Raw genomic sequence first — 72089 nt, 5'->3', positions numbered from 1 at the left:
AAAAAAAAAAAGTTGTGTGAGGATTCTAGATTCTCTACTAATTAAAAATAACACTAAAAGAAGAAGAGAATAGAAAAAATTATGAGGAAAAATTATCAAATACAGGCCTGCAACAATTATTCAACAAACACCAGAAATTAGTTGTAGGAAAACTCGTAAAAATTTCCAAATCCATACTGCATATAAATTAATTTTATTCATAAACTATAAGCTATCTAATAATGATTAAAATTAGTTTTACCATTACGTAGTTTTTGAATCTTAAAACTCAAGATGAGATCCTGAATCGAATGGTTGTACTATACTGTTTCGCTGGTTCAATTCATACCACCACTCACTATTCGTTTTTCAGTGGAAACACTAAATGACCTTCATCTAAGTAACCACCTTGATAGGAGCATTTTAATGTGATATTTTAATAGTTAATTCCTCACATTTTGCTTAGTTAATTCCTTAACTGAATCGATTTTAATTCAATTTCTATTTTTAGGTACATTGGAGTAAATGAAGGTGAAATGAGCGTTAGGTCCATAATTACCTAGAAATGATGGAGAAGAATGAAAATGCACTAAAAAGTCAACCTTGAATATTTTCTTACTCCGGCTAGGAGAATCAGAGCCAAGCAAGGAAGAAGGAGCGGCCGCCTGACCAAATGAACTTCAAATGAGCTGAAACCTTCCAGATCCATTCTAGACACCCAAAGGATCATTTCTTATGAAGAGTGCCAGAGAAAAATATGAGTGGAAGGCCTTCAAACAATCAGCCCAATTTTCTACAGAAGCAAAACCGGAAAACTGGACCTGTAAGAGGTCCAGCAGCATTTCCGGCCCAACCACATGGATTGAAGCTCTGAAAATTTGTCAGGATGATCTACACTCATAGTGGAACATTTCATATGAAGAAGTCAAAGGCATATAATGAAGTCTTGTTGGAGAAATAATTGAAGGAATAAAGGGGAAGAAACTGACCTGAAAACAGCTCAACACCACATATTCATGTTTCCCACCCACATGAAGAAAGCTAGATGCTTTTCTCTTTTTCCTTGGATATATTTTTCTACAATCTCTTTAATAGATCATCATCACTTCCATGTTGCTGCACCTTCATGCTTTTCTTTCATTTCATCATTTCTCTTTCTTTTCCATATTTTACAAATCACTTTCATACTCCACTTTCATTATTTTTCTTCCACTCATCATTTCACTCTTCTTTTCTTCCCTATATAAACACCTTCTCCTCTCATTCTAACCATATTCCTTCATCCATTCCATCTTCTTTGTCTCTCCATTTCCTTTCCATTTTCCTAAAACATCTTCCTTCATCCATCTCATCTTCTTTGTCTCTCCATTTCCTTTCCATTTTTCTCTCCATCCTCTAGTGCATTCAACGTTTCAAGCAAGGGAGAAGAAGAAGAAGAAGGAGCCGTGAGCATCATCATCCATCCTCCACCTTGAAGCTTGCTTTCGAGATTCAAGAATCCATAACGTTTCATCCTTCATCCCCATCTCCATCTCACGGTGTAATTCAACCTCTTTCTTTGTAATCTTGCTTAGTTTCGTGAGAATTGTTTTTAGTTAACATTTATGTTTGAACAAGGTTTATATTCTGAAATTTTATGATTGAATAAAGAATTTCGATTCTTATGTTGTGATTCCAAAGTTGCTTATGTGTGATTGTTCGATTGAATTTGCTTGATAGAAAACTTTTATATGTTTATCTTATTTGGGTCGACACTTATAGGATTTGCATGTAATTGGTGCTAGGTTTAAGAACATGAAATCGACTTTTCGTTTTGTGTAAACTTGAATCAAAGTAGTAAAGGTTTTGGACAAAAATCGAATTCAATTGAAGAGGATTGCAATTAGGTGAACTTATTCATACTAAGTTGTACACTTGAGTTGATAGCCTTTCTCTATGTGTAATGCATTAAACATGACATGATTGACTAGCTTTCTAGGGTTTGATTGCATGTTTAATAGGATTAATCTAGGTGCTTTCGCTTAGATTAATTAGCATTGAAAAGTAAAATATGGGAAATCGTTTGCTTTCGAATGTTTCACATGATCAACTCCTTTCACATGACTTGGAAGAACAATGTAGGGTTAATTCGAATTCAATGATAAACTTGGGTTTAATCTTTGTTTCTTATGTTTCATTCTTGTACATGTGGAAAAATTGATGTCGCTTTTGGGAAGCGCATAATTTAACCCTGAAATGTCGTTAGTAATATAAGTAAGTAGGGATCGTTCTATTCCGGGGATTGAGGGTACACTTGTAATTGTGAAACAAATAAAGAAAAGTATTATTTACAAAAATAAAATAAAGAATATAAATATATACAATTGTATAAACAAATAAAGAATTAAAATAATAAAGTATTATTTACAAAAATAAAATAAAGAATAGAAATATATACAAGTAACAAAATAAAAAGGGGGGGGGGGTTTAAGAATTATAGAATTGAAAATTAAGATAAATAAAATAAAGAAAATGTAAAAACATATATACAAGGGTGGATCGCAAGGAACAAAGATCAAAACCACATCCATATGCAAGAAATCCAATTACAATTCCTATAGTTGATTTTAAATGTCATGAGAGAGGAGTTGATCATGTGAAACATTCGAAAGCAAATGATTTCCCATATTTTACTTTTCAATGCTAATTAACCTAAGCGAAAGCACCTAGATTAATCCTATCAAACATGCAATCAAGCCCTAGAAAGCTAGTCAATCATGTCATGTTTAATGCATTACACATAGAGAAAGGCTATCAACTCAAGTGTACAACTTAGTATGGAAAAGTCCACCTAATTGCAATCCTCGTTAATTAAATTCGATCTTTGTACAAAACCTTTACTACTTTGATTCAAGTTTACACAAAACGAAAAGTCGATTTCATGTTCTTAAACCTAGCAACAATTATGCATAAACCCTATAAGTGTCGACCCAAATAAGATTAATACACAAAGGATATCTATAACGCAAATTTAATTAAACAAACCCACATAAGCAACATAAAAATCAACATATAGAAATCACAACTTTATCTCAAAACATATAAACGGGCTTTAAACTTTGCCCTTAACATTATTTGTTAACTAGAATTTATAGTTCTACAAATCTAAACAAAGAAAACCAAAAGAAATTACAAGAAAAAAGATAGAATTACACCATGAAGGGAGTGGATGATGAAGAGCTTGAGACGTTGATCTTGAATCTTTAAAGCAAGACTTCACTATCACGGCACAAGGTGGATGATGACGGCTAGGAGGCTTCATGGCTTCTTCTTCTCTTCTTCTCTTTGCTTAAAAATGCAGAAACTTAAAACTAGAGAATGGAGAGAAAAATGGAAAGGAAATGGAGAGACAAAGAAGATGAGATGGATGAAGGAATTATGTGGAAAAATGGAAAGGAAATGGAGAGACAAAGAAGATGAGATGGATGAAGGAATTATGTGGAAAAATGGAAAGGAAATGGAGAGACAAAGAAGATGAGATGGATGAAGGAATTTGTGGGAAAATGAAAACTAAGGAAAATGGAGAGGAAATGGTGAGACAAGGAGATGAAATGGATGAAGGAATGTGTGGGAAAATGAAAACTAAGGAAAATGGAGAGGAAATGGTGAGACAAGAAGATGAAATGGATGAAGGAATTGGTGTGGGAAAATGGAAAGGAAATGGAGAGACAAAGAAGATGGAATGGATGAAGGAATTTGTGATTGAGAGTGAGAGGAGAATGTGTTTAAATAGGAAAGAAAAAGAAGAGTGAAATGATGAGATGAAGAAAAATAATGAAAGTGGAGTATGAAAGTGGTTTGTAAAATATGTAAAAGATGAGGTAATGATGAAAGCAAAGCATGAAGGTGAAGAAATGTGGAAGTGATGATGATGTTTTAGAGTAGAAAACATGTATCCAAGGAAAAAGAAATGCTTTCTTCATATGGGTGGGAAACATGAATATGTGGTGTTGAGCTGTTTTCAGGTCAGTTTCTTCCCCTTTATTCCTTCAATTATTTCTCCATCAAAACTTCAGAATGAGCCTTCGACTTCTTCATAAAAAATGTTCCACTATGAGTGTAGATCATCCTGACAAATTTTCAGAGCTTTATTCCATGTGGTTGGGCCGGAAATGCTGCTGGACCTCTTACAGGTCCAGTTTTCCGGTTTTACTTCTGTAGAAAATTGGGCTGATTGTTTGAAGGCCTTCCACTCATATTTTTCTCTGGAACTCTTCATAAGAAATGATCATTTGGGTGTCTAGAATGGATCTGGAGAGTTTCAGCTCATTTCAAGTTCATTTGGTCAGGTGGCCGCTCCTTCTTCCTTGCTTGGCTCTGATTCTCCTAGCCGGAGTAAGAAAATATTCAAGGTTGACTTTTTAGTGCATTTTCATTCTTCTCCATCATTTCTAGGTAATTATGGACGTAACACTCATTTCTTCTTCATCTACTCCAATGTACCTAAAATTAGAAATTAAGTTAAAAATCGATTCGTTAAGGAATAACTAAGCAAAATGTGAGGAATTAACATTTAAAATATCACATTAAAATGCGCCTATCAAATTCCCCCACACTTAGCTTTTGCTAGTCCCTTAGCAAAACAAAACAAAAAAAAATCCAAAACAGAACAAAGGTACTTGACAAAAAGCAAGTAAATGACTCTATTGCTCCTAACTGTTGTCTCAGAGACTCCAAACTCATGGCTTTCACGTTAAACACTTAATCAAAATCACAAAGATAATTCCATGGTTAATAAACCTGTGACATTCGTATGACTAAGCAAGATATGGAGAACTTAAGTTATACAGTGAATGATAGCATGTTTCGAACAAGTCCAATCCAAACTCACAGGGCATACTCTCGATTTTTCTCTCAGAAATGGCTATGCTTAAAAGCTTCACACTCAAGTATATGCAAGAGAACAAATTGTAAGGCAACAAACAGCTTGCATATTTCATCAATAAACACATTTTGTGAAGAATTTTTAAAGACCTCATGAAATGACTAAGTGCACAAATGGACCTAAACCATAAGCTCAACTGCGTAACTGACTCCACTAACCAAAGATTGCCCATCTCAAGGATCAAGTTAGCACTTAAAACAGGTTGTAATGGGGCTAAGCTAGGGTTTTCGAAATGAAGATTAAGGATACAAAAAAATCCTAAGGACCTAGCAGAGCATATAAGGACCACCTTATGTCATCATTTTTGTAGACCAAATATCATTGTTTTGGGCCAAACCTTCACTCTAACCAACATGGGAATGGACAAAGGCATAATTTTCAACTTTGAGCCTTATACAAATTTGCAAGTCCAAAACCACACTTCAACATTTTCCCAAGAGTTTTCTTTTCAATTTTTCTTCTCTTTTGCAGCTTTTTTTTTTTTTTTTTTTTTTTTTTTTTCAAGGCAAATTTTTTTTTTTTTTCTTGGATTTTTCCCACCCCATACTTGTCTTTCATCGTCACCCCTACATACTATGTCATGCTCTACTAAGTCCTTAAGACAAGGGTAGAGATATCCTGTACTAAGCTCATGGTAGGGTAGTGAGGGTGATGAAACAAAGGTTTTCAACGTAGGCTCAAAGGGGTTCATTCTAAGGAGTCCCACGACGGGCACAATTGGGGACACATGCTTGTTTGGCTTTGGTGGTTACCCTAATGCCTTCTATCCTATCCAGGATCAGTGCATATTATGGCATACAAGTTTTGACAGTCACAACAGCCGAGTTCTAGTACTCTCTAGTCCATTAAAATCTATGGCACATGATCATTGGATTTCCAAAGAATGATGAGGTTTTGCAAATACAGCCACGAAATTCTAGAATTATCAATAAGCACTCGAAAAGAAAGTATTTTAGCTCAACAGCTCACTTGGGTCAAATGAATCAGACTTAATCCTAGCATGCTTAATGAACCAAGTTACAATCCTATCTCAAATCTTCATACAAGCATCACAATGTCGATTAACCACAGAATTCAATTAAGTCCTATTTTGATTGTGAAAACCTTCAGCCATGAATTCGGAGACATGTTCATCCTAGACGTCAGGAGCATCCTAAAATTCAAACAAACAAAAAGACTCTAAAACCAACACTTTTTTTTTTTTTTTTTACAATTTAATTTAATTTCAACACTTAGGTACGGGAACAGGGAGTCTCGATGTGCAATGGGACTGAAACAGCTACCCTTTTTCAAGACTATGTTTAATCCAATATACCTTAGTGTATCACAACATCAATTAAAAACACAATAAAAACACAATCCAACATCAACTATTTTTTTTTTTTTTTTTTTTTTATATACTAACTACTAAAAACACAATAAAGCAATAATCCTTCCCCCATACTTAATTCATGCATTGTCCTCAATGTATAAACAAATATAAATCATGCAAAGCATAAATCAAGCATAGAAGAGAAAGTTAACAAAACGAAACCTAAAACAACTTAAAATTCATGAAAATAAAATAGAAGGAAGAGTTCAAGAAAGCAAATCTGCGTTTGATGTCTCCTTCACAGATACGGTTGAAATGGGTTGCCTCCCATGCAGCGCTTAATGTTTAAAGTCTTTCAGCCTAGACTTGTACCTCCATTTACTCCTTTGGAGGAGCGGTATGCGGGCGAGTGGCAGCCCTCTTGCTGGTTTCAGCCTTCGGAGGCGGGTCCTCATGTTGTGATGCAGTAGCGTCCTTGCGAGGAAACCCAGGAGGATAACTCTGCAAGTTATTGACTTCCTGAGCAAGCTTGTTTATTGCAGTGTGACAGCGGATCAAAGAGCAGTTCATCTCAGAGATGTAATCGATCATGCAATTGACTCTCCAATCTGTCACCATAATACCATCGCGGAGAGAGGAACGCAATTCATCAATCGAATCCGACAAGCTTTCCAGGGTGGCCATAGGCCGAGGTGCACGAGCAGCTGGTGAGGAAGAAGACTCTCCGGGATGCAGTCTGGGAGAGCGACGAGGCAGAGGAGGGGGACTGCGGGTACGCTCACGGATAGGACGATGGTCCCATGGACGAGTAAGCCCAGCTCTAGTGGCCGCTTGACGACCTTCTTCTTCCAAAGAGAGAACACGGCGTTGATTGACGCCCCTGCGAGGGGTAACCTTGGTTCGAGCCATGAGGAAGTAGAAGGAATTTGAAACTGCACGCTTAGACAAACCTTAGTAAAATCTGGAGGAGACAAAAAAGGATGTATATGTAAAGCACAAAATAGGGTAGAAATCTCAACAGGCACACGGTTTTAACAAAGCTTCTCCGGGAAGGAGAAGAGTTATGATAGTTCACGGCCCAAGAAACTCCCCCACGTGTAAATATTCCTTTCTTTTCCTGGATTTATGGCATGCTTTCGGCTATAGCTTGTCTGTCACGGATCCTCGAGATTCGTTTGATTCCCCCACGCGTCCTTTCTTTTCCTTGATTCACGGCAATTAAACCTGCTTTCGGCTGTAGCTTATCTGTCACAACTCCTCGAGATCAGTTTGGTTCCCCCACATGTCCTTCACGAGCCAACAGCTTTTCCGTGTTTTCGGGTGACTTTAATCCAACGCGTAGATTTAATCTCAGAGATCGTCGATCCAACGGTGGAGATCTGCTCACTCGTTCTATAAATAGGTGCATTCTGAGCGACTGTTCACTCCAAAAGAAAATTCTTCCGAGTTCCAGTCTTTCTCTCTCAACCCTTCAGCCTTTCTTTCGAAACTCAAATCCTTTCTTCATCAACATGGAACCACAAACTCTGCAACTAATGGAGCAACAAACCCAGCAACAAATCGAGGATGGAGGAAACAACCAAGCAGCCGGGACTAATAACCGGTGGGCTCCCACACCGCCTCAACTAAGAATCCTCAAGGGCCTTTACTATGATAAGGGTTTTAAGTACCCAACTCCAGAGCAGATTCAAGAGATCTGCCTCCATCTGAAACAGTATGGGCAGATCGAGGACAAAAACGTCTTCTTTTGGTTCCAGAACCTCAAGGCTCGTGAGAGGCAGAAGTTGAAGGAATTTCGGAACGTTCCGGTTGGTGGATCTCTCGATCTCAATTTTGGATCCACTAGTTCTACTGATGATGGTAGATCCATTGATCTAAACTTTGGGTCACGTGTCGGCTATGGTGTTAACCCATATTCCTCCTCACCCTTCAACACTAATACCAGTACTACCTCCTTTGGCACAACAGGAGGACAATCTTTCATGGAACAACGAGGAGGAGATCACCAGGAGATTGAAACCCTTCCACTATTCCCCATGCATGGTGAGGACATCTTTGGCAACATGAAGACTACTTCCGAGGGAGGTAGCGGCTATGGCGGTGACTCTCGCATTTCCCTTGAGCTCAGCCTCAACTCCTACGGAGATGCAGACATGGCTTAGTATAGAGTATTATTATTATTATTTTTTCAGTTTTTTTTTTTTTTTTTTTTTTTTGTAAATAGCTGAATTTAATAAGACTGAATGAATGCAGTTTTTTTTTTTGTTTTTTTTATTATTTTTAATGAATGCAGTTTTTATTTATTTATTTATTTAATATATAGGACTCAAAATAAAAGACAAATATATATATAGGACTCAAAATAAAAGACAAATATATTTATAGGACTCAAAAATAAAAGTCAAATATATTTATAGGACTCAAAATGAAAGACAAATATATAAATCTCTTCCCCCACACTTAAATATTGCATTATCTTCAATGTAATCAATTAAAAGCATGCAATGAAATAAGTAAGCATAGATAGAAGACATTTACGAAAACAAATCCTAAAATAAAAACAATAGAGAAAAAATTGAAAAATAAAAAGAAATAGGGAAAGAGAAAGCAAATCTGATTATATTCTGAATTGGGTTGCCTCCCAAGTAGCGCTTGTATTTTACGTCTTGCAGCCAGACGGTACCTACATTAAATAAAGTTAGTAACTATAATTAACAAAGAAATACAAAATAAAAACAAGTATAACTATTAATTACAAACTACAAGTATTAACAAGTATATTGTACACAAGACACAAGTTAAGTATACAAGTGAGTATAAAACGTGAAAAATATTTTTACAAGTTTAAAGTGTGAAACAACAAAATAATTTACACGTATAGAGTATTCACAAGTATTTCTTTTGTTATAAACATTATTGATATCGAATCAAATTCCAAGCGGTAAATTAAGTGAACGTGCGGCCCAAGTATAGTCGCCTAGACACAAACTCCCTTTCAAATCGTTTGGGCAACCTTACTGAAATGGCCAGGTGGGGGAGGACGAACACGAGAGGAAAAATCCATTTTGGCATAAGCTACTCCCACATAGTGGTTTAGGCCCATTTGCAAGCACTTCTGGATTCAAAAACCCGTCATGAACGTTGTCCCCTTCCTAGACACCATTCCACATAGGCTATACTTACTAAGATGAAAAAGTTCATAAGTGTGAAGACAGTTCAACAAGTGTTAATAAAGGCCGCCCTCAACCTTAAGGGACCTGAGCTAGGTACCAATAAGGGGTTTAGGCCAATATTAACAAAAGAGACTTCACCTATTCCTCTCAATTTACAACCTACAATTAAAATTCGTGTTCAATAATATAAATAACATCCTAGTTAATTTAAACTAAGTTTCAAACAATTTTTAAACAACAAATATATACAATAAATGACACAATTTAACAAGTGATTTTTCAATCCCCGGCAACGGCGCCAAAAATTGATGTCGCTTTTGGGAAGCGCGCAATTTAACCCTGAAATGTCGTTAGTAATATAAGTAAGTAGGGATCGTTCTATTCCGGGGATTGAGGGTACACTTGTAATTGTGAAACAAATAAAGAAAAGTATTATTTACAAAAATAAAATAAAGAATATAAATATATACAATTGTATAAACAAATAAAGAATTAAAATAATAAAGTATTATTTACAAAAATAAAATAAAGAATAGAAATATATACAAGTAACAAAATAAAAAGGGGGGGGGGTTTAAGAATTATAGAATTGAAAATTAAGATAAATAAAATAAAGAAAATGTAAAAACATATATACAAGGGTGGATCGCAAGGAACAAAGATCAAAACCACATCCATATGCAAGAAATCCAATTACAATTCCTATAGTTGATTTTAAATGTCATGAGAGAGGAGTTGATCATGTGAAACATTCGAAAGCAAATGATTTCCCATATTTTACTTTTCAATGCTAATTAACCTAAGCGAAAGCACCTAGATTAATCCTATCAAACATGCAATCAAGCCCTAGAAAGCTAGTCAATCATGTCATGTTTAATGCATTACACATAGAGAAAGGCTATCAACTCAAGTGTACAACTTAGTATGGAAAAGTCCACCTAATTGCAATCCTCGTTAATTAAATTCGATCTTTGTACAAAACCTTTACTACTTTGATTCAAGTTTACACAAAACGAAAAGTCGATTTCATGTTCTTAAACCTAGCAACAATTATGCATAAACCCTATAAGTGTCGACCCAAATAAGATTAATACACAAAGGATATCTATAACGCAAATTTAATTAAACAAACCCACATAAGCAACATAAAAATCAACATATAGAAATCACAACTTTATCTCAAAACATATAAACGGGCTTTAAACTTTGCCCTTAACATTATTTGTTAACTAGAATTTATAGTTCTACAAATCTAAACAAAGAAAACCAAAAGAAATTACAAGAAAAAAGATAGAATTACACCATGAAGGGAGTGGATGATGAAGAGCTTGAGACGTTGATCTTGAATCTTTAAAGCAAGACTTCACTATCACGGCACAAGGTGGATGATGACGGCTAGGAGGCTTCATGGCTTCTTCTTCTCTTCTTCTCTTTGCTTAAAAATGCAGAAACTTAAAACTAGAGAATGGAGAGAAAAATGGAAAGGAAATGGAGAGACAAAGAAGATGAGATGGATGAAGGAATTATGTGGAAAAATGGAAAGGAAATGGAGAGACAAAGAAGATGAGATGGATGAAGGAATTATGTGGAAAAATGGAAAGGAAATGGAGAGACAAAGAAGATGAGATGGATGAAGGAATTTGTGGGAAAATGAAAACTAAGGAAAATGGAGAGGAAATGGTGAGACAAGGAGATGAAATGGATGAAGGAATGTGTGGGAAAATGAAAACTAAGGAAAATGGAGAGGAAATGGTGAGACAAGAAGATGAAATGGATGAAGGAATTGGTGTGGGAAAATGGAAAGGAAATGGAGAGACAAAGAAGATGGAATGGATGAAGGAATTTGTGATTGAGAGTGAGAGGAGAATGTGTTTAAATAGGGAAGAAAAAGAAGAGTGAAATGATGAGATGAAGAAAAATAATGAAAGTGGAGTATGAAAGTGGTTTGTAAAATATGTAAAAGATGAGGTAATGATGAAAGCAAAGCATGAAGGTGAAGAAATGTGGAAGTGATGATGATGTTTTAGAGTAGAAAACATGTATCCAAGGAAAAAGAAATGCTTTCTTCATATGGGTGGGAAACATGAATATGTGGTGTTGAGCTGTTTTCAGGTCAGTTTCTTCCCCTTTATTCCTTCAATTATTTCTCCATCAAAACTTCAGAATGAGCCTTCGACTTCTTCATAAAAAATGTTCCACTATGAGTGTAGATCATCCTGACAAATTTTCAGAGCTTTATTCCATGTGGTTGGGCCGGAAATGCTGCTGGACCTCTTACAGGTCCAGTTTTCCGGTTTTACTTCTGTAGAAAATTGGGCTGATTGTTTGAAGGCCTTCCACTCATATTTTTCTCTGGAACTCTTCATAAGAAATGATCATTTGGGTGTCTAGAATGGATCTGGAGAGTTTCAGCTCATTTCAAGTTCATTTGGTCAGGTGGCCGCTCCTTCTTCCTTGCTTGGCTCTGATTCTCCTAGCCGGAGTAAGAAAATATTCAAGGTTGACTTTTTAGTGCATTTTCATTCTTCTCCATCATTTCTAGGTAATTATGGACGTAACACTCATTTCTTCTTCATCTACTCCAATGTACCTAAAATTAGAAATTAAGTTAAAAATCGATTCGTTAAGGAATAACTAAGCAAAATGTGAGGAATTAACATTTAAAATATCACATTAAAATGCGCCTATCAAATTCCCCCACACTTAGCTTTTGCTAGTCCCTTAGCAAAACAAAACAAAAAAAAATCCAAAACAGAACAAAGGTACTTGACAAAAAGCAAGTAAATGACTCTATTGCTCCTAACTGTTGTCTCAGAGACTCCAAACTCATGGCTTTCACGTTAAACACTTAATCAAAATCACAAAGATAATTCCATGGTTAATAAACCTGTGACATTCGTATGACTAAGCAAGATATGGAGAACTTAAGTTATACAGTGAATGATAGCATGTTTCGAACAAGTCCAATCCAAACTCACAGGGCATATTTCTTCATATGGATGATCTACACTCATAGTGGAACATTTTTTATGAAGAAGTCGAAGGCTCATTCGGAAGTTTTGATGGAGAAATAATTGAAGGAATAAAGGGGAAGAAACTGACCTGAAAACAGCTCAACACCACATATTCATGTTTCCCACCCATATGAAGAAAGCATTTCTTTTTCCTTGGATACATTTTTTTCTACTCTAAAACATCATCATCACTTCCACATTTCTTCACCTTCATGCTTTGCTTTCATCATTACCTCATCTTTTACATATTTTACAAACCACTTTCATACTCCACTTTCATTATTTTCTTCATCTCATCATTTCACTCTTCTTTTCTTCCCTATTTAAACACATTCTCCTCTCACTCTCAATCACACATTCCTTCATCCATTCCATCTTCTTTGTCTCTCCATTTCCTTTCCATTTTCCTAAACATATTCCTTCATCCATTCCATCTTCTTTGTCTCTCCATTTCCTTTCCATTTTCCTAAACCAATTCCTTCATCCATCTCATCTTCTTTGTCTCTCCATTTCCTTTCCATTTTTCTAGACCAATTCCTTCACCCATTCCATCTTCTTTGTCTCTCCATTTCCTTTCCATTTTCCTTCTCCATTCTCTAGTTTTAAGTTTATGCATTTTCAAGCAAGGAGAGGAAGAAGAAGAAGGAGCCGTGAAGATCATATCCTCCATCATCCACCTTGAAGGCTTGCTTCCAAGATTCAAGATCCAACCATCTAGCTCTCCATCTCCATCTCCACTCACGGTGTAATTCGTTCTTTTTCCTTGTAACCTTTTTGGTTTCCTTGTTTGATTTCGTATGAAATTATTTCTTGTTAACCTAACGTTTAGGGCAAAGTTTAAGCCCAATTTCTATGTTTAAATAAAGTTTTCGAATTCTATAATTGTGATTCTAAGTTGCTTATGTGAGTTTGTTCGATTAAATTTGCTTTACAGAAAACTTTTATATGTTTATCTTATTTGGGTCGACACTTATAGGATTTGCATGTAATTGGTGCTAGGTTTAAGAACATGAAATCGACTTTTCGTTTTGTGTAACTTGAATCAAAAGTAGTAAAGGTTCTGGACAAGAATCGAATTTAATTGAAGAGGATTGCAATTAGGTGGACTTTTCCATAACTAAGTTGTACACTTGAGTTGATAGCCTTTCTCTATGTCTAATGCGTTGAACATGTCATGATTGACTAGCTTTCTAGGGCTTGATTGCATGTTTGATAGGATTAATCTAGGTGCTTTCGCTTAGGTTAATTAGCATTGAAAAGTAAAATATGGGAAATCATTTGCTTTCGAATGTTTCACATGATCAACTCCTCTCTCATGACTTGGAAGAACAATTATAGGGTTTGAATCGAATTTGATTACATGGAATTAATTTTGATCTTTGTTCCTTATGTTTCATTCTTGTATATATGTTTTTACATTTTCTTTATTTTATTTATCTTAATTTTCAATTCTATAATTCTTAAACCCCCCCCTTTTTATTTTGTTACTTGTATATATTTCTATTCTTTATTTTATTTTGTAAATAATACTTTATTATTTTAATTCTTTATTTGTTTATACAATTGTATATATTTATATTCTTTATTTTATTTTTGTAAATAATACTTTTCTTTATTTGTTTCACAATTACAAGTGTACCCTCAATCCCCGGAATAGAACGATCCCTACTTACTTATATTACTAACGACATTTCAGGGTTAAATTATGCGCTTCCCAAAAGCGACATCAATTTTTGGCGCCGTTGCCGGGGATTGAAAAATCACTTGCTAAATTGTGTAATTTATTGTATATATTTGTTGTATATAAATTGTTTAAAACTTAGTTTAAATATTATTTATATTATTGAACACGAATTTTAATTGTAGGTTGTAAATTGAGAGGAATAGGTGAAGTCTCTTTTGTTAATATTGGCCTAAACCCCTTATTGGTACCTAGCTCAGGTCCCTTAAGGTTGAGGGCGGCCTTTATTAACACTTGTTGAACTGTCTTCACACTTATGAACTTTCTCATCTTAGTAAGAAAGCCTATGTGAAATGGTGTCTAGGAAGGGGACAACGTTCATGACGGGTTTTTGAATCCAGAAGTGCTTGCAAATGGGCATAAACCACAATGTGGGAGTAGCTCATGCCAAAATGGATTTTTCCTCTCGTGTTCGTCCTCCCCCATCTGGCCATTTCAGTAAGGTTGCCCAAAAGATTTGAAAGGGAGTTTGTGTCTAGGCGACTATACTTGGGTCGCACGTCCACTTGATTTACCGCTTGGAATTTTATTCGATATCAATAATGTTTATAATAAAAGAAATACTTGTGAATACTCTATACATGTAAATTATTTTGTTGTTTCACACTTTAAACTTGTAAAAATACTTTTCACGTTTTATACTCACTTGAGTACTTAACTTGTGTCTTATGTACAATATACTTGTTAATTATACTTGTAGTTTGTAATTAATAGTTATACTTGTTTTTATTTTGTATTTCTTTGTTAATTATAGTTACTAACTTTATTTAATGTAGGTACCGTCTGGCTGCAAGACGTAAAATACAAGCGCTACTTGGGAGGCAACCCAATTCAGAATATAATCAGATTTGCTTTCTCTTTCCCTATTTCTTTTTATTTTTCAATTTTTCTCTTTAGTTTTTATTTTAGGATTTGTTTTCGTAAATGTCTTCTATCTATGCTTACTTATTTCATTGCATGTTTTTAATTGATTACATTGAGGATAATGCAATATTTAAGTGTGGGGGAAGGGATTTATATTTTTGTCTTTCATTTTGAGTCCTATATATATTTTTTGTCTTTTATTTTTGAGTCCTATATTTAAAAAAAAATATTAAAAAAAAAAATATATATATATATATATATAATTAAAAAAAAAAATTTACACTATACTAAGCCATGTCTGCATCTCCGTAGGAGTTGAGGCTGAGCTCAAGGGAAATGCGAAAGCCACTAGCCCGCATACCGCTCCTCCAAAGGAGTAAATGGAGGTACAAGTCTAGGCTGAAAGACTTTAAACATTAAGCGCTGCATGGGAGGCAACCCATATCAACTGTAGCTGTGGAGGAGCCATCAAACGCAGATTTGCTTTCTTGAACTCTTCCTTCTATTTTATTTTCATGAATTTTAGGTTGTTTTAGGTTTCGTTGTGTTAACTTTCTCTTCTATGCTTGATTTATGCTTTGCATGATTTATATTTGTTTATACATTGAGGACAATGCATGAATTAAGTATGGGGACGGATTATTGCTTTGTTGTGTTTTTAGTAGTTAGTATATAAAGAAAAAAAAAAAAAAAAAAAAAAAAAAAAAAAAAAAAAAAAAAAAAAAAAAAAAAAAAAAAAATACATTCCATCTTCTTTGTCTCTCCATTTCCTTTCCATTTTCCTAAACATATTCCTTCATCCATTCCATCTTCTTTGTCTCTCCATTTCCTTTCCATTTTCCTAAACCAATTCCTTCATCCATCTCATCTTCTTTGTCTCTCCATTTCCTTTCCATTTTTCTAGACCAATTCCTTCACCCATTCCATCTTCTTTGTCTCTCCATTTCCTTTCCATTTTCCTTCTCCATTCTCTAGTTTTAAGTTTATGCATTTTCAAGCAAGGAGAGGAAGAAGAAGAAGGAGCCGTGAAGATCATATCCTCCATCATCCACCTTGAAGGCTTGCTTCCAAGATTCAAGATCCAACCATCTAGCTCTCCATCTCCATCTCCACTCACGGTGTAATTCGTTCCTTTTCCTTGTAACCTTTTTGGTTTCCTTGTTTGATTTCGTATGAAATTATTTCTTGTTAACCTAACGTTTAGGGCAAAGTTTAAGCCCAATTTCTATGTTTAAATAAAGTTTTCGAATTCTATAATTGTGATTCTAAGTTGCTTATGTGAGTTTGTTCGATTAAATTTGCTTGATAGAAAACTTTTATATGTTTATCTTATTTGGGTCGACACTTATAGGATTTGCATGTAATTGGTGCTAGGTTTAAGAACATGAAATCGACTTTTCGTTTTGTGTAAACTTGAATCAAAGTAGTAAAGGTTTTGGACAAAAATCGAATTCAATTGAAGAGGATTGCAATTAGGTGAACTTATTCATACTAAGTTGTACACTTGAGTTGATAGCCTTTCTCTATGTGTAATGCATTAAACATGACATGATTGACTAGCTTTCTAGGGTTTGATTGCATGTTTAATAGGATTAATCTAGGTGCTTTCGCTTAGATTAATTAGCATTGAAAAGTAAAATATGGGAAATCGTTTGCTTTCGAATGTTTCACATGATCAACTCCTTTCACATGACTTGGAAGAACAATGTAGGGTTAATTCGAATTCAATGATAAACTTGGGTTTAATCTTTGTTTCTTATGTTTCATTCTTGTACATGTGTTTTTATATTTTCTTTATCTTAATTTTCAATTCTATAATTCTTAAACCCCCCTTCCTTTTTATTTTGTTACTTGTATATATTTCTATTCTTTACTTTATTTTTGTAAATAATACTTTATTATTTTAATTCTTTATTTGTTTATTCAATTGTATATATTTATTCTTTATTTTATTTTTGTAAATAATACTTTTCTTTATTTGTTACACAATTACAGGTGTACCCTCAATCCCCGGATAGAACGATCCCTATTTGCTTATACTACTAACGATATTTCAGGGTTAAATTGCGCGCTTGCTTTTAGCGACATCAATTTTTGGCGCCGTTGCCGGGGATTGAAAAATCACTTGTTAAATTGTGTCATTTATTGTATATATTTGTTGTTTAAAAATTGTTTGAAACTTAGTTTAAATTAACTAGGATGTTATTTATATTATTGAACACGAATTTTAATTGTAGGTTGTAAATTGAGAGGAATAGGTGAAGTCTCTTTTGTTAATATTGGCCTAAACCCCTTATTGGTACCTAGCTCAGGTCCCTTAAGGTTGAGGGCGGCCTTTATTAACACTTGTTGAACTGTCTTCACACTTATGAACTTTTTCATCTTAGTAAGTATAGCCTATGTGGAATGGTGTCTAGGAAGGAGACAACGTTCATGACGGGTTTTTGAATCCAGAAGTGCTTGCAAATGGGCATAAACCACAATGTGGGAGTAGCTCATGCCAAAATGGATTTTTCCTCTCGTGTTCGTCCTCCCCCACCTGGCCATTTCAGTAAGGTTGCCCAAACGATTTGAAAGGGAGTTTGTGTCTAGGCGACTATACTTGGGCCGCACGTCCACTTGATTTACCGCTTGGAATTTGATTCGATATCAATAATGTTTATAATAAAAGAAATACTTGTGAATACTCTATACATGTAAATTATTTTGTTTCACACATTATACTTGTAAAAATACTTTTCACGTTTTATACTCACTTGTACTTAACTTGTGTCTTTTGTACAATATACTTGTTAATAATACTTGTAGTTTGTAATTAATAGTTATACTTGTTTTTATTTTGTATTTCTTTGTTAATTATAGTTACTAACTTTATTTAATGTAGGTACCGTCTGGCTGCAAGACGTAAAATACAAGCGCTACTTGGGAGGCAACCCAATTCAGAATATAATCAGATTTGCTTTCTCTTTCCCTATTTCTTTTTATTTTTCAATTTTTCTCTTTAATTTTTATTTTAGGATTTGTTTTCGTAAATGTCTTCTATCTATGCTTACTTATTTCATTGCATGCTTTTAATTGATTACATTGAAGATAATGCAATATTTAAGTGTGGGGGAAGAGATTTATATTTTTGTCTTTCATTTTGAGTCCAATATATATTTATATTTGTCTTTTATTTTTTTGAGTCCTTTATATATAAATAAAAAAAAACAAATAAAAAAACTGCATTTATTCAGTCTTTTAAATTCAGCTATTTACAAAAAAAAATTTAAAAAATTTAAAAAAATATATATATAAAAAAAAATAAAAAAAAATTTATACACTATACTGAGCCATGTCTGCATCTCCGTAGGACTTTGCTTCAAGGACAACAGAACCATACCAAGGACATTGCAGAGCTCAAGAAGCAAATGGGACAAGTGGTGGACTTCATGACCAAGTTTCATGAGAGTGGTAAGCTTCCAAGCAATACAATTCCAAACCCAAAGGGAGGCTTTGAAGGTTCCACCAACTGAGGACAAGAGGAAACCACGTCTAGGCTGACAAGACGTAAAATACAAGCGCTACTTGGGAGGCAACCCATGCAAATCAGATTTGCTTTCTTTATCCTTATCTTTTATTTTTCGTTTTTGCTTATTTGTTTTAGTAGTTATTTTCGTAAATTTCATCCCTATATGCTTAAGTGTTTCATTGCATGCTTATTCTTGATTACATTGAGGACAATGCAATATTTAAGTGTGGGGGAAGGGATTTACACTTTTATCTTGAGTCATATATATTGAAAAATACAAAAAAAAATCGAAAAATGTCAAAAATGTAAAAAAAAATTTTGGTTACTTTTGTTTTTGTTTTTGAGTCTTAGGATGCTCCTAACGTCTAGGATGAACATGTCTCTGAATTCATGGCTGAAGGTTTTCACAATCGAAATAGGACTTAATTGAATTCTGTGGTTAATCGACATTGTGATGCTTGTATGAAGATTTGAGATAGGATTGTAACTTGGTTCATTAAGCATGCTAGGATTAAGTCTGATTCATTTGACCCGAAGTGAGCTATTGAGCTAAAATACTTTCTTTTCGAGTGCTTATTGATAATTCTAGAATTTCGTGGCTGTATTTGCAAAACCTCATCATTCTTTGGAAATCCAATGATCATGTGCCATATATTTTAATGGACTAGAGAGTACTAGAACTCGGCTGTTGTGACTGTCAAAACTTGTATGCCATAATATGCACTGATCCTGGATAGGATAGAAGGCATTAGGGTAACCACCAAAGCCAAACAAGCATGTGTCCCCAATTGTGCCCGTCGTGGGACTCCTTAGAATGAACCCCTTTGAGCCTACGTTGAAAACCTTTATTTCATCACCCTCACTACCCTACCATGAGCTTAGTACAGGATATCTCTACCCTTGTCTTAAGGACTTAGTAGAGCATGACATAGTATGTAGGGGTGACGATGAAAGACAAGTATGGGGTGGGAAAAATCCAAGAAAAAAAAATTTTGCCTTGAAAAAAAAAAGAAAGAAAGAAAGAAAGAAAAGCGGCAAAAGAGAAGAAAAATTGAAAACTCTTGGGAAAATGTTGAAGTGTGGTTTTGGACTTGCAAATTTGTAGAAGGCTCAAAGTTGAAAATTATGCCTTTGTCCATTCCCATGTTGGTTAGAGTGAAGGTTTGGCCCAAAACAATGATATTTGGTCTACAAAAATGATGACATAAGGTGGTCCTTATATGCTCTGCTAGGTCCTTAGGATTTTTTTGTATCCTTAATCTTCATTTCGAAAACCCTAGCTTAGCCCCATTACAACCTGTTTTAAGTGCTGACTTGATCCTTGAGATGGGCAGTCTTTGGTTAGTGGAGTCAGTTACGCAGTCGAGCTTATGGTTTAGGTCCATTTGTGCACTTAGTCATTTCATGAGGTCTTTAAAAATTCTTCACAAAATGTGTTTATTGATGAAATATGCAAGCTGTTTGTTGCCTTACAATTTGTTCTCTTGCATATACTTGAGTGTGAAGCTTTTAAGCATAGCCATTTCTGAGAGAAAAATCGAGAGTATGCCCTGTAAGTTTGGATTGGACTTGTTCGAAACATGCTATCATTCACTGTATAACTTAAGTTCTCCATATCTTGCTTAGTCATATGAATGTCACAGGTTTATTAACCATGGAATTATCTTTGTGATTTTGATTAAGTGTTTAACGTGAAAGCCATGAGTTTGGAGTCTCTGAAACAACAGTTAGGAGCAATAGAGTCATTTACTTGCCTTTTGTCAAGTCTTTGTTCTGTTTTGGATTTTTTTTGTTTTGTTTTGCTAAGGGACTAGCAAAAGCTAAGTGTGGGGGAATTTGATAGGAGCATTTTAATGTGATATTTTAATAGTTAATTCCTCACATTTTGCTTAGTTAATTCCTTAACTGAATCGATTTTAATTCAATTTCTATTTTTAGGTACATTGGAGTAAATGAAGGTGAAATGAGCGTTAGGTCCATAATTACCTAGAAATGATGGAGAAGAATGAAAATGCACTAAAAAGTCAACCTTGAATATTTTCTTACTCCGGCTAGGAGAATCAGAGCCAAGCAAGGAAGAAGGAGCGGCCGCCTGACCAAATGAACTTCAAATGAGCTGAAACCTTCCAGATCCATTCTAGACACCCAAAGGATCATTTCTTATGAAGAGTGCCAGAGAAAAATATGAGTGGAAGGCCTTCAAACAATCAGCCCAATTTTCTACAGAAGCAAAACCGGAAAACTGGACCTGTAAGAGGTCCAGCAGCATTTCCGGCCCAACCACATGGATTGAAGCTCTGAAAATTTGTCAGGATGATCTACACTCATAGTGGAACATTTCATATGAAGAAGTCAAAGGCATATAATGAAGTCTTGTTGGAGAAATAATTGAAGGAATAAAGGGGAAGAAACTGACCTGAAAACAGCTCAACACCACATATTCATGTTTCCCACCCACATGAAGAAAGCTAGATGCTTTTCTCTTTTTCCTTGGATATATTTTTTCTACAATCTCTTTAATAGATCATCATCACTTCCATGTTGCTGCACCTTCATGCTTTTCTTTCATTTCATCATTTCTCTTTCTTTTCCATATTTTACAAATCACTTTCATACTCCACTTTCATTATTTTTCTTCCACTCATCATTTCACTCTTCTTTTTCTTCCCTATATAAACACCTTCTCCTCTCATTCTAACCATATTCCTTCATCCATTCCATCTTCTTTGTCTCTCCATTTCCTTTCCATTTTCCTAAAACATCTTCCTTCATCCATCTCATCTTCTTTGTCTCTCCATTTCCTTTCCATTTTTCTCTCCATCCTCTAGTGCATTCAACGTTTCAAGCAAGGGAGAAGAAGAAGAAGAAGGAGCCGTGAGCATCATCATCCATCCTCCACCTTGAAGCTTGCTTTCGAGATTCAAGAATCCATAACGTTTCATCCTTCATCCCCATCTCCATCTCACGGTGTAATTCAACCTCTTTCTTTGTAATCTTGCTTAGTTTCGTGAGAATTGTTTTTAGTTAACATTTATGTTTGAACAAGGTTTATATTCTGAAATTTTATGATTGAATAAAGAATTTCGATTCTTATGTTGTGATTCCAAAGTTGCTTATGTGTGATTGTTCGATTGAATTTGCTTGATAGAAAACTTTTATATGTTTATCTTATTTGGGTCGACACTTATAGGATTTGCATGTAATTGGTGCTAGGTTTAAGAACATGAAATCGACTTTTCGTTTTGTGTAAACTTGAATCAAAGTAGTAAAGGTTTTGGACAAAAATCGAATTCAATTGAAGAGGATTGCAATTAGGTGAACTTATTCATACTAAGTTGTACACTTGAGTTGATAGCCTTTCTCTATGTGTAATGCATTAAACATGACATGATTGACTAGCTTTCTAGGGTTTGATTGCATGTTTAATAGGATTAATCTAGGTGCTTTCGCTTAGATTAATTAGCATTGAAAAGTAAAATATGGGAAATCGTTTGCTTTCGAATGTTTCACATGATCAACTCCTTTCACATGACTTGGAAGAACAATGTAGGGTTAATTCGAATTCAATGATAAACTTGGGTTTAATCTTTGTTTCTTATGTTTCATTCTTGTACATGTGTTTTTATATTTTCTTTATCTTAATTTTCAATTCTATAATTCTTAAACCCCCCTTCCTTTTTATTTTGTTACTTGTATATATTTCTATTCTTTACTTTATTTTTGTAAATAATACTTTATTATTTTAATTCTTTATTTGTTTATTCAATTGTATATATTTATTCTTTATTTTATTTTTGTAAATAATACTTTTCTTTATTTGTTACACAATTACAGGTGTACCCTCAATCCCCGGATAGAACGATCCCTATTTGCTTATACTACTAACGATATTTCAGGGTTAAATTGTGCGCTTGCTTTGAGCGCGTCACACCTCACATTCTCACCTACACTTTTCTCCCTGAAACCTTAGATCGAGCCAAGGGTGTCGTGACACGGGCTTTCAAAACTTGGGCTGCTAATACACACTTCAATTTCAGCCAGGCACAGAGCGCCGAGAATGTGAACCTGAAGGTCGGTTTCCACAATGATAATCATGGAGACGGCTACCCAGACGGGCGCCGGAGGATCCTGGCTTATGCTTTTGCGCCTTTACATAGAAGATTTCATTATGATGCCGGTGAGTTGTGGTCTGTTGGAGCTGAGAAAGGTACGTATGATTTGGAGACGGTGGCTTTGCATGAGATTGGACTTCTTCTGGGACTTGACCATAGCTCAGTTGAGGGAGCTATCACATACCCTACTATCCGTCCCGGAGTGACTCAGGGTTTGCATGGGGACGATGTTCAAGGAATCAAGGTTTTATACAACGTTTGAGAGCTACCGTTTATTATTTATATGATGAAATATATATTGTAGTTTTAATATTTAGTTTTCACTTATTGTTAGAATTTTAACCCCAACAAACGAATCGAGATTTTGAAATAGGGGTTGTGACCACTTATCCAATTTCAGCTTAAAAAATGTCCACTTACTCCACCAGGAGTTAGTTAACCTCATTTACCCAATCTAACATCTATTGACATTTTAGCCTATATTAATTAAATTGAAACTCATCCCTCTTCTCCCAGACTCTCCTCCCCCCCCCCCCCCCGATCTCCACCTCTAGTTTCTCTCTCTCTCCCTCTCTCTCTCCACCTCCGATAGACTGCATCACCCTACCGGTTTAGCCAGATCTCCTTCATCATCCTTCCGCCACCGTCAAGCCATGGATCACCACCCCAGCTCTCTCTCTCTCTCCACCTTCGGCCGACTGTATCGCCCTGCCGGTTTCGCCTGACCGCCTTCATCATCCTTTCGCCACCACCGCGCTATGGATCACCACCCCAGCCAAACATCGTGTTCTCCAGATCGGATCCAAGAAACCAACCCAGATCGATTTAGTCCAAGCAGAGCCCGACCGCTCCACCATGACCATGGCACCCTCGAGCCGCCTCCGACCGCATAACCCCAGACCCTTGCAGGTGTTGTCGTACTTGGGAGGAAGTGTTTCTGATGCAAGAGATCGGCGAAGATGGTGATTGGGTGCCCAGAGCTTTACTGGGTGCCCAAATTAATTTCTGGTTTTTTTTTTTTTGCTACCCACAGTATTTTCTAGGTGGTCAAATTTTATTTTTTTTGGTAAACTGTGAACTCTGAGAATGGAAAGAAATTTTACCAATAGTGATTGCTTTTTTTTATTATGATTTGGTTAGCAATAATAAGATTATTGGGAGGCAATAATAAGATTATTTATTTGGATAAACCTCCGAAAGTTTTAAAAATTCAAAACATCTTTATTTTTCACTAATTATTGATCCCCAATAAACTTGTTGTTGGGGAGCAATAATATGTTTATTCACCAATAACAAGTTTATTGGAGAGCAATAATATGATTATTGGATATTATTGGGGGGTAAAAAAATCTGATGCCTGAATCCGGTCACCGGTCAGGTAGCCGAATTCAGGATTCCGTTCACCGGTCACCGGATTCCGGTCACTGGTCGCCAGAGTTCATTTACCGGTCGTCGGAGTTAGTGGCCGGCCATTGGTCACCGGAGTTCAGCAAGGACTCGGATCACTTCTCTCTCTAAGTGACAAAGAAAGAGAGGGCAAAATTGTCTCAAAAATAAATAAAAAAGAATATAAAAAAATACATAATTGGGTATTAGGGAAATGATCTCTTAGAGTGTTTGGGTAAGTGGGCAATTTTTAAGCTAAAATTGGGTAAATGATCATTTTCCCTTTGAAATAAGCACACCCTATAAAAACACTATAATAAAGCAGAATAAACAAATAAGGATGAAATACAGTTGACACGAGATTTAATGTGGTTCAACAAATTTTCTACCTACATCCACCCAAAATATTTGCTAGTTCATTATGAGAATAAATATAATATAAGATATTTGAGTTAAATCTCATAATCCCAATTCCAAAACTCTTGTATATCTTCACTCATAGAATACCCTGCAAGAACACAAGATCTCATATAAGAGAATTTCTCTTTTGGCATTTTTTTTCTCTCACTCTCATGCACATGCAATCCACAAGTTATTTCTATTGCTTGCCTGTTGCTTACTTGCATGCTTCAAATGATTTGCCATGCTGCCAACTATCATACATGTGAAAAAGGTTTTTCCTTCCTATTCAATTAATTGCAGCAGCACCAAATTGAATATAAAAACAATTGAAGATCACGTTTTTATATTCAATTTCGACAGACATCACGTAAAGCCTTGTAGCTATGTTCTAGCTAGCTATTCACCCAAGTCAATACTTGCTGCATGCAACACACTATTACATGGGTTCTAGTTGCATAAGAATGAACACCAATTTCAACAGTTATGGGGTTAGATCACCTAAAGTATGTGCAATTTGCGTTTTTCATTTTCAAATAAGGGACCTGAATACCATGTACTAATATTGAGATTTTGTAAACCATAATTTCCACTAATTTAGTCTTCGTGATTATAATTTAACAATATATTTTTCTGTTGTGACACTTCTCATGAAGGAGCTAATTGCCAAGCAGACCATCTTCTAAACTGATCTTGATCAACCGTATATTTATTGATGTACATGGAAAGTAAACCAATAATTTTCATTTAAGCGAGGCTAAGCACAACAAACAATATAGTTTTATGAGAATCAAGCCTTAAACTTTTTCTCATTTTTTTTTTTTGGTTCAAAATCAATATTTACCCCCAAAACGGTGGATTATAGCACATGATTTTTTGACAAACAATGCATGTTTTTATTTTTTCACAAAAATCTTTTCACACTAAAATCATGATTTTTAGGCAATCATAGAACTGATAGACCTCAAAAATGTTGACCCAATTTTATTTTTTGACAATTTTCCAAAGTTAGAAAACTGAGAATTTTTGTTAGGAGGAGATTTTTAAAGTCTATCACTTGGAGCAGTTCTAAAAAATAATGTATTACCAATGATGAGATTATGCCGTAAAAGAATTTAAAAAAAAAAGAAAAGGAAAATGAGAACCTTAATATGATTTTCCATATTTTGGCGTTTCCATCGAATACCAAATATATATTTTGTTTGTGTTGAAAGATATCGACATAATATGTGCCTTTACAAACTAGGGTTTAGAGTTGTAATAGGAATGTGTTTTAGGTATTCAATTGTAATCGGATTCTATTACCTTTTTGGTACTTTGTAACTCCCTATTTAAAGGGCTCCTATTATCAATAATATACACAATTCCATTCTCCCACAACACGTTATCAGCACGATAATCTAACCCTAGCCTAAAGATTAAAAAAAATAAAAAATAAAAAACCTTAGCTCGGCTTTTCCCTCCTCCGGCAACCTACGCAGCAGCCTGCATCCTTCACCACCGGCCTTCATCCCTCCTCCGGCAGCCTGCATCCCAGCACACTGCAATACACGGGCCTGCAGCAAACCACCAGCCCCCAACCTAGACCAGGCCACCACAGCACCTGTGCGCACAACCCAGCTCCTCCATCACTACCTTGCAGCAGCACCTGCAATCCCGCAACGCTAAGAACATCCCCACCCATCGCCGCGAGCAGCCCAAGCCGCGAACAGCCCAGCATCCCATATCTCCGACTTGCAGCGGCACCACCGGCGAACTGCAGCAGCAGCAGCCTCCCAATCACCGTAGAGCCACCGCCGGACACCAGAGCCTCCGCCTCACCGGCCAGCCGACCTCAAGCGTTGCTGCACCTGCTTGATCGATATCCAGCCACCCACCTGCAGATTAGGAGGAGGAAGAACAGAGGAAAGAAAGAAGAAGAAGACGCGAAGGAAAAGAAGAAAAGAAAGAAAAGAAGAAAGAAAAAAAAAACAAAAAGGGGAAGGGGCAGCAGGCTTGGGCCCGGAAAGAAAGAAAAAAAAAAGAAAAAAAAGAAAAAAAGAAGGGAGAAGGGCAGCCCACCAACTGCCAATTTCCGACCAGATTCCTGCAATCCTAATTTAGCTACACGCCTGCATAAACACGTGCGTGTATAAAGAATCGTGAAGCAAAGCTTCAAATTACCAAGTAAGTTTTTACGATTAAAGTTCCTGCTTTCTTGTATTTTAAATTCCTTTTATTTCCTATAGAATTTTGGAATATGACTTGATTCATAAACTCTTCGCAAGCGTACGAATCGTTGTCAAGTAAGGGAAGTATTAAAACCTTGATTATCGTACCTCGGGGATTAGGTGTTAGACCTAACCGAGGTAATTGGCGCTAGAGTAACTCAAAAGCATACAATGAAAAATAAAAATAAAATAAAGTAAAATAATATTCACAAGGCACCAAGCCTCGGCAATGCTCGGCTTAGCTCACACTAAGTCTAATCAAAGCCACTAACTTGTAGCCCTAATGAGTTATGCACAATGGAAGGTAGAATTTTGTTTGGGAGTTTTGAATTGGGAATTAACGAAACTAAATGAAAACTAAAATAAAAGCAAACAACTAATTATCAAGCAAGAAATTAAATTTGGATTTTCAAATTAATGGGAACATGGGAGTGTCGGGTGATTCACACTAACTCTCTTGTAAATATCGATACCAATTTCACAAATGCATGCATTTCCTATATGTGTTAAGTCACGTATCTAGTACCGGTCAAGGCTACTAAACCAATTATCCTTTCGGTGTATCGATTATGCCGGTTAGGGCCACAATCAACTCTCTAATTTGGGCATTACGCCGGTTAAGGCCGCAATATCCAAAATTAGATGCCTAGAGAGCAAGATAATAGAGACCCAAGCAAGCTTAGCTACAATTAAGCTAGCTAATGGTTACCACACTTAAATCTTAGATGCAACAAGACCAATAAGTTGTCAATTTATCAATCTATTCATCACAATTGCCCACAACATAATTTCAAATGGTGACAAAGCCTAGAAACATGCTTCTAAGGACCAATAAATTCGGATTTAAAGCATACACAATGAAAATTGCATTTATTAAAATTAAAGCATCAATATTTATACAAGATGAGTTAGGGCTTCACAACCCTAACCCCTAAAATTAAACTACTCACTCATAATTAAAACAAGATTTAACATCAAAACCATGTACAATTAAAATAGATGAGAAGAGAGAGGATAAGCTTTGCTTAATTTCAACAATGCTAGAAAGCAAAGAAAACTAAGCTAGCTTGAATCCTCCTAACTACCCAAGATGAAATTAAGGTCTTGATGATCTTCCTTGATGAAATTTGAGAAGAGCCCAATGCTTTAATGTGGAAGAGTGAGTGAAAATGGGAGAATGGGTGAGAGAAAATGGGAAGAAAGATGATAAAAATGGAGGAGAGAGAGATGGAATTATGGTGGTGTGCGACTGCTGTTGGAGAAGAAAGAGGATTTTTTTTTTTTTTTGGGGTTTTTGGGATGTGCGGCTGCTGATGAGAGAGAGCTGGGATAAGGGAAAAATTTGGAATTAAAGGGTGAGGTCGTGAGAGAAAGGAAGAAGAGTGGGACATGTGGCAAAATGGGATAGGGGAGAGGAAAAAGAAAAGAAAAGAAAAAAAATAAAATAATAAAGAAAGAAGAAGAGGCAGCACGTGGGGAGGGGAGGAAGAAATCTGATGCTGACGTCAGCAAAGTAATTTAATATATATATTTTTTTTCTTGTCTTTTTTTTCTTTTCTTTTCTTCTTCCTTCTTCTTCTTCTTCTTCTTCTTCTAACTGCACTTCCACATATGTTATCAGAGACAATTGGATTCCACTCCCTTGATGGCGTTGACTATGTTGACCCGCATTGACTATTTCATCCTTTTGTCGGAAACTCCATTTTGCTCAATTTTTCCGTCATTTTCTTTCGATTTCCCCAACTCCGCTTATTTCCTACAAGTAAATAAAAATAGATTAATTATATATTAATTGTTATGGAGATTAGCTTAATTCTAGTGTTTTAGATATAATTACACGCATATAAATGCGTATAATCAGAATATATGAATATATGAACATGTGTGATTTTGAGTATTTAACAAAGCGAAATTGTGGGGATTCACGCTTCAGGAAATTAAGAGTGTTCGCATGAACTAAGAGTGTTCATAATTAAATGAACTAAGAGCGTTCGTGTGAACTAAGAGCATTCACAATGCTTGGACTAAGAGCGTCCGTTAGCATCACATATGACCATATTACAACATTGTTGTTTGGTCTAATCCAAAAGAGATTCTTTGAAATTGATTTCTTGGTAGCATAGCTCGGAAATCTTATTGTTTTAGTGTTCGTGGAAGTTTAACTCCGAAACTAATATATCTTCTAGCCTCTTCTTATTTTCAGGATGTCGAATGAACCTAGACTCGACTTTCCCATGCTTGACTCAACAGGCTCGGATTACCACAGTTGGGTAACCAATGTTGAGAACCATCTCACTTCAAAGGGAATATTACCCATAATCCAGGCACCTAACCCGCATCTTGTGTTCGTATGAACACCTACAAAGCTTGCTCAAGCAGTTATCTTGATGCGACGCTATATGGACAAGGCACTCAGATTGGAGTATATGTCGATCAAGAATGCAAGAGAGCTATGGGTAGCGCTAGAAGATCGCTTTGGCAATATCCAAGATTCCCTCCTCCCTGACTTGAAGGTTCAATGGAACAATCTGCGTTTTGCTGATTTCAAGTCTGTTGCTGAATATAATTTAGAAGCTCTTCGCATACAGTCCATATTGAGGTTTTATGGACAACCTGTCACCGAGCAGGAGCTAATTGAGAAAACTCTCTCCACCTTCCCCATTTCAGCCATTGTGGCATTAAAGCAATACCGTACTGAAGTCAATGCTGGACGGATCACAAGGTTTCATCAGCTTATCAATGTTATATCTGTAGCTGAGAAACATGATAACATACTGGTGAGGAATTATAATTTAAGGCCCATTGGAACTAAGAGCATTCATGAGGCGAATTATAATGCACCCAAAGGATGGCGCAAGGAGCGGTACCCTAAGAATGGGGGACATGAGGGACGTATGGGCCCATATAACCGCCCTAACCAGAAAGGAAACAACAAGTTTGGTGTGGATACACGTGGTGGTAATGCCACACGTGGGAGAGGAGGTCGTGGTATCCCTACCGGTATTGGTGGCGTCATGGGTCGTGGTGGTGGCACCAACCCAGCCTCCTAGGGAACTCCCACAACGTGCACCTAGTGAGCATTGGTTCAAGCAATGCAAGGCAAGCGAGCAACTAGCTTCAAGATACAGGGCATACAGGGACCTGAGGGAGCAAGAAGTGTACCTTGCAGAAGAAGAAGAAGAAAATGGTGGAGACATCAATCTCACCATAGAAGATTTCAAAGCTGAAGATGAAGTGCACAAGAATGCTGCAGACTTTGATTAGAATAATCCTCTTTATTTTTCAAGAATCATGTAATAGTCAATAAATGACAATTGTATTAACTTTTTCTTATGTGGCATACCCAATAAATATGATGTCTAGGAAAGTCATTGAGATAATTGGTACTTAAGCGAGCCTCGCTCCACCAACATCTCTCTCTACTTTCCTGGTCATATTTGATTGGAGTTACCAAACGGATAGAGTGACTACAATGTGTCTTAGTTTGATTTTATTTTGGATTAGATTTTAGAAACTGATAGGCGCATTTTAATGTGATATTTTAAATGTTAATTCCTCACATTTTGCTTAGTTATTCCTTAACGAATCGATTTTTAACTTAATTTCTATTTTTAGGTACATTGGAGTAGATGAAGAAGAAATGAGTGTTACGTCCATAATTACCTAGAAATGATGGAGAAGAATGAAAATGCACTAAAAAGTCAACCTTGAATATTTTCTTACTCCGGCTAGGAGAATCAGAGCCAAGCAAGGAAGAAGGAGCGGCCACCTGACCAAATGAACTCGAAATGAGCTGAAACTCTCCAGATCCATTCTAGACACCCAAATGATCATTTCTTATGAAGAGTGCCAGAGAAAAATATGAGTGGAAGGCCTTCAAACAATCAGCCCAATTTTCTACAGAAGCAAAACCGGAAAACTGGACCTGTAAGAGGTCCAGCAGCATTTCCGGCCCAACCACATGGAATAAAGCTCTGAAAATTTGTGAGGATGATATACACTCATAGTGGAACATTTTTATGAAGAAGTCGAAGGCTCATTCTGAAGTTTTGATGGAGAAATAATTGAAGGAATAAAGGGGAAGAAACTGACCTGAAAACAGCTCAACACCACATATTCATGTTTCCCACCCATATGAAGAAAGCATTTCTTTTTCCTTGGATACAATTTTTCTACCCTAAAAGATCATCATCACTTCCACATTTCTTCACCTTCATGCTTTGCTTTCATCATTACCTCATCTTTTACATATTTTACAAACCACTCTCATACTCCACTTTCATTATTTTTCTTCATCTCATCATTTCACTCTTCTTTTTCTTCCCTATTTAAACACCTTCTCCTCTCACTCTCAATCACCAATTCCTTCATCCATCTCATCTTCTTTGTCTCTCCATTTCCTTTCCATTTTTTCCACACATTCCTTCATCCATTCCATCTCCTTGTCTCTCCATTTCCTCTCCATATTTCTTTTCCATTCTCTAGTTTTCTTGTTCTTCATTTTCAAGCCAAGAGAAAGAGAAGCCATGCAATACATCAATTTCCCAACCGCCATCCACCCTTGTGTCGTCCCTAGAAGATTGCTTGCTTTCAAGGATCTTCAAGTTCTTCGTCTCAAGGCTTTATCATTCATCTTTCAAGGTGTATTATATCCTTTCTCTTGTTTTCTTTGTTTGATTTTGTAAAACTATGAATTCTAGTTAACAATAATGTTTAGGGCAAAGTTTAAGCCCAATTTCTATGTTTAAATAAAGTTTTCGAATTCTATAATTGTGATTCTAAGTTGCTTATGTGAGTTTGTTCGATTAAATTTGCTTTACAGAAAACTTTTATATGTTTATCTTATTTGGGTCGACACTTATAGGATTTGCATGTAATTGGTGCTAGGTTTAAGAACATGAAATCGACTTTTCGTTTTGTGTAACTTGAATCAAAAGTAGTAAAGGTTCTGGACAAGAATCGAATTTAATTGAAGAGGATTGCAATTAGGTGGACTTTTCCATAACTAAGTTGTACACTTGAGTTGATAGCCTTTCTCTATGTCTAATGCATTGAACATGTCATGATTGACTAGCTTTCTAGGGCTTGATTGCATGTTTGATAGGATTAATCTAGGTGCTTTCGCTTAGGTTAATTAGCATTGAAAAGTAAAATATGGGAAATCATTTTCTTTCGAATGTTTCACATGATCAACTCCTCTCTCATGACTTGGAAGAACAATTATAGGGTTTGAATCGAATTTGATTACATGGAATTGATTTTGATCTTTGTTCCTTGCGTTCCACCCTTGTATATATGTTTTTACATTTTCTTTATTTTAATTTTAATTTTAAGAATCCTAATCCCCCCCTTATTTGTGTTTACTTGTATATATTTATTCTTTATTTTATTTTTGTAAATAATACTTTATTACTTTATTCTTTATTTGTTTATACAATTGTATATATTTATATTCTTTATTTTATTTTTGTAAATAATACTTTTCTTTATTTGTTTCACAATTACAAGTGTACCCTCAATCCCCGGATAGAACGATCCCTATTTGCTTATACTACTAACGATATTTCAGGGTTAAATTGCGCGCTTGCTTTAAGCGCGTCAATTTTTGGCGCCGTTGCCGGGGATTGAAAAATCACTTGCTAAATTGTGTCATTTATTGTATATATTTGTTGTATATAAATTGTTTAAAACTTAGTTTAAATATTATTTATATTATTGAACACGAATTTTAATTGTAGGTTGTAAATTGAGAGGAATAGGTGAAGTCTCTTTTGTTAATATTGGCCTAAACCCCTTATTGGTACCTAGCTCAGGTCCCTTAAGGTTGAGGGCGGCCTTTATTTACACTTGTTGAACTGTCTTCACACTTATGAACTTTCTCATCTTAGTAAGAAAGCCTATGTGAAATGGTGTCTAGGAAGGGGACAACGTTCATGACGGGTTTTTGAATCCAGAAGTGCTTGCAAATGGGCCTAAACCACTATGTGGGAGTAGCTCATGCCAAAATGGATTTTTCCTCTCGTGTTCGTCCTCCCCCACCTGGCCATTTCAGTAAGGTTGCCCAAACGATTTGAAAGGGAGTTTGTGTCTAGGCGACTATACTTGGGCCGCACGTCCACTTGATTTACCGCTTGGAATTTGATTCGATATCAATAATGTTTATAATAAAAGAAATACTTGTGAATACTCTATACGTGTAAATTATTTTGTTGTTTCACACTTTAAACTTGTAAAAATACTTTTCACGTTTTATACTCACTTGAGTACTTAACTTGTGTCTTATGTACAAAATACTTGTTAATTTTACTTGTAGTTTGTAATTAATAGTTATACTTGTTTTTATTTTGTATTTCTTTGTTAATTATAGTTACTAACTTTATTTAATGTAGGTACCGTCTGGCTGCAAGACGTAAAATACAAGCGCTACTTGGGAGGCAACCCATGCAAATCAGATTTGCTTTCTCTTTCCCTATTTCTTTTTATTTTTCAATTTTTCTCTTTAGTTTTTATTTTAGGATTTGTTTTCGTAAATGTCTTCTATCTATGCTTACTTATTACATTGCATGCTTTTAATTGATTACATTGAGGATAATGCAATATTTAAGTGTGGGGGAAGAGATTTATATTTTTGTCTTTCATTTTGAGTCCTATATATATATTTGTCTTTTATTTTTGAGTCCTTTATATAAAAAAAAAATATAAAAAAAAATTTGCATTCATTCAGTCTTATTAAATTCAGCTATTTACAAAAAAAAAAAACAAAAAACAAATTTTTTTTTTTTTTTTAAAAATATATAATAATAATAATAATAATAATAATACTAAGCCATGTCTGCATCTCTGTAGGAGTTGAGACTGAGCTCAAGGGAAATGTGAGAGCCACCGCCATAACCGCCACCTCCCTCGGAAGTAGTCTTCATGTTGCCCAAGATGTCCTCACCATGCATGGGGAATAGTGGAAGGGTTTCAATCTCCTGGTGATATTCTCCTCGTTGTTCCATGATCGATCCATCAGCACCATAGCCGACACGTGACCCAAAGTTTAGATCAATGGATCTGTCAGTGGACCTGTCATGACTAGTAGAACCAGTGGAACCAAAATTGAGATCGAGAGATCCACCAACCGGAACGTTCCGAAATTCCTTCAACTTCTGCCTCTCACGAGCCTTGAGGTTCTGGAACCAAAAGAAGACGTTTTTGTCCTCGATCTGCCCATACTGTTTCAGATGAAGGCAGATCTCTTGAATCTGCTCTGGAGTTGGGTACTTAAAACCCTTATCATAGTAAAGGCCCTTGAGGATTCTTAGTTGAGGCGGTGTGGGAGCCCACCGGTTATTAGTCCCGGCTGCTTGGTTGTTTCCTCCATCCTCGATTTGTTGCTGGGTCTGTTGCTCCATTAGTTGCAGAGTTTGTGGTTCCATGTTGATGAAGAAAGGATTTGAGTTTCGAAAGAAAGGCTGAAGGGTTGAGAGAGAAAGACTGGAACTCGGAAGAATTTTCTTTTGGAGTGAACAGTCCCTCAGAATGCACCTATTTATAGAACGAGTAAGCATATCTCCACCGTTGGATGGACGATCTCTGAAATTAAATCTACACGTTGGATTAAAGTCACCCGAAAACACGGAAAAGCTGTTGACGCGTGGAGGACACGAGGAGCTGTGACAGACAAACTATAGCCGAAAGCATGCCATAAATCCAGGAAAAGAAAGGACACGTGGGGGAACCAAACGAATCTCGAGGAGCTGTGACAGACAAGCTACAGCCGAAAGCAGGTCTAATTGCCATAAATCCAGGAAAAGAAAGGAATATTTACGCGTGGGGGAGTTTTTCATGTGCATACGTGTTTCTTGGGCCGTGAACTGTCATAACTCTTCTCCTTCCCGGAGAAGCTTTGTTAAAACCGTGTGCCTGTTGAGATTTCTACCCTATTTTGTGCTTTACATATACATCCTTTTTTGTCTCCTCCAGATTTTACTAAGGTTTGTCTAAGCGTGCAGTTTCAAATTCCTTCTACTTCCTCATGGCTCGAACCAAGGTTACCCCTCGCAGGGACGTCAATCAAAGCCGTGTTCTCTCTTTGGAAGAAGAAGGTCGTCAAGCGGCCACTAGAGCTGGACTTACTCGTCCATGGGACCATCGTCCTATCCGTGAGCGTACCCGCAGTCCCCCTCCTCTGCCTCGTCGCTCTCCCAGACTGCATCCCGGAGAGTCTTCTTCCTCACCAGCTGCTCGTGCTCCTCGGCCTATGGCCACCCTGGAAAGCTTGTCGGATTCGATTGATGAATTGCGTTCCTCTCTCCGCGATGGTATTATGGTGACAGATTGGAGAGTCAATTGCATGATCGATTACATCTCTGAGATGAACTGCTCTTTGATCCGCTGTCACACTGCAATAAACAAGCTTGCTCAGGAAGTCAATAACTTGCAGAGTTATCCTCCTGGGTTTCCTCGCAAGGACGCTACTGCATCACAACATGAGGACCCGCCTCCGGAGGCTGAAACCAGCAAAAGGGCTGCCACTCGCCCGCATACCGCTCCTCCAAAGGAGTAAATGGAGGTACAAGTCTAGGCTGAAAGACTTTAAAAATTAAGCGCTGCATGGGAGGCAACCCATTTCAACCGTATCTGTGGAGGAGCCATCAAACGCAGATTTGCTTTCTTGAACTCTTCCTTCTATTTTATTTTCATGAATTTTAAGTTGTTTTAAGTTTCGTTGTGTTAACTTTCTCTTCTATGCTTGATTTATGCTTTGCATGATTTATATTTGTTTATACATTGAGGACAATGCATGAATTAAGTATGGGGGAAGGATTATTGCTTTATTGTGTTTTTAGTAGTTAGTATATAAAAAAAAAAAAATGAATGAAAAATAGTTGATGTTGGATTGTGTTTTTATTGTGTTTTTAGTTGATGTTGTGATACACTAAGGTATATTGGATTAAACATAGTCTTGAAAAAGGGTAGCTGTTTCAGTCCCATTGCACATCGAGACTCCCTGTTCCCGTACCTAAGTGTTGAAATTAATTAAATTGTAAAAAAAAAAAAAAAATGTTGGTTTTAGAGTGTTTTTGTGTGTTTGAGTCTTAGGATGCTCCTAACGTCTAGGATGAACATGTCTCCGAATTCATGGCTGAAGGTTTTCACAATCAAAATAGGACTTAATTGAATTCTGTGGTTAATCGACATTGTGATGCTTGTATGAAGATTTGAGATAGGATTGTAACTTGGTTCATTAAGCATGCTAGGATTAAGTCTGATTCATTTGACCCAAAGTGAGTTTTTGTGCTAAAATACTTTCTTTTCGAGTGCTTATTGATAAATTCAGAATTTCATGGCTGTATTTGCAAAACCTCATCATTCTTTTGAAAATCCAATGATCATGTGCCATAGATTTTAATGGACTAGAGAGTACTAGAACTCGGCTGTTGTGACTGTCAAAACTTGTATGCCATAATATGCACTGATCCTGGATAGGATAGAAGGCATTAGGGTAACCACCAAAGCCAAACAAGCATGTGTCCCCAATTGTGCCCGTCGTGGGACTCCTTAGAATGAACCCCTTTGAGCCTACGTTGAAAACCTTTATTTCATCACCCTCACTACCCTACCATGAGCTTAGTACAGGATATCTCTACCCTTGTCTTAAGGACTTAGTAGAGCATGACATAGTATGTAGGGGTGACGATGAAAGACAAGTATGGGGTGGGAAAAATCCAAGAAAAAAAAATTTTGCCTTGAAAAAAAAAAAAGAAAGAAAGAAAGAAAGAAAAGCGGCAAAAGAGAAGAAAAATTGAAAAGAAAACTCTTGGGAAAATGTTGAAGTGTGGTTTTGGACTTGCAAATTTGTAGAAGGCTCAAAGTTGAAAATTATGCCTTTGTCCATTCCCATGTTGGTTAGAGTGAAGGTTTGGCCCAAAACAATGATATTTGGTCTACAAAAATGATGACATAAGGTGGTCCTTATATGCTCTGCTAGGTCCTTAGGATTTTTTTGTATCCTTAATCTTCATTTCGAAAACCCTAGCTTAGCCCCATTACAACCTGTTTTAAGTGCTGACTTGATCCTTGAGATGGGCAGTCTTTGGTTAGTGGAGTCAGTTACGCAGTCGAGCTTATGGTTTAGGTCCATTTGTGCACTTAGTCATTTCATGAGGTCTTTAAAAATTCTTCACAAAATGTGTTTATTGATGAAATATGCAAGCTGTTTGTTGCCTTACAATTTGTTCTCTTGCATATACTTGAGTGTGAAGCTTTTAAGCATAGCCATTTCTGAGAGAAAAATCGAGAGTATGCCCTGTAAGTTTGGATTGGACTTGTTCGAAACATGCTATCATTCACTGTATAACTTAAGTTCTCCATATCTTGCTTAGTCATATGAATGTCACAGGTTTATTAACCATGGAATTATCTTTGTGATTTTGATTAAGTGTTTAACGTGAAAGCCATGAGTTTGGAGTCTCTGAGACAACAGTTAGGAGCAATAGAGTCATTTACTTGCTTTTTGTCAAGTCTTTGTTCTGTGTTGGATTTTTTTGTTTTGTTTTGCTAAGGGACTAGCAAAAGCTAAGTGTGGGGGAATTTGATAGGCGCATTTTAATGTGATATTTTAAATGTTAATTCCTCACATTTTGCTTAGTTATTCCTTAACGAATCGATTTTTAACTTAATTTCTATTTTTAGGTACATTGGAGTAGATGAAGAAGAAATGAGTGTTACGTCCATAATTACCTAGAAATGATGGAGAAGAATGAAAATGCACTAAAAAGTCAACCTTGAATATTTTCTTACTCCGGCTAGGAGAATCAGAGCCAAGCAAGGAAGAAGGAGCGGCCACCTGACCAAATGAACTCGAAATGAGCTGAAACTCTCCAGATCCATTCTAGACACCCAAATGATCATTTCTTATGAAGAGTGCCAGAGAAAAATATGAGTGGAAGGCCTTCAAACAATCAGCCCAATTTTCTACAGAAGCAAAACCGGAAAACTGGACCTGTAAGAGGTCCAGCAGCATTTCCGGCCCAACCACATGGAATAAAGCTCTGAAAATTTGTGAGGATGATATACACTCATAGTGGAACATTTTTTATGAAGAAGTCGAAGGCTCATTCTGAAGTTTTGATGGAGAAATAATTGAAGGAATAAAGGGGAAGAAACTGACCTGAAAACAGCTCAACACCACATATTCATGTTTCCCACCCATATGAAGAAAGCATTTCTTTTTCCTTGGATACAATTTTTCTACCCTAAAAGATCATCATCACTTCCACATTTCTTCACCTTCATGCTTTGCTTTCATCATTACCTCATCTTTTACATATTTTACAAACCACTCTCATACTCCACTTTCATTATTTTTCTTCATCTCATCATTTCACTCTTCTTTTTCTTCCCTATTTAAACACCTTCTCCTCTCACTCTCAATCACCAATTCCTTCATCCATCTCATCTTCTTTGTCTCTCCATTTCCTTTCCATTTTTTCCACACATTCCTTCATCCATTCCATCTCCTTGTCTCTCCATTTCCTCTCCATATTTCTTTTCCATTCTCTAGTTTTCTTGTTCTTCATTTTCAAGCCAAGAGAAAGAGAAGCCATGCAATACATCAATTTCCCAACCGCCATCCACCCTTGTGTCGTCCCTAGAAGATTGCTTGCTTTCAAGGATCTTCAAGTTCTTCGTCTCAAGGCTTTATCATTCATCTTTCAAGGTGTATTATATCCTTTCTCTTGTTTTCTTTGTTTGATTTTGTAAAACTATGAATTCTAGTTAACAATAATGTTTAGGGCAAAGTTTAAGCCCAATTTCTATGTTTAAATAAAGTTTTCGAATTCTATAATTGTGATTCTAAGTTGCTTATGTGAGTTTGTTCGATTAAATTTGCTTTACAGAAAACTTTTATATGTTTATCTTATTTGGGTCGACACTTATAGGATTTGCATGTAATTGGTGCTAGGTTTAAGAACATGAAATCGACTTTTCGTTTTGTGTAACTTGAATCAAAAGTAGTAAAGGTTCTGGACAAGAATCGAATTTAATTGAAGAGGATTGCAATTAGGTGGACTTTTCCATAACTAAGTTGTACACTTGAGTTGATAGCCTTTCTCTATGTCTAATGCATTGAACATGTCATGATTGACTAGCTTTCTAGGGCTTGATTGCATGTTTGATAGGATTAATCTAGGTGCTTTCGCTTAGGTTAATTAGCATTGAAAAGTAAAATATGGGAAATCATTTTCTTTCGAATGTTTCACATGATCAACTCCTCTCTCATGACTTGGAAGAACAATTATAGGGTTTGAATCGAATTTGATTACATGGAATTGATTTTGATCTTTGTTCCTTGCGTTCCACCCTTGTATATATGTTTTTACATTTTCTTTATTTTAATTTTAATTTTAAGAATCCTAATCCCCCCCTTATTTGTGTTTACTTGTATATATTTATTCTTTATTTTATTTTTGTAAATAATACTTTATTACTTTATTCTTTATTTGTTTATACAATTGTATATATTTATATTCTTTATTTTATTTTTGTAAATAATACTTTTCTTTATTTGTTTCACAATTACAAGTGTACCCTCAATCCCCGGATAGAACGATCCCTATTTGCTTATACTACTAACGATATTTCAGGGTTAAATTGCGCGCTTGCTTTAAGCGCGTCAGAAACTTTCATGTAATCATTGGCTATTAATAAAGTGTCAATTCTTTTACTTAATGTCTTGGACATACCTTAATTCGAACTTTATTATATAAGAGCCAATGGTTTTCATGTGGAAAAACATTATGAGAATGGACAGAGTTCGTTTGCATCACCTCTAATGACTATGAATATAAACTAGTATTAGAGAAACGTATTTGTCGCTCTAGTGGGTTGTATACAACCACTATTCGAGTTATTGAATCCAACCATGTCATGAGAGACGGCTTATGGGATTCTAACACATATAGGCTTTGGCTTGATGATCCGTGTATGAAAGACTTTACACGTACATCCATTTTCAGAACGAAGAAAAGTAAGAACCAAGAATTAGTTCGAGGAGCTGCACATGCACCTAATGGCGCCATGAATGTGCAAAGACAGGCCACACATGGAAGGCGCCGCCGACCCCCTGCGGAAAATATATGGCATTGACGCCATAAACCCTTATTCAACTCCTCTCCCTACTTCTCAAGTCCATTGTGACATTGTGGCTTAACCAAAACCTTCATTGGTTGATTATAAGGCCCATGTTTCGTTCTGTAAAGCCTGTTATTTAGGATTGAGACCATCCTATGCAAAGGAGATTGAAGAAATAATTCTATTCTCACAAAGAATCTAAGGGAATTCTGTGGATTTGATCAACCAACTTGCGGACCGTATAGATGTTTTATAGCGTTGGTTGATACGCAAACACGCTGGTCACGTGTTGTGTCATTATCCACTCATAATGATGCTTATACTACACTCCTAGCACATAACATATGGCTACGGGCTCACTACCCAAATCATCCCATTCAGTAAAATTGACTTGATAATGCTAGAGAGTTTACATCGAAAATTTTCGATGACTATTGCATATCATTGGATATTGATATCAAGTATCATATTCCCATGTACACACCCAATTGGTCTGGCGAAAAAGCCACCACTAAAAGACTACAATGGTAGCCCGGACATTGGTAATGCGCACCAATATTTCCGCTTGAATTATGCAATATCGCATGCAACTATGCTAATTCGTCTACGACTCATAGCAGCCACTCAACTTTTATTTGCGTTACAGCTAGTGACTGGGTTCGAGTCTAATCTCGTATTTATGCATATTTAAGTGTGCGGTTCATGTGCCAATTGTGCAGCCACAGCGCATCAACATGAGTCATTGCAACGAATGCATATATATATATATATATATATATATATATATATTTGTTGGACATAAGTCTCCAACTATAAGTTTGCTATGTAGAACCCTTTACAGGCGATCTCTATTTCGCTGGATTTGCGAATTGTCACTTTGATGAGACAGTTTTCTCATCGCTCGGGGGAGATTAGAACGTTAATGTTCAACAGGAACGACATGAATTGTCGTGGTCTGTCCCCGCTATGTCTCATCTTGATCCCCTAAAAGTGACGAGATCACATATACCTGCTGCAAACATGCCTGCGAGGATTAATGTCCCCACAAGAGGACATGGTGCCACCCAGAGAAGATAGGTACGGCAACACCACCATGGATGGTGGTATGGTGACGCCACAAAGGTGGCATAATGGCGTCATAGGCCACGGGTTCCGCTAGAGAGAGTAGGAGACCCATAGGTTCGATGGATTCTCGCCCTAAGAAGAGAGCGAGTTTGGCACAACTTGATCCATTGATCATTTGATACTCAAAATCCGTCTCATGAGAATATTTTGGATTGTGGTTATGTCCAAGAGACATCGTTGGGGGACGCCTCAATGTTAGAACCAATTCTTGAGAATATAGAGATCTCTACGAACTACACTAGTGTACATGAGGACGTGGAATTATTGAGACCAATGACATCGAACCTTACTCCGTTGAAGAATGCCAACGTAGAGAAAATTGGCCTAAATGGAAAGATGTGATCCAGGTTGAATTGGATTCAGTAACGAAGAGGAAGGATTTCGGGCCTGAGATGCCAACAACTCTTAACATAAAACCTATTGACATTAATAGGTCTTCGTTAGATAGCGTGATGAGGAAAAAAAAGATGGTAATCTTGCCTTATGGCGCAAGATTTCTCACAACGCCCTGGAATCGACTACGAGAAGACATATTCTCTCGTAATGGATGTCATTGCACTCCACTACCTTGTCAGTTTGGTAGTTTCCAAATAACTGAACATGTAGCTTACGAATGTGGTCACTACGTATCTGTATGGGGATCTAGATACGGAATATAATTAAGGTTCTTATGGACTTCATTTACCCAAGTCAAGTGGCTCTAGACCACGGAGCGTATTTGCAACGAGGTTGAAATGCTCACTAAAATGACTACTTGATTGGGAAGGGATATGACGAACTATGCCCACGCGTTTCCATGACAAGTTCCGGATTTGCAATTGTCGCGGTTTATGTTGATAAACATAATTGGAACCCTTGAGAGTTAAGGGAAACCGCTGAACACCTGAAATCCGAGTTTAAGATGAAGGACCTCGGGAGAACACGGTTTTGTCTAGATTCAGAACTTGTACACCGTGCCAATAGATGCTTAGGAATTTTGATAAAGTCAAAGATGCACTCTCATGGTTGTCCGTAGTTTTGGCCCTAAGAGGGATCCGTTTCGTCCCAGGGATGATGACGAAAACGTGTTAATAGCAAAAGTGCTTACCTGTGTACAATAAGTGCATTATTGTACTTAGCACAATACAAGACCGGACACCTCAATTATTATGAACTTGTTGGCTAGATATAGCCCCGCGCCATCGCAACGCCATTAGATTGGTATAAAGACAATCTTTCGATATTTGAGAGATACGATTGATATGGGCTTATTCTATCCCTACAGAGAGAAGAGAAATAACGGAAGTGTGGGATCGGACTCCACAAGGCAAAACGCCACCTTCCATGCTCCTCCTCCCCTCCATCAAAATGACAACGATGTCTTGATTGGTTTTGCTGATGCAGGGTATCTCTCTGACCCTCACAAAGGTCGCTCCCAAACGGGTTATGTCTTTACCATGGGAAGCACTGAGATATCTTGGAGGTCTACAAAGCAGACCCTTGTTGCTACTTAATCAAATCATGCAGAGATTATTGCTCTACATGAAGCCGTGCGAGAATGCATATGGCTAAGGTCTGTAGTTAGACATGTTCGAGGAACTTGTGGTTTGAAGTCTACCACAGATGAACCTACATGCATTTATGAAGATAATGCAGCTTGTATTGAGAAAATGAAATTAGGTTTCATCAAGGGCGACAACACCAAGCATATATCGCCTAAGTTCTTTTACAATCAGCAACAACATGCACTTCTAAATAATGAAGTGAACCAAATCCGTTCTGAGGATAATGTAGCAGACTGATTTACTAAGTCGTTACCTAAATCCACATTCGAGAAACATGTGAAGAGTATCGGATTAAGAAAGTTATCTGAACTCCCATGATTATAGCAATCAGGGGGAGATGTTGACATCAAGGGGAGGCATGATGTCTACATGTTCGATCTCGAAGAGTGAAGAACGTGTCGTGCTCTTTTTGTCGTTCGACCAGGGTTATTTTTGTCCTACAGCAGGGTTTTTGTTACCTGGCAAGGTTTTTAACGAGGTAACGATCAAAGCGTCATCACCAAGTTTGAGCGGCACAAGGGGGAGTGTTGAAGGATATCGACATAATATGTGCCTCTACAAACTAGCTAGGGTTTAGAGTTGTAATATGAATGTGTTCTAGGTATTCAATTTTAATCGGATTCTATTACCTTTTTGGTACCTTGCAACTCCCTATTTAAAGGCTCCTATTATCAATAACATACACAATTCCATTCTCCCACAATAGTTTGGTTATGAGCTCCCATTACCTTTTAATTCTTTGTTATTTGAAGAATTGTCTTACACAATGGAGTGTGAAAGGCGAACATCGACCCAAACATACTTCATAAGACTTAATTTCTCTTTCGTAGAATGATGAACTTTTACTTCTGATGGTCAAGAGTCAAATTCAAAGCGAGACTTATGGCAGGACTGGTAAAAATGTGCCGTTGGTGTTTCTCACGAGAGATTACTGTGCCGCAAAGGTATTTTCTACGAAGAAGTTGTCCATGCCGTGTCCATGGTAGTTTCTTCTTCTTCACTCCCAATTGATCATCTTACTCTGTTAAGGAAGACCGCAATATAGAAAACATAGCGAAGAACGTTCTTACGTTACAGGCCTATAAATAGCAATGCAAATATGAGGCTTTTGCAACATAACTATAGCTAGCTAATAGAGCAATGGCATCAAAATCTAATATTTTTGTCTTCACTATCACTCTCCTCCTCGCCATTCTTACTCTCCTCTCTTATGCAACTGCTTCTCATCCCCACAACAATAGCTCTTCCCCATTTGAGTTCCTTGAGCATCTCAAGGGTTGTCACAAGGGTGATAAGGTCAAAGGCATCAATGACCTCAAGAAATATCTTGAAAAGTACGGTTACTTGAACTACAGGAACCAGAGTCATTCAAGCGACGATGATTTCGACGACCCTTTGGAGGACGCCGTGAAGACTTACCAGATCAATTACCAACTCAAGGCCACCGGAACATTGGACGGCAAAACAGTGTCAAAGATGATGACGCCTCGTTGTGGCGTGCCGGATATCATCAATGGCACCTCGTCCATGCGATCAGCCAAGAAAAGGCACCACCATGGTATCTAGCTATTTCATCTTATTAGACAATTACTTTGTCCTCTTACTTTCTAACGTGTTATCAGTAGAACAAACACTACTGTATACTATTATACAATAATATACCCAAAATGATATGTACAATTACCATTTCTCCTAATGGTAATTGAATTTTAAAATCAAAATTAAAGCCATACACAGTAATTCTCTTGAATTAAGACTTGAACATTACGTTTAACGAATTTAAGTATTCGATATTGTTTTACAGGTTCAATTCATAGCACTGCTCACTACTCATTTTTCCGGGGAAATCCAAAATGGCCTTCCTCAAAATACCATCTCACTTACGGTTTTCTCCCCAACACCCCATCCGAAGCCATGGGCGCTGTAGCACGGGCTTTTGCAACATGGGCTGGAAACACTCACTTCACGTTCAGCCAGTCCCAAAGTTACGAGAATGCGGATTTGAAGATTAGTTTTCATAAGGGTGATCATGGAGACCGGAATTCATTTGATGGCCCGGGTGGGGTCCTAGCCCATGCTTTTAGCCCGTCGGATGGAAGATTCCACTACGACGCAGATGAGACTTGGTCTGTGGGTGCTACTCCAGGTGCTATGGACTTGGAGAGTGTGGCTTTGCATGAAATAGGGCACCTTCTGGGACTTGGACATAGCTCAGTGGAGGGAGCTATCATGGCCCCCGTTATTCCCTCGGGAGTGGCTCGAATAAGTTTGACTGGGGACGATGTTCAAGGAATAAGGGCTTTATACAACGTCTGAGGACCTTCCTTTATCAAATAAGGTACATGAATACCCTGTGTTGAGATTTTTCAGATTAAAAAATAATGAAGAAAGTTGTATGCATGAAGAGCCAATCCTTAGGCAAATTTTGTTACATTTTCTTCTGATCGAGTTGGGGTGGTGAGATGTGCCTCCCCCTTTGTTTTGTGCATTTTATTTCCACCTCAAGTTCGTTTGTGTTAGTCTTCTTCTTGTTCGCGGTATTGGTTTTGGTACGTACCCCAGCTCGTATTGTTCTTCTTCTCTAATTAATAAAACGTAGTGATAAGGAAATGTTTGTACTTTTTATTCCTCTGGTATACATCATCGATCTATCAGCAAAAAGAAGAAGAAAAAAAGTTCTACATTCACCGATAAAGTTAACAGTAAAAATCAGAAAAAATACCATCGTTGATGATAATCAGACTAAATATTGTGCTGAAATTTAATTGTATTAAAAACCGTATCATCAATTAATCTATTGGAGAAAACAGATGTGATGGTATTGATAATTAATCAAATAATCAGTAAAAAATCTGTACGTGCATGTTTAACTTCAAAAGAAGAAAGGCTCAAAAGAAGAAAGGCACTTATGCATGTAAGTGAACATCCATCGGAAATGTCAGATGACTAGAATATTATAGTGATCTCTCGTCCAGATTATCTCATACTGCAAACTCATCCATATGGAAATTGGTTTTATATATAGAGGGGGGATTTGGTATTTGAACATTTTGTGCATCAATAATGATCTATCGACAGTGAATGTTTCCGCATCGAAGCTAGTTTCGTCTTCAAAATTCTATGCTTTAACGGCTTAAACCTAACTGCTAACAGAAGCCTAACTGATAAAGAATGTTGCCAAATGTTAAGCTCAACATGTTCTGGCGAGAACCTTTTTATATTATTTCTGCTTGTTAAGCTGAACAGCTCTATATGCATGACGTACGTACACCAATTCTATAGAAAAACGTAATTGATCACACCATCTCTTTACATGTACACATCAATACTATTGCATGCCTATAAATTCCATTGCGAATGTGAGGCTTCTGCAACATACATACTCTTAATTCGGAGCAATGGCACCAAAATCTGATATTTCTCTTTTCAAAGTGACTCTCCTCCTCCTCCTCGCCCTCTTTTCTTTCCTCTCTAATGCAACGGCAAACTCATCTCCGTTTGAGTTCCTTGAGCATCTTAAGGGCTGTCAACAAGGTGACAAGGTCAAGGGCATCAATGACCTCAAGAAGTACCTTCACAACTTCGGTTACTTGAACTACAAGAACTACATTCATTCTGATGACGATGATTTCGACGAGCTCTTGGAGGAAGCCGTCAAGACTTACCAGCTCAACTTCCACCTCAAGTCCACCGGAACGTTGGACGACAAAACCATATCACAGATGATGATGCCTCGTTGTGGTGTGCCCGATATCGTCAATGGCACCACATCCATGCGATCAACCCAGAAGCACCGGCACGGTAGGTGTTTCATCGTGAAAGTTAGATTATCATCTTAATTTTACAGAGTTTATTAGTAGTGTTTTTCCAGTTGGTTGCTGATCAAGAAAACATTACCGTACTCGTAGGTACATCAAAATTATTATCTTAATTTTACAGAATTTATTAGTAATGTTTTTCCAGTTGATTGCTGACCAAGAAAACATTACTGTACTCGTAGGTACATCAAAATTGTTAAAAGCATGCATACATTAATTCTCTTGAATTAAGACTTGATCATTACGTACGTACGTCTAACGAATTTAAGTCCCCGATATTGTTTTACAGGTTCAATTCATACCACTGTTCACTACTCATTTCCTAATGGAAAACCAAAATGGCCTTCCTCTAAATACCATCTGTCATACGCTTTCTTCCCCGGCACCCCATCCCAAGCCACGGGTGCTATCGCACAGGCTTTCGCAACATGGGCTAGAAGCACTCACTTCAAGTTCAGTCAGGCCCAAAATTACCAGAATGCAGATGTCAAGATTAGTTTTCACCGAGGTAATCATGGAGACGGGCGTAATTTTGATGGGCCAGGCGGAGTGCTGGCCCATGCTTTTTACCCTACGGATGGAAGATTCCACTTCGACGCAGCTGAGAATTGGTCTGTGGGTGCTAAGCCAGGTGCCTATGACTTGGAGAGTGTTGCTTTGCACGAAATAGGGCACCTTCTGGGACTTGGACATAGCTCAGTGAAGGGAGCTATCATGTCAGCAACCATCTCCCCGGGAGTGACTCTTAAAAGTTTGCATGGGGACGATATTCAAGGAATAAAAGCTTTATACAACGTTTGAGGATGAGTGGTAGTGCTCGATCAAATAATTCAAAGCATTGTTAATGAATTGTATAACCTTCTACTGATTATGTTCCCCCAAAGGCAACTTTTAATTTTTCTTATTATCAAATAATGTACCTGTGTGCTGTGTATAACATTGAATGAATAAAAGTTGAATGAGGATCCTAGATTCACTACTAATTAGAAAAAGAGAAATTTTAAATACACACCCCAAAATACTTAATACACATCTCTATTATTTTATATTTCAAATCAGATTTTATAGGTAGATTAAATGACCAAAATAGACATCTATGTATAAGAATAAAAATAATAATAATCATATATTCCTTATATGATTCTATAATGGGGAAATTACTGGTCACTCCCTGTACTTTTAGGACGTCGACAGTTCAGTCCCTGCTATCCTAATTTCGACAAGTTACTCCTCAGACTTTCAAATCTCACACAATTTGGTCCAAAATGACTATTTTGCCCCTCCCTTCCTCTTTTTGTTTTTTATTTTTCTCTCCTCTCCCCTCCTTTCTTCTAAAATTCATAATTAATTCATACGAACTCCGATATTTACGTTCCATATATGTACGAGATCATATCGATGAGCTCCACAACTTTTATGAAGAAAGTTTTTCCAAATTTTGTATGTATAAAAAGTCAATTTTCACGACCGCTCCAAATAACATTGGTTTCGAAAATCCACTTTCTTCTAAAATTCATAATTAATTCATACAAACTCTGATTTTTGCGTTCCATATATGCACAAGATTGTATCAACGAGCTCTACAACTTTCATGAAGAAAGTTGTTCCAAATTTTGTACGTATAAAAAGTCATTTTCACTACCCCCCCTAAATAACGTTCGTTTCGAAAATCTCCTTTCTTCTAAAATTCATAATTAATTCATACAAACTCCGATTTTTGCGTTCCATATATGTAGGAGATCGTATCGATGAGCTCTACAAATTTTATGAAGGAAGTTTTTTCAAATTTTGTATGTATAAACAGTCAATTTTCACGACCCCCCCTAAATAACGTTCATTTCAAAAATCTCCTTTTTTCTAAAATTCATAATTAATTCATACGAACTCCGATATTTGCGTTCCATATATGTACGAGATCGTATTGATGATCTCTACAATTTTTATGAAGAAAGTTTTTCCAAATTTTGTATGTATAAATAGTCAATTTTCACGACCCCCCCCCTAAATAACGTTCATTTCGAAACTAAAATTGATACGAAACCGAATTTCTCGTACAACTACTTATGAAATAGTCTCAATATTCATAATTCAAATATTTGATATTTCTTGGGTTGAAATGTGCATAATGAGAGAGAGTGTGTGTGTGTGTTATTTTGTGGTTGGGGGGGTCGTGAAAATTGACTGTTTATACATACAAAATTTGAAAAAACTTCCTTCATAAAATTTGTAGAGCTCATCGATACGATCTCGTACATATATAGAACGCAAAAATCGGAGTTTGTATGAATTAATTATGAATTTTAGAAGAAAGGAGATTTTCGAAACGAACGTTATTTATGGGGGTAGTGAAAATGACTTTTTATACGTACAAAATTTGGAACAACTTTCTTCATGAAAGTTGTAGAGCTCATTGATACAATCTTGTGCATATATGGAACGCAAAAATCAGAGTTTGTATGAATTAATTATGAATTTTAGAAGAAAGTGGATTTTCAAAACGAATGTTATTTGGAGTGGTCGTGAAAATTGACTTTTTATACATACAAAATTTGAAAAAACTTCCTTCATAAAATTCGTAGAGCTCATCGATACGATCTCGTACATATATGGAACGCAAAAATCCGATTTTGTATGAATTAATTATGAATTTTAGAAGAAAGGAGATTTTCGAAACGAACGTTACTTAGGGGGTAGTGAAAATGACTTTTTATATACAAAATTTGGAACAACTTTCTTCATGAAAGTTGTAGAGCTCATTGATACAATCTTGTGCATATATGGAACGCAAAAATCAGAGTTTGTATGAATTAATTATGAATTTTAGAAGAAAGTGGATTTTCAAAACGAATGTTATTTGGAGCGGTCGTGAAAATTGACTTTTTATACATACAAAATTTGGAAAAACTTTCTTCATAAAAGTTGTGGAGCTCATCGATACGATCTCGTACATATATGGAACGCAAATATCGGAGTTCGTATGAATTAATTATGAATTTTAGAAGAAAGAAGGGGAGAGGAGAGAAAAATAAAAAACAAAAAGAGGAAGGGAGGGGCAAAATAGTCATTTTGGACCAAATTGTGTGAGATTTGAAAGTCTGAGGAGTAACTTGTCGAAATTAGGATAGCAGGGACTGAACTGTCGACTCCCTAAAAGTACAGGGAGTGACCAGTAATTTCCCCTTCTATAATTATAAAGAGAAGTTTTAAATACACACCCTTAATAACTTAATACACACTCCTTACTCAATACACATACCATTTAATTTCTCATTCTAACATTTTACTAAATACACAACCCAAATTACCTAAAATATCCTTAAACTTAAAAATCATGAAATACATTATTATTTAACATTTGATTAGTATATATAATTGACCATATTAATTACTTGTGTTAGTGTTATTGGGAAATCTATAAAAATTCATTATTGTTCCATTCAAAGTTCAAATAGATGCTTAGAAACAAGTTTTGTATTATTTGAGTTCTCATCCACCAAACACCTTATTGATCAAGTATAAAATTTTGAGTCGAATATTCAACCAAAACTGTATCAGTAGTTTCTCCACAATGGCGGAACTACGAAGTTGTCATTGGATGGTCAAACACATTAACAATTACAAAGTTTTATATATGTGATGTTTTATATTAGATAAGAAATTGTCTAATCATGACTTTTAGATAAAAAAAATGAACTAAAAAGTGGGAGTAAAGCGATATGTTTTAAAAACATTTAATGCTATTGATTTCGAAATTCTAAATTACTTGGTATCTCACCCCATTTAATTACAATTCATTTAAGAAAAATTTAAATTAGATGGTTTCAAACTTTATTCTTGTTTTAAATGAGGATGCCATGTATAGAAATTCATTGTGTTTTTAATTATAGAATAATATAAGGAACATATGATTTTTTTTTTTTTTTAATACATAAATTTCTATTTTGGTCATTTAACCTACCTATAAAATCTGATTTAAAATATAAAATAATAGGGATGTGTATTAAGTAGTTTGGGATGTGTATTTAAAATTTCACAATACATTTCTATACATGCATCCTCATTTAAAACAACAATAAAGCTAGAAACCATCTAATTTAAATTTTCCTTAAATAAATGTAATTAAATAGGGTGAGAAACCATATAATTTAGAATTTCAAAATCAATGACATTAAATATTTTTAAAATAAATCGCTTTACTTCCACTTTTAGTCCTTTTTTTTTCCTTCTAAAAGTTATGATTAGTCAATTTATTATCTAATATAAAACATCAGAGGTATGTAATTGTTAATTTGTTAAAACATCAGAGGTATAAAACTTTGTAATTGTTAATTTGTTTGACCATCCAATGACAATTTCTTAGTTCCTCCATGGTAGATAAACTACTTATACAGTTTTGGTTGAATGTTCGACTCAAAATTTTATACTTGATCAATATGGTGTTTGGTGGATGAGAACTCTTATAATACAAAACCTGTTTCTAACACAATTAATTAATATGGTCAATTATAAAACACTAATGTGTTAATAGGGTCCGGATCCTGGGACACCTTATTTTACACAAGTTTTTACACCTCTTTTGACCCATTAGATCTAGCTAAATTCAATGGTCTTGATTAAATTCACTCACTGTGTGGAAATGACATGGAATTAAAAAAAAATCATCAACCAAAAAATAAGAAAATTTAAATTAAACTTTTCTATAAATAAAAATCAAAACAAAAGCTTAAGAAAGAGCATCATCTTCTCCGGGCAAAAAAAAGAAAAATCAAAACCATACTCAGATGATCTGAGATTCTTAGAGGATATGCAATGCTATATAGTGGGCATTGATTTCAATGCAACTCACGTTCTCCTCTCTAATTGATAGTCTATTCTATCACAATTCACCTCATTCACACCCTCCGTAAAGCAATGTTTTTGGGTTAAGATTTCTTATAATTGTCATCATCACCAAGTAGGCAAGCAACTAATATCACGTCGTACAACAAATATTATGGGTTCATGACAATATCCCACATTAACCCTAACTGATTTTCCCCCAATTACAATTATTAGATCATCAAATTCAAGCCCCAATCCTTTATTTGACGCACCAGCCCCTTCATCAAATGATTCTATTCACTCAAAAACCCTAATTTTTAAGTTCCACTCAATCCAAACCCATGTCACCGGCGTTTGTTGTCTTCTCCGGTTCTTCCTTTTCCTTTTCTTTTTCTCAAGAACATAAGTCTGTTCTTCTCGTTGTATTCTTTTTTTATCAAGAAGAACTTCATTAATAATGAACTGCTTACAACGAGTTTTAAGCAACATTTCATAAGCCTGTTCTTCTCATTGTATTCTTGAAACTTTATTTTGATTTATGTTTAGAAAATGACTGTTTGAATTTATATATTTTTTGGTTGAGAAAAAAAAATTAATTCCATGTCATTTGCCACATCATCCGAGAAATTAATCAAGACCATTAAACTTAGCTAAATCTAATGGCTAAAAAGAAGTGTAAAAAATTGTGTAAAATAAGGTGTCCCATGATCCGGACCCGTGTTAATATATACTAATCAAATTAAATAGTAGCCTTAATGTAGTTAAATAATAGTGTATTTCATGGTTTTTTAGGTTAAAGATATTTTAGGTAATTTAGGTTGTGTATTTAGTAAAATATTATAATGAGAAATTAAATGGTAGGTGTATTGAGTAAGGAGTGTGTATTAAGTAATGAAGGGTGTGTATTTAAAACTTCTCTTCGAAAAAATGATCATAAGACATATGTTTTAATATAAAGTAAAGAGGTCGAGGCTTTCTCTCTCTTTCACCTAAATCCTTTTTTTTCCTTTTTTTAAAGAGAATCAAAGGATTTCAGTTCTACTCTCATAATTAATGACTTGAATCCATGACCACAATTTTAGCTAGTGGGTGCTCTAACTACTGAACGATAAGTTCAAATATAGTTGGTCTATCCTATGTGCCACTGTGACTCGTCCACGAAACCTTGTTCTGGCTATTATTATGTGGCAGCGGGTGGGTATGTAATGACCTTCTTGACATACGCTATTATCAATGGAATTACCATTATTTAAAAAAAAAATGATCATATCTCTGGTCGGCACAAGGACAGAACAAGTGGGGAATTTAGCTTGTGTTGCCAAATTATTCTTTAAGTTCATTTTTGTTTTCTTTTGTTATTCTAACCAATGTTTTAAAACGCTGAAGGCGTACCCGAGGCGTTTTCGGGAGAGCCTTGCAGCCTTGAGGCATAAGGCGTAAGCCTTACGTATAAATCACCTATATTCATGTAATTTCTACTCTTATACAAACCACATTATGATTCAACCAAAAGAACATTACTAATTGTCATTCACTCACAATAAATGAAGTACTAGAAGCATATGATTCAACAAAATTACCAACATAAAATGAAATCAAGGATTTAAAGTTCAAACACCAAAGATCAAGAAAGTTCTAACACCAAAGATCAAGAACAAATGTTGAAATCTACTTCATGCTTGGAAATCATCATCCTCATCAACTAGAATATCACCATCCAAACTATCACTAATAGTAGTACTAGAACTCATTGTTACCTGCATTATAACATAGCATCACTAACCGAGCAGCATATCAACTAAATCATGCAATCTGCCATAAATCACAACATCACAACATCTCAATGACCACAATATAATTACATGCATTCATGAGTAAAATGAAAAAGGATGGTAAGTGATACCTGATTGAATATCACCTTACAATTACCAACTCACACCAAAATTATAGAACTTGAATTTTCTTCACATCCAACTAAGGAACCGAATTTACCTGAAGCCCATAGGTTATTGCGTCCCTCACAACATTCTGATATCAAAGTACACAAATAAATACCCAAAAATGAAAACAACGTACACATATACATACATAAATGTTTGTGTGTAAATTAGGCAGACATAAACTCGTTAGGTCAGAAGTGAGACTAATAGTTATGGAATTGAAGAGTATGAACAATAATCTGAAGTACTGGCACATATATACATCCTATAAGCTGCCTCTTCATCACACTTTCATTCCCTCTTTGAACTTCTTGCATGATCTACCCACTCGGACCAAGAAACCTATCCTCATTTAGAATCACCAATCCGTTTGCAAATAGCAAGCAAATAATTAATAATCCTCCATTACTCACTCAATCCCACAGAAGCATTGTCCTCAAAACCCAAACACAAGCATAGCACCAATTCAAAACACAAACAAACAAAAGAAAAGCCTGAAATTCGCCAAAAGAAAAGGAAAATGTGCTAAAAGGAACACCCATCACCAAAAGATAAGGAGTAAGCAGAACACGTTAATGGGGTTTTGAGGACAATGCTTAATCTGCAAAAATTTACAGTAACCCACAAACTATTGCAACCAAATTAATGGGGTTGCTGGACATATATGATTGTCTAGACAGGAACAACTCAAACCCAAATAAATATAGATAGGAAATCGGGAATCATACCTTCAGAAGTTCAAATCGCCTGTTGCAAATCGACCTCCAATAAAGCTCAAGTTGACTGCTGCGCAATTGAAATTGAACTCCAATCAATTCCAATGAAATCGAACTCTGGGTTAGGATCGAATTTACCTTTTGGAACAGAGGGGCAGAGGGCTGAAATCGGATCTCCAACACCCCAGTCGCGACCTAGATAGCCTTTAAACCCAATCTGTTTCAAAACGACGTCACTTCTCATTTTTTTTCTGCGCGTACGCCTATAGCGCTTTAGAGGACGCCTCACCAGCGTCGTCACCTAACCCCTGAAACACACTCACTTTCAGGCCGGAAAATCGCTTTTTGCGCCTCAGGCAGCTTTTTAATTCCTTGATTCTAACACATAATTATTTTTATTTTCAAAAGGAAAAAAATTCTTACCTCACTTAGTTCTGTGTCTACTAGCAACCACATGATATGTTTCAAGGGGGAATTTTTTTTTTTTAGAAACCTTGAACAAAACAAGGGAAATTTATTGAAAGAAAAAGAAAAATTGTACATCAAGATGGGCAGGGGGAAGACAACAACCAGACATGTCTCTACAAGAACAACTAAAGAACTACAAACTAGCTAAAATGAAAATTAGTAAGACCTAAACGGTCTCGAGCACAAAAAGAAATTGCAAATAGTGGAATCAAATCCCACCAAATCATATCAGACAAAGAATCACCAAAATTATCTAAAGCATCAGCAACTTGATTGCCCTCTCTATAAATGTGTGAAGAACGAAAGTGCATTTTTGTGTGAAGAACAAAAGGGGGAATTTATCTTGTGTTGCCAAATTATTCTTTAAGTTCATTTTTGTTTTCTTTTGTTATTCTAACAAATAATTATTTTTATTTTCAAAAGGAAAAAAATCCTTACGTCAGTTAGTTCTGTGTCTGCCAGCAACCACATAATATGTTTCAGTTAGGGCTGTCACTCTGTCGGTTCGAATTGGTTATAGGTATTACCAACTTTAAAATCAAAACTTTCAGTTTCAATATTGAGTTACCAATTACCAACCAAACTTTTCGGTTTTTAATCATATCTACCAAATTCGATATTTCGGTTTCGGTATTACCAATTTTAGAACAATTAATTCTTTGTAATATAAATTAGAATGAACAATATTAGGTTTTTCATTTTTATAGTCGTAAACTTTGTATTCATCTACTTATTAGAGCTTTCTTTTGTACATATGAGATCAAGTTTTAGCCATTTTCAATAAAACTAGGTTATTTAACCATATTTGACCAGGTTACTTAAAATACATGTATTATTGATGTAGTATATGTTTTTTTGAAAGGGATTGATGTAGTATATGTAGTAATGTTCATACTATTATGAAAATTTTTATGTTTACTTCTTAGTATACATATATGTATATTGAAAACTATAGTATATAAAGCTAATATTTAGATAATCGGTATATTCGGTATTTACCAAAACCAGCCAACCAACTTTTTCAGTAATTTTCAATTTCGGCCTTATCGGTTTCAATTACCAAAAAGTCGATTTACCAAACCTAAAACATAGGTTGGTATTTGTTGAGAATATTATGTAATTAGTTGAGAATATTATGTAATTAAGAATAGATTTCTTGTATCTTTAGGAAATCATGTACATGAGGATTATGGCTTTATCTGTATCCCTAGATTATAGGAATTCCTTGTTGATCAAGGTTGTATATCTGTATATATTGGTGATTATCAATAGAAGGAAAATTAATTCAGTCACAATCATAATTCTTTTATGGTATCAGAGCAGGCAACGTCCTGACTCTTCTTTCTTCTGCAAAATTCTTTTGCAGCGTTTATCCTTCTTCGTTTTCCCTAACTCTTCATGGCTGGAGATGATATATTTTCTGAAACTCCCAATGGTGGCAGCGGCACCTCCTCTGATGAATATGCAAATCCGCTATTCCTCCATCATTCAGACCATCCCGGTCTCATCCTTGTCTCCAAGAAATTGACAAGAGACAATTACAACTCATGGTGTCGCGCCATGAGGATCTCCTTGAGTGCAAAGAATAAGACCGGATTCATCACTGGGGAAATCAAAGAACCATCTGCAATCAAGAAACCAGAGGAGCATGCTCTATGGCAGCGATGCAACGACATGGTCTTGTCCTGGATTCTCAATTCTCTTGAACCAGACCTTGCTGATTCGGTCCTCTCCTGCACAACACCTCATGCAATTTGGGAAGACCTTAGGGAATGCTTAGCCTTGGGAAACGCCCCACGTATCTTCCAGGTTCAAAGGGACATCTACAAGATTGAACAAGGCCAATTGTCAATCGCTGCTTATTATACCAAGTTGAAAGCACTTTGGGATGAACTTGCCTCATACAATACAGTGGAGAATTGTACTTGTGGGGCACAGAATGACCGCACCAAACTCATGCAATTCCTTTTGGGCTTGAATGAATCGTATGCAGGTACTCGTGGTCAAATTTTGCTAATGAATCCATTACCTTCTGTGAGACAGGTCTATGCTTCAGTAACTCAGGAAGAGAAGCAGTGAGAACTTGGTGTTGCTGCCCTTGCTCCATCCAATGTAGCAGCAATGGCCATTCGTAACAATCCTAGGCCAGGATTGATACCTCGTTACAATCCTGGCAATCAAGGCAGCAGTTCTAGCAATTGCACTCCAGTTGAATGCACCTATTGTAACAAATTTTATCATACTAAGGAGACTTGTCATAGGAAACATGGCTTTCCACCTGGTCATCGGCTCTATAAACGCAATCGACAACAAGGAAATCGACCTCCACCACACAATGATGCCTCTGCTAATCATGTTGATTGCACACCTTCATTTAAGGAGCTGCAAGTGACACTTCCCAACCTGACTGAAGATCAATACACTCAGGTTATTGCTGCATTGAATCCGAAGCCACCAACTCCTCAGGCTAATGCCGCTTCTGCTACAGAGTTTGCTTCAGGTTTGTCTATAGTGGATCCTAATCGATGGATAATCGATAATTGAGCAACTCACCACATTATTAATGCACCACATCTTTTTACTAGCCACAAGAATGCATCTTTTCCTTCTGTTTCTTTGCCTAGTGGAGCCAAGGCAAACATCACTATGAAAGGGTCAATTACTATTAATAATGCAGTTTTGCGGGATGTGCTTTGTGTTCCCTCATTCGATGTCAATTTGATGTCTGTTGGACGCACTATAGATGATTTGCACTGTTCAGTAACCTTTTTCCCTTCTTGGTGTATTTTGCAGGATTTGGCTACGAGGATGATGATTGGTGTGGGTAAGTGACATGGAAATTTATACTATCTTGTGGCGTTGTCTTCCTCAATTCCTACCACACATCCCTTTGTCGGTCACATCACCATACCATCTGATCTCTGGCATCGCCGCTTGGGACACCCTTCTCCTGCTCGTTTACAATTTCTAGCCAAGAATTCTCTTTCTTTTGATTTTGATTCTAGTCATAAATGTACGGTTTGTCCTTTAGCTAAACAGACCCGCCAACCTTTTCCTTCTAGTTCAATAAAAACTTCTTGATGTTTTTCCCTTATTCATTGTGATATTTGGGGACGTCATAAGACGCCTTCTCTTAATGGTGCTCATTATTTTTTTACTATAGTGGATGATTTTTCTCGTTTTACATGGGTTTTTCTCATGCATCACAAAAGTGAGACGCAGCGTTTACTTCGACATTTTTTTGCCTATGTTAAACCTCAATTTAATACCCATGTTCAGCAATTTCGTTCCAATAATGGTGCTGAATTCCTTTCTTTACGCAACTTCTTTCAAGATCAAGGAGTCATTTTTCAGCATTCTTGCGTTTACACATCTCAACAAAATGGTGTTGTTGAGCGCAAGCACCGACACCTCCTAGAAGTTGCTCGAGCTCTTCGTTTTCAATCTCATTTGCCTCTTCAATTTTGGGGTGAATGTCTTCTCACCACTGCCTACACCATTAATAGGCTGCCCACTCTTTTACTTCACCAGAAAACTCCTTTTGAGGTACTTTATCATACACCTCCTGATTATTCTCGAAAGCGTGTTTTTGGCTGTATCGCTTTTGCCACTTCTGTCACTCCTTCCTCAAAATTTTCTCCACGTGCTCGATCATAAATGCATTTTCCTTGGATATCCGATTGGTCAGAAAGCATATAAGTTATATAATCTTGAAACCAAAAAGATTTTTACAAATCGTGATGTTATTTTTTTGGAGGATACTTTCCATTTTCAATCCTCTTCTCAAGGGATTTCGTCATCTTCTCCTTCTTCCTTCTTACTTCCTGTTCCAATCCTTGATAGCACCACCTCACACCGACCACATCCACCACCTCCAGCTCTAGAACCTGCGTCGCCCAGGATTGATACCTGGTCGCAATCCCCGCCCAGGATTGATACCTCGTCGCAATCCCCGCCCAGGATTGATACCTTGTTACAATCCTCTAGCTCCCCTCCTTCCTCTCCTCTTTTGTTCGACACGGATACTGCTGTATGTCCTCCACCCTATTGACCAACCTGTTGTTCCCCTCGACCAACCTGCCATTGCACCTCATCCTTTGACCGACCACGATCCTATCCTTGCTCCTCGACGCTCACAACGCCCACATGTTCCTAATGTCCATCTCAAGGACTACGTCTGATCGCAAGTGATTTTGCCTCCACACCCTTCGTCATCTCCTCTGCCTAATCCTCTCAAAGGTACATGCTATCCTCTATGCAATTTCATCTCCTATCAGCGTTATTCACCGCTGCACCTATCCTATGTTGCTGCTATTAGTAGGGATGAGGAGCTTACCTCTTATGCTCAAGCTGCTTCTGATCCTAAATGGCAAACCGCCATGGATGCTGAGCTTGCCACTCTTGTTGCCAATAACACTTGGACTCTTGTTCCTCTTCCTCCTGGCAAACGCCCTATTGCATGTAGGTGGGTATACCGGATTAAACGTCAGCCAAATGGTTCTATTGAGCGTTATAAAGCTCGTCTGGTGGCCAAGGGTTTTACACAGGCTGCAGGCATTGATTACCATGATACTTTTTCCCCCACTGCCAAAATGATTACTGTCCGTTGTGTTCTTGCTCTTGCAGCCTGTCAGGCCTGGTCCCTTCACCAACTTGACGTTAATAATGCTTTTCTTAATGGGGATCTCCATGAAGAGCTGTACATGTCACCTCCTCCTGGTCTTCGGCGACAGGGGGAGAATTATGTTTGTCGCCTCAACAAGTCCTTGTATGGTTTGAAATAGGCATCACGACAATGGTTTGCTAAATTTACTAAGGCGATACTTTCTGCTGGATTCACTCAATCAAAGGCCGACTATTCTCTCTTCATTCAGAAGGTTGGTAATTCCCTTACAGTATTGTTGATTTATGTTGATGATATTCTCATCACTGGGAATGATCTGGACTCTATTAAGGCTCTTAAACAGTTTCTACATACCCGCTTTAGAATTAAAGACTTGGGTGATCTTAAGTATTTCCTTGGGATTGAAATTGCTCGTTCAGGAAAAGATATATATTTGTCCCAAAGGAAGTATGCATTGGAAATTATCAAGGATACCGGTTTTTTGGGTGCCAAATCTGTTGAGTTTCCAATGGAAGAAACAAAATTGTCAAATAAGGAAGACTTGCTTAAGGATCCGGCAGCATATAGGCGTTTGGTTGGCCGGCTCATATATCTCACCATCACCAGACCTGACATTACCTATTCAGTTCATGTTTTAAGCAAATTTATGCATGAGCCACGTTTACATCATATGGCTGCAGCACTTCAGGTTGTCAGGTATTTAAAGTCATGTCCTGGTCAAGGTCTTCTTTTTCATAGTGAAAATGATTTAAGTTTGAGAGCTTTTTGTAATTCTGATTGGGCGGGTTGTCCCATTACTCGCCGTTCTACCACTGGCTATTGCGTGTTCCTGGGAAAATCTCTTATTTCATGGCGCACCAAAAGGCAGAAAACAGTATCTTTATCAAGTGCTGAAGCTGAATACAGAGCTATGGCAGGTACATGTTGTGAGCTTACTTGGTTGCAAAACTTGTTTGCTGATTTGCACATACCTATTGCCAAACCTACCATGTTATATTATGATAATCAAGCAGCTTTACACATTGCTACAAATCTAGTTTTTCATGAAAGAACTCGTCACATTGAGATGAAATGTCACTTCATTCGTGACAAGATAGTTGATGGGTCCGTTCGCACTAGGTTCGTTGGAACCTTGCAGCAATTGGCAGATATTTTTACAAAAGCGTTGGGCAAAGAAAGGTTTAAGAATTTGTTGCACAAGTTGGGAGTTCTTGACATCCACTCTCCAACTTGAGGGGGAGTGTTGAGAATATTATGTAATTAGTTGAGAATATTATGTAATTAAGAATAGATTTCTTGTATCTTTAGGAAATCATGTACAGGAGGATTATGGCTTTATCTGTATCCCTAGATTATAGGAATTCCTTGTTGATCAAGATTGTATATCTGTATATATTGGTGATTATCAATAGAAGGAAAATTAATTCAGTCACAATCATAATTCTTTTAGTATTCAGTCGGTTTGGTAATTATCAAACCAAGTGGCAGCCCTAGTTTCAGTAGTCGAAACTCATTAATTTTTTTTCTTTTTCTTTTTGGAATACATTTTGTCACATAAAAATAATGGATATAACGATCATGATGATTATCAAATGACTAAATGATCTTTGGGTTGAAGAATTATGAAAAACCTAATATCGGATTTGTTGTAATCATTGGCTTGCATATAACTAGTGTGATCAACTTCACTCTTCTGAGTCTTCTCGTTTTGTTGGAAACCCTGCAAGAGAAGGCATGGGTATGGATATAATAAGTTGAGCTCAAATTTATTTGAACTTTGAAACTTGAACAACAAAATGCTCTTTGTAGATAAATAAGCTCATAATTAACAACATTAAAGTAACTATTTGAAGAGAAACTTTTCTTCTGAAATGTACAAACTCAAAACAAACAGCTTATTTACAACTTTCATTACTGTCCAACTCCAAATCCCTCTTACTTGTGTAAAATGATGAAATAATCACAAAAAACAGAAAGCTCAGTGCACTTGCTGCTGCTAAGAACCAGTAGTATTTGTCTAGCCTTGCTTCAGTCATATCATCACAGAACCAGCTCTTACTTCCATTTGAACTTGTGATGCCTTCAACTGTTGAGATCAAAAGGGCACTCAAGTAGCTCCCAACCCCAAAAACACTGGTGTATAGTGCAAAGGCCATTGTTCTCATTCTAATGGGAAATTCAGAGTAAAAGAACTCTTGCATCCCAACGACAGTGAAAATGTCCGAAATGCCCAGAAGAATGTATTGTGGCAGCAACCAGAATATGCTTAATGGAACCGTCTCAGATTGAGATCCTAGCATTTCCATATTTCTGCTGATATGGAGCCTTCTTGTCTCTACAAGTGCTGCGATCATCAGTGCTATGACCGAAGTGAACATCCCAATCCCCATCCTTTGCATTACGGTGATACCCTTTTCGTTACAAGTCAGGACCTTAGTAATTGGGATCAGAACTTTGTCATAAAGAGGCATCAACACAACTATAGAAAGTGCAATAGCACTCTGTAGTGTTGCGGGTGGAATCAGAAAATTGCTTCCGATATTCCTCTTCATTGTCATGCCTTGTTTGGTGAAGAATGTCGAAGGTTGCTGGAAAATCACTGCAAACATTAAAAGCATTAGCCATATGGGCAAAAGCCTAAGAATAACTTTTGCATTTTCGAACATGTGGATGCTGCTTTTGGGATGCTCATTGTTCAAGCCTTCATTGCTGTTTAAGTTCTGATGACAGAGCGGTTTCCCTTGAAGCCTAAGCAAATTGGATAGCATCAGATCAAAGTTCATGCACAGTAATCTTAACAACACTTGAGTTAAAAAAATAAAAATAAAAAGAGCTTACTCTAGCTCAGTAACATCATTTTCATCGGGTAACTTGACTTTGGAATTCAGTAATTTCAATGCAGCTGCCTTAATAACTTGAAGCATGCTCACAACTGGCTTATTACCCATGGTCTCATTTCTCTGTCTATATGTATAAATTGGGCTTCCACACGAGAAAACTATGACTGATGTGACCATCGAAATCATGGGGATGGCAAAACCTAGTATCCAACCAAAAGTATCTTGAATGTAGGACATAACACTGATACCCAAGACGGTGCCACTACAAATACCAAAGTACCACCATTGAAAGAACAAACTTTTTTTGTTGGATTTTTTGTCATCTTTGCTACTAGGCAACTCTTCCTCTTCACTATCAAGTTGATCTGCTCCAAAAGCTTGCAAAGATGGGTTGTACCCACCTTGACCAAGAGAAATCAAATACAATGAGCAAAACAGAAATGAAGATGAACTTGTTTTGTTTGCTTGATCGGACGATGCCCGGGACATTAGTGCTGTTGATGTCAATGCCACAAGCCCCTAAAACCAGAAGAGTAGAGAATGATCAATTAGTCCAACTCGTTACAGGATAGACAACTAGTATGCCCCAAAAGCGAGCTTTAACTAACGCTAGAATTCCAAATTTCCAATATAAGATCTCAAACAAATAGCACTTTTTATACTATGTTTGGCAATTATTACGCTACCAAAACTCATATTATTGAAGCACGCATCTATTATGTATATCAATCTAACAATTTTCATATATAATATATCAATTTCCTAACTCATCTTAGGAAGGGTCAATAATATTGTAGGCACTTCTTATTTTCACACTAAAATGCATTAATCTTGAACCGCCAGTCCAATAACACACACCCACACATATACATGTGTGTGTGTGTGTGTGTGTGTGTGTGTGTGTGTGCAGGGGCGGAGTCACGTTGGGGCCCAGTGAGCCCCGTACCCCACTGGGTTTTTCATTTTTTTTTTTAAAATCCGGTACTTAACAATCCTATAAGTAGTTAAGAGTTTCATTATGTTACTACCCGCCTATATTGCGCAGCGGTTAGACTTGACTATTTTATATGGCTAGTCCCAAGTTTGAATCATGTTGTCAACACTGACTGTTTTGAGTTTTTTTTTTTTTTTTTTTTTTGGTCTGGAAATTTTGTTTCACACTTTTTATTTGTTTGTAAGTAACACTATACTTCTTTTTAATTTTAAAAGTCAAAGATAATTTATATCCCATCATGAAAAGTTCTCTAAAATTTAAAAATATTTGATTAATAAATATGTAATTTAAAAAAAAATGATTTTACTGGAATCTTATTCTAATATTTTAATGTTTATTAAAATTTTGATATATAATTTATGTTTCAAATGTTTTTTTTATTTTTTGGTCAAAACATTCGAGTGCCCCTATTAAAATTTTGGTATATAGTTTATGTTTCAAATGTTTTTTTTTTTTTTTCAAAATATCCGAGTGCCCAACTTGAGATCAAATTATGGCTCGCCACTGTATATATGCAGCCCGAATCAGAAGTGGACGTTCGCACAAACTCAAAAGTGCGGACGTCTCTCCTCCAGCCTCGATTAGGCAGTGGTTTCAGGCGTTGCGATTGCCGAACAAACCCTTTGGACATCTCGAACGGCGTCACAATCAAGGTGAAGGCTCAGCTGATCGGAATTGAAGGTGTGCGCGGCAAGCTCGCCTGAAACTATGAAAGCCCATCAAGGTCGACTTCGAACTCTTCATTGACGACTCCAACAGCAAGCAGAGGCTCGATATTGAGGCCTGGTTCAGGTCCGACAACCACAACGCCGCTATCGCCGCCTGATCAAGGCTGGAGGAGGGACCTCCGCACTTTTGCATCTGTGCGAACATCCTCTTATGAACGGCTCTCTCTATATATATATATGTGTGTGTGTGTGGATATATATATATGTATAGCTTTAAGCTTAGTGCAGATGACTCATGACTCATGATCCATATCTTAATAATGGTTATCCTAATCGTAATCCTACTAATTGAGCACTCAGCGGACAAAAATTACTGACCAGAAAAGATGCTTTATTACCAAAATACAGAGCTAACGAGAAACAGAAAAAAATAATAATAATAACAGAGGGAGGGAGGGAGAGAGAGAGAGAGAGAGAGAGAGAGAGAGAGAGAGAGAGAGAGAGAGAGAGAGAGAAGTAATTAGTACTTACGGCAACATAGATAAAACAAGAGGCAACAATGGTGTAATATCTATCCCAGTAAGAATCAGCAAGGGGTGCAATCAAGAGTGGAACCATGGATGTGAATCCGCACCACCTGTTCACCGTCTTCGCCGCAGAAGAGTTGCTCATCTTTACTACATCGGTCAGATAAGTTATCAGATTGGATGCCACTCCTTTGTATGCAAATCTTTCCATACCAGCAATTACTGTCATCAAACAAACAGACACCGAAACCAAAAATTAGCGAAGAGTGATCATGTAATTATTCTTACTGAATTACCTAGCCAAGAGTACACTAGAAATGGTCACCCAAGACAAAGATCCTTCCAGAGGACCAAAAAGAAAAATCGTGAGGTAATTATTAGTTGGGTCCCTGGCTATATATTAAAGAAAGGTATTTATATATAAAAATGTCGAAATTAAAAGTTTTAGAGGGAGCAAAGAAACGGGAGGGTATATGATGAATACCTATGAGAAGAATGCATGAGTTGCCGAGTCTCTTTCTTGTTGAACCAGCCATGGGAGGGAAGGCGAATGAATGTGATGAGTCTGAGATTATGAAGAAGAAGGAAATTATATCTGTATGCCACTAAAGCTAGCTAGTTAGCTCCTCTCCTCTTCTGTCAGCTGCTGTAGATCACTGTCTGTACTTTTCATGATCTCCACCAGCAAAAACACTAGCTAGTGCTGAGTACTTCATTATTGGCTTCTTAGCTCTGCTTTCAATTCCTTTTACCAACACACAAATATCAAAGAGGCTTTGCACTAATGGACACACAACTCAAATCCACTAAGCGAGCTAAGTTCCCCTCCAATGCTTATGCACTATTTATAAGAAATGGAAAGCTAAAATAGATCCCACTTTTCATTTCGATGATCCGTGGCATGAGTCTGTGTTGTGGCCACGTAATCTATAGCTAGCTAGCTAGAAAATAATATCTGATGGATGCAACAAAAGAATAAGATGCCTCATATGCATGCAGATTCCTTGTTGTAGGAACTGATCGAATCACTTGGATGTGCCACTTAATGGTACACGTAAACTTATCCTTTGACACGTAGGATGGCCCTGCTTGCTCCAGAAAACTTCATAAAGACCAGGAATGTATCGATAGAAAGATATGAGTTAGTATTAGCATATATTCTCGAACTCATTATGTCTTTTACAGTAAGTAACTTATTATTTTCATATACGTATACAAAGTTAGTGAAAAGCAGCGTATATATCCATTGAATGACTGAATTGTTAATAATGCAGATCCAACTTAATGACTGAGCTGCTTATTAACTTGAAGTCATCGTATACTCTAAAGTTAGTAATATTTTTGTTTCGTACACTATTAAAGTAAATAAAGAAGCATCAGTGAAGTCGAATGACTTCACAAAAATACGAACATTGTCCTTACTTGTGGATTTCTATAATAATTGGTTCACAAATAATGATACTAGAGACTACTCTTGTACACGCAATTTTCAGTAATGATTAAGATTCAATCAATATGACATTATTGATTTATGCTGCCACAAGGTATTAAAGCTAGGCCTGGAGAGAAAGCAAAGCATCATCTTTCATCCTACGCACCATTACCACTTTTGTCTGAGGGTCCAACCGGAGCTCCATTTAGCTTAAACCTCATTGGGTAATGCACTGCGTACGTTTTCCACTTTTTCACCGAGAATCACTAGCTCTTTACCATTTACATGCTTTTCTCTTTACTCAGAATTTGCTCAACCATGCATGAGTTTTCTCACCTAGTTTGTTACAATTTGTATTCTTCTGTTTTCTGGCAAACAAAGCATGAGTGCGGTTTGGATGCGTTACGTTTAGGAACAGTGGTTGAGCTAAGTGACAGAGATCCAATATCAGCAGCAGGCGTTATATATGGGGAAGAGGGTGATGAGGCCAAAGAATGCATAGGGCACACAGCTACACACATCCCACATCATCCACACACACAGTTAGCACACAGCTAGCTCCAGAAGTACACCTGGCAAATTAGGGCAAAGCTAGAGGAGAAAAAACTCAGAATGAGTTGCAGTGCTCAGTGACGAGGATAAGTGGGTTGGTCTCTATTCAGTTTAGGAGTTAATGGAACATGCATGTGGTGATCATTTGGCGGTCAGTTGTTTCCTGTGATGGATAGCACTTAGTTTCTTTTTGGTTGTGGACTACCATATCCGCCACTTAGTGATTTATAGCAGACAGTAGTGAAGTGAAAGATCTTTAGGGGGGTTGATCAGTTACAGCAAACGACATGTGATAGATCTCTAGGGCCTAGCTAGTTATCGAGTAGTGCACGAGTTCTTCATCTTAATTTAGTTAGACATGAACTAGTGGCTGTTACTACTGTTCTACTTTTAATGCTCTTGATTTTGGAGCGATTTCATAGCATTATAAAATACCCATTTGTAAAATCTTAATCTTGAAATTATAGAGTTGGGGTCTGCTAGCCGGGTCTTTGGTACCCAGAAGTCACCACAAAATCATTATATATACTGTTTGGGTTTATATTGTTGGGTTGTCACACGGATGCAAAGCAACATCGAGAGACATGAGTGCGCACACTTGCTTTGATCTTCTCTAATTCAGTTCATGCACAAAAAATCTATATAGTACTTTAGCTTATGAAACTTATCCATGCCATGTTTTTAAAAATTCACATGTATATATATTGCACCAATGATTTCTAATTTCTCGAATCTTATTTATTTTTATCGTGAAAGAATTTAAATTGTCGACCTCATTCAACATTAATGGATCATGTACTCTTATAATAATATTGCTTAGTTCAATTGGTACTACTATTGTGTATGCCTGACCATTTTGGCACAGAGACACTGATCATGGACGCATGCTGATGGCTTTGGGCCGGTTTGGTTTAGATCTAGTCGCGCATATTGTATGTTGGTTTAGATCTCGACTCTCATTTTCTTTAGAAGCCTTCTAGATATAAACAAATATGAAGTCGATCTAAGAATGATTATGGGTAGGAGGAGGCGGTATGCAAGAAAACATTTCGCCGACATTAGCTAGCAAGGTTTCTAATTAACTTCACTTCTTTTTCTAGTCATTCCGAGCCGATGGTATTAGGCCTAAGGCGTTAATGATCGGTTAACTAATGAGGCGGTTCGGTGGTGATTTCTTTAAAATTTCAAAACTCGAGTGGTCAGTCGATAGTTGTTGACCGAGTCCACCCCTAGATGAGGACTAAGAAAAAATGTTGTTTCCCATATAGGGAAGAATATTAAGAAATTGCTTTTATTATTCTTTTGTAAATTTTTGGTGTCATTCAAGCTTAAATTATTGAAAGAGCTAGAAAACAGGTGATACATGAGGGAGAGGAAGGACATTAATTTGGATGGAAGTACATTTTCTTTTTCTAAGTTTCCTTTTTACAAACGTTAAAGAACTTTAGTCTATATTGGAATTTCATTAATTGTTCAAGATAATTCAAGTTACGTGAAGTTGTGATATATATGTTATTATATATTTGATTGTAATGCCTTCCTTTCTATCATGATCAACTAGCTTTTGATCATATTAGCATACCAAAAAAAAAAAAAACTAGCTTTTCATCATATCGGGAATTTCATTGCTCAAGATAATTCAAGTTACGTGAAGTTGTGATATATATAACAACATTTGATTGTAGTGCCTTCCTTTCTATCATGATCAACTAGCTTTTGATCATATTGGCCAAAAAGAGAGAGAGAGACTAGCTTTTGATCATATATGGAATTTCATTGTTCAAGACAATTCAAGTTACGTGAAGCTGTGATATATATAATAACATTTGATTGTAGAGAAAGGAATCATGATCAACTAGCTTTTGATCATATTGCCAAAAAAAAAAAAAGACGAGCTTTTGATCATATACGATATTAATTGCTTTATGTTTTCTTTACGTCAATCAAAACAGATATGCATGTCGACATTATGTTTCCATTTCCCATTTATGACTTTACTTTTGTTTGACCAAAAAATTTATGACGACTTTACGTCAATACATATACTAGACAAAATTGATATGTTTTTGTGTTTTCGTTTCCCGTCTTCTATGGCTTTATTCATGATCAAACAGATTATGACCGACTCAGAAAATTGAATGTATAGCATTCATGATAAAACAGAAACCAGCAAAATCCGAATCGATCAATATATGGAACAGAAAATTGAAGATCACACACACAGACTTGCTCACCTAAGGGACTGTGAGGGACAAATACATCTCAACCACATGTATTAAATATAAAAGCAGAAATTATAACAATTGAAAACTGTGCATTTATTTTCAGCCGTCAGATTCACTTGTCCCTCACAGTCCTTTAAAAACTGTCTATTAGGTGAGCAGGCCTTCACACACACACATATAGATGCAGCTATAGTGAAGCTGATCATACCGTATATATGTTTGAAGCACCTGATTGATCAAGAAAGTTTTAGAAAAGGAATCATAGTTTCTCTGAAATACAAACTCCCTTCGCATGCAACCCAGATTAGACAGTGCTAATTAGAATTGTGACCTTAATGTGGCTCGAAGCATGTTGGAAATGTTTTGTTCTTTTTCTTTATCCATTCGCCTCATGTAAGAGTTATATTAATCCTTGCTGTTCTTGTGGAATGAAAACCTTTTGCCAGTGTTTTCGCTATGGAATGATTGGGTAGAGTCGTAGAGATGAAAATTTACACCGTTGAAATCACCGATCGACACAATCTTAATTTGCTCTCTTCAAGCTCTTAAAGATTTTGCTTTTAACAAGCTGGTATCCACTATTACTTCCTTTATGTTTATGGGGAAAAATTATAATAATATATGGTTCCGGATTATGGTATACGTGGTGGTATAAGTTGATGTCATTGGCTCATATGATTTCTACTTATTTCTGATTGGTCTATTAATTTAATTTTTTTTCACTCTCTGTTAGGTCCCCACCAAATTCGAGTGATATTATAAATTATTGGCTTGGACCACCAAATGGCAATGTCACGTGGCAGTCCAGGACCATAAATAGAATAATTACTCGTGTTATGGAGAATGCATTTTACCCAAAAAAAAGAAATCTAAAATATTGAATTGTCAACTAACAATTGATTTAGTAGATAAAGTATTTTATCGAGCAAATCTCATTTTATCTACTTGACGTTTTTACTGTGATCCTACACTTCTAATTTCAATCAATTTTGTCCAATCTTTAGCTTTTTTACCAACTATTGTGTAATATATTTTAAAATTTTGGTCACTTATGATATAATCTTGCATCCCACATTGGTAAATAGTTATACTCCAATGAAGCACATTAGAAACCATGTTTTCAATTTACAAAATAATTGGTGAAAAACCTACAGATTTGTCAAGTTTGATCAAATTTGAGAGCACATGGGTATATGTGATGAAATCAGAGATCGAGATCTCATATCCGGATCACTCATACATTAGTAAAAAGATAAAAATTATATTGAATTCTATGATAAGTAAGATAAAATTAGAATACAATCGTTCAACCAAATATAAAAATAAAATACAATCAACGAGTATGGTTTTCATTTTGTTGCATAACTGTCATATTGGTTTTTGGCTAGAGAAAACAGCAACATATCTAAAGTCACGATTAGATATATTATAATCGTTACCTGGTAAAAATTCGAGATTCTTTGCATGAACACTTATAAGAATTGATCTATATCATGAAAAAAATTGCAAAATCTTTCAAATTGGAAGTACTTTTTCTTTTTCCGTGCAATATTTTTTCAGGTTTGGCTCCTTGCCTGTGACATTTAATTCAAGTCTTATTATTTTGATTCCGAAGGTTGAGCATGCTGATTCAATTAAGCAATTTCGCCCTATTGCTTTGGCTAACTTTATTTTTAAAGTTATTCCAAAAATTCTCTCTCTGAGGCTCACTAATATTGCTTCACGTATAATTTCACCGCAACAAAAAGCTTTTGACACTCTCTCTTGGGATTTCTTATTTAAGGTTCTAGAAGCTTTTGGTTTCAGTCAGATTTTTATTGGGTGGGTGAGAGTTCTGCTTAATTCTGCAAGGCTCTCAATTTCAATCAATGGAAAGTATTGCGGTTTTTTCTCTTGTGGTAGAGGTGTTCGCCAGGGTGATCCGCTTTCACCACTTCTATTTTGTCTGGCAGAGGAAGCACTTAGTAGAGGTATTTCTGGTATGGTCTCATCTAGTCCTTATCTCATCCCCAAGAGGCAATTGTGCTCCTTCTCACGTGTTGTTTGCCGATGATGTGATTATTTTTTGTCATGGAGATAAAAAGAAATTTGGCTAGGGTCTTGCATTTTCTTGAGGAGTATGGTCTCAATCGTATCTAGCATGCTTGTGTATAGCTTTCAAGTTTATGAGTGGCCGGCAAGTTTACTACAAAAATTGGGGACTTGGTCATGCAATTTTTTGTGGTCAGGTTCAGTTGATAAGAGGGGTGTGCCTCTAATTGCATGGAAGACTTGTTGCACTTCCTTGGAGGAGCGTGGCTTGGGGCTAAAGCGTTTGACCGTATTGAATCAATCCTTTCTTCTTAAAAAGTGTTGGGAAGTTCTTTCTTCCTCTTTGGAAGGCTGTAAATTTCTTCGTGGACGATTTATTCAGCATGGTAGGCCTCGGAGTTCTTATGCCATCTCATCTATTTGGCCTGGCTTGAAAAAATTTTGGCCTAAAGTTATATCACAGGGTAGGTGGTTCATTGGTTCTGGTTCCCAAATTTCTTTTTGGAATGACAATTTTATTGGTGTTCCTCTAAAGAACTTTTTTGGAGCTTATGAAGGGGTGGTGGAGCAGATGGATGGATTTGTTAATGATTATATTCATGATGGCCACTGGGATCTCCCTCATCTTCTCCAATTGCATTTTCCGGATCTTTGTGATATTATTACCAGTATTCCAATTGCATTTAATCCACAGGAAGAAGACAAATTAATTTGGTCAGCCTCTTCTTCTGGCACACTCACGGCAAGAGAGGCTTTTCATTTTGTACGGCCTTCTTTACCTACGGTGGATTGGGGGCGATTGGTTTGGTGTAAATATGTGGCACCTCGTATGTCAATTTTAGTTTGGAAAGTATTTAGGGGAATGGTGCTAACTGAGGATTTTTTACAACAACGTGGTGTCTCTTTGTGTTCAATGTGTCTACTATGTCGGCAACAAACGGAGTCCAAAGAGCATGTATTTCTTCACTGCTCATATGCAAGGTCTATATGGTCTTTTATGTTGGAAAAATTTGAGTTGGGTTTCATTCCTAATTCATTACATGACCTATTTGCATTGGGTTTAATGGTTGGTCGCAGCCCCTAATCGAGAGAATTATGGGTTGCTTGTTTCTGTGCCTCTTTTTGGTTTATTTGGTAAACAAGGACTAAGGTGAGATATGAGGGCATTACTCCAGATGTTGCTATGGCTTGCAGCTTAATTAATGGCCATGTTTATGCTTCTATTCGTATAGCTACTGGACATATGTTTAACAACATACAGGAGCTTTGTGTCTTGAAGAGGTTTGGTGCTACTTGTAGGCCGCGTTGTGCCCCAAAAATTTACGAGGTGAATTGGCATCCACCCATTATTGGTTGGTTCAAAGTTAACACGGATGGTGCTTGGAAGCGAAGGGAGGATCGTTCAGGTTATGGTGGTGTTTTTCGTGATTATCGTGGGGAGGTTGTCGGAGCCTTTTCATCATCCCTTGACATTCCTAGTTCCATTGTTGCGGAGGTTATGACAGTGATCAAGGCAATCGAGCTTGCATGGGTTCGAGATTGGAAGCATATTTGGCTTGAAGTTGACTCGTCCCTCATTCTAAATTTTCTCCACTCTCCCCAGATGGTACCTTGGCAATTACAGGTGGCATGGAAGAATTGTGTGCATCACATTTCAATGATGCAATTTCATTGCTCACATATATTTCGTGAAGGTAACCAGGTGGCTGATGCATTGGCCAATTTTGGCGCTTCTGGTACGGGCTTTACTTTGTTTGATTCATCTCCTTGTTTCGTTAATCAATTTTGTTTAAGAGATAAGTTGGGTCTCCCTAATTTTCGTTTTAGATGATTTATTTTTGTTTTGAAAGGCAGGATGATGTCTGTCATTCCTCATCAGTAGTACTTTACTTCTGGAAGGTGCAGGATATGTCTTCTCCTCTTACTTGTATTTTCCTTTACTTTTAATAAATATTTTTCCTTGCAAAAAAGAAAAGAAAAAAGAAGAAGTACTTTTTCTTTTTCAAAGTCATAAAAT

The 72089-nt window shown here is 36.6% G+C and overlaps 4 protein-coding genes across 4 annotated transcripts; 3 read left to right on the top strand and 1 right to left on the bottom strand.

Annotated features, from left to right (window-relative positions):
* Positions 1-43556: 43556 nt before the first annotated feature.
* LOC112186469 (metalloendoproteinase 3-MMP) lies at positions 43557-44960 on the top strand. Its single transcript, XM_024324913.2, has 2 exons — positions 43557-43974; positions 44221-44960. Exons 1-2 carry the CDS (start codon positions 43557-43559, stop codon positions 44730-44732), a joined length of 930 nt encoding a protein of 309 aa, XP_024180681.1. The 3' UTR covers positions 44733-44960.
* Positions 44961-45781: 821 nt separating this feature from the next.
* On the top strand, positions 45782-47217 carry LOC112186030 (metalloendoproteinase 3-MMP). Its single transcript, XM_040515222.1, has 2 exons — positions 45782-46217; positions 46524-47217. The coding sequence occupies exons 1-2, from the start codon at positions 45815-45817 to the stop codon at positions 47033-47035; spliced, it is 915 nt and encodes a 304-aa protein (XP_040371156.1). The 5' UTR covers positions 45782-45814; the 3' UTR covers positions 47036-47217.
* Positions 47218-55577: 8360 nt separating this feature from the next.
* LOC112185252 lies at positions 55578-56258 on the top strand. The gene has a single exon (XM_024323500.1). It carries the CDS (start codon positions 55578-55580, stop codon positions 56256-56258), a length of 681 nt encoding a protein of 226 aa, XP_024179268.1.
* Positions 56259-60587: 4329 nt separating this feature from the next.
* On the bottom strand, positions 60588-64697 carry LOC112187949 (protein NRT1/ PTR FAMILY 5.8). Its single transcript, XM_024326927.2, has 4 exons — positions 64317-64697; positions 63837-64054; positions 61642-62162; positions 60588-61551 (listed from the first exon to the last, which is right to left on the bottom strand). Exons 1-4 carry the CDS (start codon positions 64366-64368, stop codon positions 60699-60701), a joined length of 1644 nt encoding a protein of 547 aa, XP_024182695.1. The 5' UTR covers positions 64369-64697; the 3' UTR covers positions 60588-60698.
* Positions 64698-72089: the final 7392 nt, after the last annotated feature.

Source organism: Rosa chinensis, chromosome 2 (assembly GCF_002994745.2).
Source record: "Rosa chinensis cultivar Old Blush chromosome 2, RchiOBHm-V2, whole genome shotgun sequence".
Taxonomy (NCBI): domain Eukaryota; kingdom Viridiplantae; phylum Streptophyta; class Magnoliopsida; order Rosales; family Rosaceae; genus Rosa; species Rosa chinensis.
Note: the sequence above shows the minus strand (reverse complement) of the source record. Positions and strands in the feature narration are given on the sequence as shown.

Coding starts and splice junctions, on each gene's coding strand:
- LOC112186469 (XM_024324913.2), top strand. CDS start 43,557: ATGGCATCAAAATCTAATATTTTTGTCTTCACTATCACTCTCCTCCTC. Junction 43,975..44,220: donor CAAGAAAAGGCACCACCATG/GTATCTAGCTAT, acceptor ATTGTTTTACAG/GTTCAATTCATAGCACTGCT.
- LOC112186030 (XM_040515222.1), top strand. CDS start 45,815: ATGGCACCAAAATCTGATATTTCTCTTTTCAAAGTGACTCTCCTCCTC. Junction 46,218..46,523: donor AACCCAGAAGCACCGGCACG/GTAGGTGTTTCA, acceptor ATTGTTTTACAG/GTTCAATTCATACCACTGTT.
- LOC112185252 (XM_024323500.1), top strand. CDS start 55,578: ATGGCTGGAGATGATATATTTTCTGAAACTCCCAATGGTGGCAGCGGC.
- LOC112187949 (XM_024326927.2), bottom strand. CDS start 64,368: ATGGCTGGTTCAACAAGAAAGAGACTCGGCAACTCATGCATTCTTCTC. Junction 64,055..64,316: donor CTCATGCATTCTTCTCATAG/GTATTCATCATA, acceptor GTTTGATGACAG/TAATTGCTGGTATGGAAAGA. Junction 61,552..61,641: donor AATGATGTTACTGAGCTAGA/GTAAGCTCTTTT, acceptor CAATTTGCTTAG/GCTTCAAGGGAAACCGCTCT.